The sequence below is a fragment of the Lolium perenne genome, chromosome 6, assembly GCF_019359855.2.
Source record: "Lolium perenne isolate Kyuss_39 chromosome 6, Kyuss_2.0, whole genome shotgun sequence".
Classification (NCBI taxonomy): domain Eukaryota; kingdom Viridiplantae; phylum Streptophyta; class Magnoliopsida; order Poales; family Poaceae; genus Lolium; species Lolium perenne.
Genome location: NC_067249.2, coordinates 159,672,812 through 159,744,900, shown reverse-complemented (window position 1 = coordinate 159,744,900; position 72,089 = coordinate 159,672,812). Strand labels below are relative to the sequence as shown.

Sequence of the window (72,089 nt, the reverse complement as noted above, 5' to 3'; positions counted from 1 at the left end):
AGCATTAGGAGTTTCAGTATTTTCAATTTGTCTAGACCTAGCAATTGTAGCATCTAGAAAAGATCCCAATGAACCACTATCATCAAGCACAGCAGAAACATTATCAATATTATGAGAGTTTTCAGATTCAACAGAAGTACCCGCATGTGAAGCATGTGGCGGTGAAACAAGTTTATCAATCACAGATGGTGAATCAAGTGTAGCGGAGGTACTCAGAATTGTACCTTTTCTTGTAGTGGATGGCAATATAGCGATCTTAGTATCGCGAGGTTTACCCATGATGGAGAATTTGCAGCGAACAATATTAATCCAAGGGAACTTCCAAATAAAGCTATGCTCCCCGGCAACGGCGCCAGAAAATAGTCTTGATGACCCACAAGTATAGGGGATCGCAACAGTCTTCGAGGGAAGTAAAACCCAATTTATTGATTCGACACAAGGGGAGACAAAGAACACTTGGAAGCCTTAACAATGGAGTTGTCAATTCAGCTGCACCTGGAAACAGACTTGCCGGCAAGAGTTTATCGATAGTAACAGTTTTATAGCAGCGATAGTGAAATAACAGCAGCAGAGTAACAGAGACAGCAGTAGTGATTTTAGTAAACAGCAGGATTAAAATACTGTAGGCACGGGGACGGATGACGGGCGTTGCATGGATGAGAGAAACTCATGTAACAATCATAGCAGGGCATTTGCAGATAATAATAAAACGGTGTCCAAGTACAAAGCAATCAATAGGCATGTGTTCCATATATAGTCGTGCGTGCTCGCAATGAGAAACTTGCACAACATCTTTTGTCCTACCAGCCGGTGGCAGCCGGGCCTCAAGGGAAACTACTGGATATTAAGGTACTCCTTTTAATAGAGTACCGGAGCAAAGCATTAACACTCCGTGAACACATGTGATCCTCACATCGCTACCATTCCCTCCGGTTGTCCCGATTTGTCACTGGGGCCATCGGTTCCGGACAGCGACATGTGTATACAACTTATAGGTAAGACCATAAACAATGAATATCTTGATGAAACAATAACATGTTCAGATCTGAGATCATGGCACTCGGGCCCTAGTGACAAGCATTAAGCATAACAAGTTGCAACAATATCATCAAAGTACCAACTACGGACACTAGGCACTATGCCCTAACAATCTTATGCTATTACATGACCAATCTCATCCAATCCCTACCATCCCCTTCGGCCTACAGCGGGGGAATTACTCACACATGGATGGGGGAAACATGGCTGGTTGATGTAGAGGCGTTGGCGGTGATGGCGGCGATGATCTCCTCCAATTCCCCGTCCCGGCGGAGTGCCAGAACGGAGACTTCTGGCTCCCTGATACGTCTCCGACGTATCGATAATTTCTTATGTTCCATGCCACATTATTGATGTTATCTACATGTTTTATGCACACTTTATGTCATATTCGTGCATTTTCTGGAACTAACCTATTAACAAGATGCCGAAGTGCCGCTCTCGTCTGCTGTTTTTGGTTTCAGAAATCCTAGTAACGAAATATTCTCGGAATCGGACGAAATCAACGCCCAGGTTCCTATTTTACCCGGAAGCATCCAGAACACACGAGAACCGCCAGAGAAGGGAGGCAGGGCCACCACACCACACCCCGGCGCGGCCTAGGGGGGGGGCGCGCCCCCCTAGGGTGTGGGCCCCCCTTCGATCTTCCTGCACCGCCTCTTCGCCTATAAGAAGCCCCTGGATCAGAAAACCCTACACCGATTGACGAAACCCACGAAAACCTTCCAGAGCCGCCGCCATCGCGAAGCCAAGATCTGGGGGACAGGATCTCTGTTCCGGCACCCTGCCGGAGCGGGGAAGTGCCCCCGGAAGGCTTCTCCATCGACACCGCTGCCATCTCCACTGCCATCTTCATCACCGCTGCTGCTCCCATGAGGAGGGAGTAGTTCTCCATCGAGGCTCGGGGCTGTACCGGTAGCTATGTGGTTAATCTCTCTCCATGTACTTCAATACAATGATCTCATGAGCTGCTTTACATGATTGAGATTCATATGAGTTTTGTATCACAATTTATCTATGTGCTACTCTAGCAAAGTTATTAAAGTAGTTCTATTCCTCCTGCACGTGTGTAATGGTGACAGTGTGTGCACCGTGTTAGTACTTGGTTTATGCTATGATCATGATCTCTTGAAGATTGAGAAGTTAACTATTGCTATGATAATATTGATGTGATCTATTCCTCCTACATATGCATGAAGGTGACAGTGTGCATGCTATGCTAGTACTTGGTTTAGTCTGTTGATCTATCTTACACTTAAGGTTACTTAAACATGAGCATTATTGTGGAGCTTGTTAACTCCGGCATTGAGGGTTCGTGTAATCCTACGCAATGTGTTCATCATCCAACAAAAGTGTAGAGTATGCATCTATCTATTCTGTTATGTGATCAATGTTGAGAGTGTCCACTAGTGAAAGTGTAATCCCTAGGCCTTGTTCCTAAATACTGCTGAGTTACTACTACTTGTTTCATCGTTTTACTGTGTTACTACTGCTGCAATACCACCACCATCAACTACGCGCCAAGCACTTTTCTGGCACCGTTGCTACTGCTCATACATATTTATACCACCTGTATTTCACTATCTCTTCGCCGAACTAGTGCACCTATTTGGTGTGTTGGGGACACAAGAGACTTCTTGCTTTGTGGTTGCAGGGTTGCATGAGAGGGATATCTTTGACCTCTTCCTCCCTGAGTTCGATAAACCTTGGGTATCCACTTAAGGTAAAACTTGCTGCTGTTCTACAAACCTCTGCTCTTGGAGGCCCAACACTGTCTACAGGAAAGGAGGGGGAACGTAGACATCAAGCACTTTTCTGGCGCCGTTGCCGGGGAGGAAAGGTAAAAAGGCTCTCATACTACGGTCCCAGGTAAAGTATTTTTCTGTTGCCGTCGTGTGTGTGCTCAAAGCTATTTCCTTTAGATCCTGCAATTGCATCTTTTTGTTTCTTGTTTACACTAGTTTGGCATAATGGACAACAGTGAGCTTCTTATTCTATTTCCTGATTTAAAACATGGATTGTTTGATGCGAAAATTAAAAAAACTATGAAATCTTATTTGCATGCTGGTAGTAATATTAGTATGAACGCTTTGAACACCATTGTTGATAATGATATAGAAAGTTCTAAGCTTGGGGAAGTTGGTTTTCATGATATTTTTAGTCCCCCAAGCATTGAGGAGAAAATTTTCTTTGATGATACTTTGCCTCCTATTTATGATGATAATGATAGTGGTCTTTTGATGCCACCTACTATGGAGAGTAAATTTTGTTGTGATTATACTATGCCTCCTACACTTGATGAGAATAATAATGATAGCTACTTTGTTGAATTTGCTCCCACTACAACTAATAAAATTGATTATGCTTATGTGGAGAGTAATAATTTTATGCATGAGACTCATGATAAGAATGCTTTATGTGATAGTTATATTGTTGAGTTTGCTCATGTTGCTACTGAAAGTTATTATGAGAGAGGAAAATATGGTTGTAGAAATTTTCATGTTACTAAAATACCTCTCTATGTGCTGAAATTTTTGATGCTACACTTGTTTTATCTTCCTATGCTTATTACTTTGCTCTTCATGAACTTGTTTATTTACAAAATTTCCATGCATAGGAAGCATGTTAGACTTAAATGTGTTTTGTATTTGCCTCTTGATGCCCTCTTTTGCTTCAAATACTATTTCTTGCGAGTGCATCATTAAAACTGCTGAGCCCATCTTAATGGCTATAAAGAAAAGAACTTCTTGGGAGATAACCCATGTGTTATTTTGCTACAGTACCTTGTTTTATTTTGTGTCTTGGAAGTTGTTTACTACTGTAGCAACCTCTCCTTATCTTAGTTTTGTGTTTTGTTGTGCCAAGTAAAGCCGTTGATAGAAAAGTAAGTACTAGATTTGGATTACTGCGCAGTTCCAGATTTCTTTGCTGTCACGAATCTGGGTCCACCTCCCTGTAGGTAGCTCAGAAAATTAAGCCAATTTACGTGCATGATCCTCAGATATGTACGCAACTTTCATTCAATTTGGGCATTTTCATTTGAGTAAGTCTGGTGCCATTTTAAAATTCGTCAATACGAACTGTTCTGTTTTGACAGATTCTGCCTTTTATTTCGCATTGCCTCTTTCGCTATGTTGGATGAATTTGTTTGATCCACTAATGTCCAGTAGCATTATGCAATGTCCAGAAGTGTTAAGAATGATTGTGTCACCTCTGAATATGTTAATTTTTATTGTGCACTAACCCTCTAATGAGTTGTTTCGAGTTTGGTGTGGAGGAAGTTTTCAAGGATCAAGAGAGGAGTATGATGCAACATGATCAAGGAGAGTGAAAGCTCTAAGCTTGGGGATGCACCCGGTGGTTCACCCCTGCATATATCAAGAAGACTCAAGCGTCTAAGCTTGGGGATGCCCAAGGCATCCCCTTCTTCATCGACAACATTATCAGGTTCCTCCCCTGAAACTATATTTTTATTCCATCACATCTTATGTGCTTTGCTTGGAGCGTCTGTTTGTTTGTTTCTGTTTTTGTTTTTGTTTGAATAAATTGGATTACATCATGCTTGTGTGGGAGAGAGACACGCTCCGCTGGTTTGTATGAACACATGTGTTCTTAGCTCATAGTATTCATGGCGAAGTTTCTCCTTCGTTAAATTGTTATATGGTTGGAATTGGAAAATGATACATGTAGTAATTGCTATAAATGTCTTGGGTAATGTGATACTTGGCAATTGTTGTGCTCATGATTAAGTTCTTGCATCATATACTTTGCACCTATTAGTGAAGAAATACATAGAGCTTGCTAAAATTTGGTTTGCATAATTGGTTTCTCTAAGGTCTAGATAATTTCTAGTATTGAGTTTGAACAACAAGGAAGACGGTGTAGAGACTTATAATGTTTTCAATATGTCTTTTATGTGAGTTTTGCTGCACCGGTTCATCCTTGTGTTTGTTTCAAATAACCTTGCTAGCCTAAACCTTGTATCGAGAGGGAATACTTCTCATGCATCCAAATACTTGAGCCAACCACTATGCCATTTGTGTCCACCATACCTACCTATGCTACATGGTATTTTTCCGCCATTCCAAAGTAAATTGCTTGAGTGCTACCTTTAAAATTCCATCATTCACCTACGCAATATATAGCTCATGGGACAAATAGCTTAAAAACTATTGTGGTATTGAATATGTAATTATGCACTTTATCTCTTATTAAGTTGCTTGTTGTGCGATAACCATGTTTACTGGGGACGCCATCAACTGTTCATTGTTGAATTTCATGTGAGTTGCCATGCATGTTCGTCTTGTCTGAAGTAAGGGCGATCTACACTGAGTTGAATGGTTTGAGCATGCATATTGTGAGAGAAGAACATTGGGCCGCTAACCGAAGCCATGTTCCATGGTGGAAGTTTCAGTTTTGGACAAACATCCTCAAATCTCTAATGAGAAAAGAATTAATTGTTGTTGAATGCTTAAAGCATTAAAAGAGGAGTCCATTATCTGTTGTCTATGTTGTCCCGGTATGGATGTCTAAGTTGAGAATAATCAAAAGCGAGAAATCCAAATGTGAGCTTTCTCCTTAGACCTTTGTACAGGCGGCATAGAGGTACCCCTTTGTGATACTTGGTTAAAGCATATGTATTGCGGTGATAATCCAGGTAGTCCAAGCTAATTAGGACAAGGTGCGGGCACTATTGGTACACTATGCATGAGGCTTGCAACTTATAAGATATAATTTACATGATGCATATGCTTTATTACTACCGTTGACAAAATTGTTTCATGTTTTCAAAATCAAAGCTCTAGCACAAATATAGCAATCGATGCTTTTCCTCTATGAGGACCATTCTTTTACTTTCAATGTTGAGTCAGTTCACCTATTTCTCTCCACCTCAAGAAGCAAACACTTGTGTGAACTGTGCATTGATTCCTACATACTTGCTTATTGCACTTATTATACTACTCTATGTTGACAATATCCATGAGATATACATGTTACAAGTTGAAAGCAACCGCTGAAACTTAATCTTCTTTTGTGTTGCTTCAATACCTTTACTTTGAATTATTGCTTTATGAGTTAACTCTTATGCAAGACTTATTGATGCTTGTCTTGAAGTGCTATTCATGAAAAGTCTTTGCTATATGATTCACTTGTTTACTCATGTCATATACATTGTTTTGATCGCTGCATTCACTACATATGCTTTACAAATAGTATGATCAAGATTATGATGGCATGTCACTCCAGAAATTATCTGTGTTATCATTTTACCTGCTCGGGATGAGCAGAACTAAGCTTGGGGATGCTGATACGTCTCCGACGTATCGATAATTTCTTATGTTCCATGCCACATTATTGATGTTATCTACATGTTTTATGCACACTTTATGTCATATTCGTGCATTTTCTGGAACTAACCTATTAACAAGATGCCGAAGTGCAGTTCTGTTTTCTGCTTTTTGGTTTCAGAAATCCTAGTAACGAAATATTCTCGAATCGACGAAATCAACGCCTGTGTTCCTATTTTACCCGGAAGCATCCAGAACACACGAGAACCGCCAGAGAAGGGAGGCAGGGCCACCACACCACACCCCGGCGCGGCCTAGGGGGGGGCGCGCCCCCCTAGGGTGTGGGCCCCCCTTCGATCTTCCTGCACCGCCTCTTCGCCTATAAGAAGCCCCTGGATCAGAAAACCCTACACCGATTGACGAAACCCACGAAAACCTTCCAGAGCCGCCGCCATCGCGAAGCCAAGATCTGGGGGACAGGATCTCTGTTCCGGCACCCTGCCGGAGCGGGGAAGTGCCCCCGGAAGGCTTCTCCATCGACACCGCTGCCATCTCCACTGCCATCTTCATCACCGCTGCTGCTCCCATGAGGAGGGAGTAGTTCTCCATCGAGGCTCGGGGCTGTACCGGTAGCTATGTGGTTAATCTCTCTCCATGTACTTCAATACAATGATCTCATGAGCTGCTTTACATGATTGAGATTCATATGAGTTTTGTATCACAATTTATCTATGTGCTACTCTAGCAAAGTTATTAAAGTAGTTCTATTCCTCCTGCACGTGTGTAATGGTGACAGTGTGTGCACCGTGTTAGTACTTGGTTTATGCTATGATCATGATCTCTTGAAGATTGAGAAGTTAACTATTGCTATGATAATATTGATGTGATCTATTCCTCCTACATATGCATGAAGGTGACAGTGTGCATGCTATGCTAGTACTTGGTTTAGTCTGTTGATCTATCTTACACTTAAGGTTACTTAAACATGAGCATTATTGTGGAGCTTGTTAACTCCGGCATTGAGGGTTCGTGTAATCCTACGCAATGTGTTCATCATCCAACAAAAGTGTAGAGTATGCATCTATCTATTCTGTTATGTGATCAATGTTGAGAGTGTCCACTAGTGAAAGTGTAATCCCTAGGCCTTGTTCCTAAATACTGCTGAGTTACTACTACTTGTTTACTGTTTTACTGTGTTACTACTGCTGCAATACCACCACCATCAACTACGCGCCAAGCACTTTTCTGGCACCGTTGCTACTGCTCATACATATTTATACCACCTGTATTTCACTATCTCTTCGCCGAACTAGTGCACCTATTTGGTGTGTTGGGGACACAAGAGACTTCTTGCTTTGTGGTTGCAGGGTTGCATGAGAGGGATATCTTTGACCTCTTCCTCCCTGAGTTCGATAAACCTTGGGTATCCACTTAAGGGAAAACTTGCTGCTGTTCTACAAACCTCTGCTCTTGGAGGCCCAACACTGTCTACAGGAAAGGAGGGGGAACGTAGACATCACTCCCGCGACGGAGTTTCGCGATGTGGCGGCGTTCTGGAGGGTTTCTGGCGACTTCGACTTCTCCTCGTGCGTTTTTAGGTCGAGGCCGATAAATAGTCCGAAGGAGGGCTGACAAGGTATCAACTTGTCAATGCCTATGGATTGTAGGCTAGGGTTTAGTTGGAAGTAGAGGGTAAGTAGATCTCGAAGGTTTCAGCCGGAAAGTACTCGACGAATATGAAAACTAGGGTTTGCAGACAATGATTCGATTCTCTTTTCGTCCCTCGCCTCCCCCTTTATATAGGAGGTGGAGCCGAGGGATTCGTGCTATACAAGTTACAGAGTCCGGGACGGTTTCTAACTCATCCCGCCAGATTACAAATAACACTTCCTATTACAACTCTTGACTTTCCTTGATATATCTTGGGCTCCCGAATCTTCTTATTCTTCGGGTAGTGGGCCTTCAATAAACCCCGGGTACTATCTTCGGCAGGCCCATTTGGGATGCCTATGTCAGTAGCCCCCGAGATTTTGCTTGAATCGTAGAATCAGGGAAAATCTCCACTGTTTATTTTTATTCGAAAGCTTTAACTTTTTTATATTTCTTCACATAAGATTCTATATTGTACAGGGATAATGGTAGTTGGGGCTAGTTCATCCGACGGATCGTGTACTAGTTAACTCGCTCTAGTGGCAATCCGCAAAAACCTACTTCAAAATCACGTCCCCGGACATGATCTCGGATACTGGTGTAAACTTCGACAGTGTGTCGCTTAAGGTCTTACCATTCGTCGAGTCCCGCCAAATTTATCGGGTACCTAACGCGTCCGTTAGGATTTTTCTTCGTATCTCGTTGATACGGATAAAAGTAGCAGAGCGCAGTCTTCGGCGATGCCACGCCCAGCAGAACGGATCTGGGGTCTTACCTTCGCAAATTTGCGGCATTCAGAAATTGATCGCAACTTCGGCGTTCTGAGAATATATTGTCGAGTGCTTTTCCGGCTGTTGGAATGGCACATTTTATCGAGTCAAATATGACTTATATTGCTCTCCGATGGGAGTATATGTAGAGTTAACTACAACTCGAAATATACTCTCTTGCTTTTCTATTTTTCTTTTGTTAATTTCATCGGGCACGCGAACAGCGTTCCCGATGGGAGTAGCCCCCGAGGCTACAGCCAAGAACTTGTGCTTGGTTGTAGGCTCCCGCAATTTCTATATTGCCATAGTCGAAATTTTATTTTTTGTCGAAGTAGCCCCCGAGCATTTGGGGAAAAACTTGTTTTTGATCAAAGGCTCCCGAAGTATTGAATAATTCTTCCTGTCGCCAATCTTTTTTAACTTTTCTTGTCGACATGCTTCTCTTAACCAAATTTACTTCATCCTTCTCGAATAGTCGTGATTTTTCTGCCCTGTGGGTCCATTGCTTCCACCATGTTGACACGTCGTGCAAGTGGGGGACACACGTCCTCCGCTTTTTCTGGCGCACGTACAGTAACGCCTATCTCAGTAAAAATACCTTTTTACCCTTGTATCTAGAAGATCTATTCTCACCACACGATCTCTTCATCCAACGGCACACTGCTTCACCCGATTCTTATATAAACCTTTCTTCAACCTCCGTTCATCCCCTTGCTTGCGCCGCTCACCTGTTCCTCTTCGCAAAACCTCTCCTGCGCCCAATCTTTCTCTGATCTTCCACACGCACACACATTACTCTGCCATTGCCGTTGATGCCACCGCGCGCGCGTCTGACTCGCCACAGCACTCCGGAATCCAAGATGGCCGCCGAGGATCTTGAGTGGGAGAGATCCAAAATCTCCAACCAAGACACCAACATGCTGAAGAGGCTTGGCCTCATGAAGAAGGAGGACGCCATCCGCTTCCCTAGCGAAGAAAGCTACCCCAAGCCTCCGATGGAGTATCGGGTTAGTTTTGTTGATCATCTCATCCGCGGCCTCTCGACCCCAATCCACGATTTCCTCCGCGGTCTTCTTTTTGTTTATGGGATTCAATTGCACCAATTGACTCCCAATTCTATCCTTCACATTTCTATTTTCATCACACTTTGCGAATGCTTCCTCGGAATCCCTCCCAATTGGGCTCTGTGGAAACGCATCTTCTGCCTCCGCCGCAATGGCTCCCACAACGTCACTTATAACATAGGTGGCGTTGTTATCTGTGTTCGCACCGATGTCGACTATTTCGACGTCAAATTTCCTGATTCTCGTCCAAGGATGGCGCAAAAAGTGGCTCTACATTCACGAAGAAAGCGCCAACTCCGTTGAGCACAACATAGTTCCTTTCGACGGAAGTGCCAAAATTCAGCGCCGCCGCCTCCCGGGATGCCGAAGCTTCCGAGGAAGAGAAAAGGCGACAGAGGCGCTCATGTCTCGTATTCGCCGCCTTCAAAACACTCGAGGCAAAGAGCTTTCTGGTGTTCAAATCACCGCCTATTTCCTTAGGATTAGAGTGCAGCCTCTTCGTGCTCGCAAAAATCCCCTTTGGACATATTAAGTAAAAATGACGCCAATAGAATCTCCGGTGATCTTTCCACCAAGGACTTGGAGAAGTTGATTCGAAGACTTTCTCGTCTGGGTAAAGACCCAATTCCTTCCTCTTGTCGCGTGGAACCGTACAGCGCCGCCAATCCACTCCCCGAGGTATTTTGTCTTGCCGAGTTTTTACCTTATTTTGCACTTTCTCTGCACCTCATTATATTGTCATCTCTTTTACTTTTCCTTCTGATCACTATTTTTTACAGAACCATCCTACCATGACTTCCCTTCCTCCTCTTCCGGAGGGTGGAGAAGTCGAAGAACAGGCCATCGTTGCCGAAGATACTCAAGGTTCTTCTATTCGTGAAAGTGAAGTCGCGGGTTCTCACAAATCTGCAGCTTCTCATGAAAAAGAAGTTGAGTCTGAAGCCAGTGAATCGACGCAATCCCTTCCTCCTGCTGTTTCTCCCAAGAACAAAAGGAAAAGGACTGATGTTGAAGATTCTGGCACCTCTAAGGCTAAAGAAGTTGTTCCTTCTCATCCGAAGGCAACTTACGATCTTTATGCTGAATCCCTCATCAGCTCGTAAGTCGTCTTTATTTCTCTCTATTTTTGTACTCGAAATATCTAGCTTGTCTTGCTTTTTATGCTGCCGATTTTTTGATTATTAGCGATGACGAGGAAGAAGTTCCAACTACTGACGTGGCTCCTCGGACAAGCACGTCACGTACTGTACTTGCATCAGACACGCTAGTTGAAGGAGAAGAAACCTCGCCTCCTCAACAAAACGTCGTCACCACTACTCCGCCATCAAGCCCCCTTGCTCCTTCACCAAAAAGGGCAAGGGTTGAAAAGATTATTGAACCTGCCCCTAATTGGGCAGTTCGTCGACTCTGCTCCTAGATGATGTAAGCTTGTCGACATCTATATTTTCCTTATTTTGTTTTTTCACACCTTTTCTCTTTTTCATGCCGATGTTTTTCTTTCTGTGTTCACGTTGAACAGCCTATGATCAAGGATCTTCTCCGCATCGGTTCCCAATTTGTTGGGTACCGTGAATATGCTAATAGAGCCGAAGGTAACGACTTTTGTACTTGCTGTTTTTCCTTGATTTTTTACTCTTGGTGCTTGTCGCGATTTTTGATCTTTCTCCTCTCTTTTTTTTTCATATCTCGACAGAGAAACTTGCAGAGGCTAACGAACGCGCCGACGCACTTTCTCGAAAACTTGAGCAAAGTGAGGCGGCTCGCAAGAAAGCGGACCTCGCTGCTAGCAAAGCCAAGACCGAAGCTGATGAAGCCAAGGCGAAAGCTGCTGGTGTCGAGGAACCGCAAAAAGCTTAAGGATGCTACAGCTGCTTTAGATGAGCACAAAGCTGCGCAAGCTTCTCGTGAAGAAGGAATCCTCAAGCGCCTGAAGACTCAGAGTCGCCGTACTTTCGGTAATTTTACTGCTCCCTTCTATTTTTAGGAGAATCTTTGTTTCTTGTCTTTTCACTAACACTTTGTTTCCTTGACAGTCCAAACAAGCCAGGATTTTGACCTGACGAATCCTGTCGATGATCCGGTCCTTGACGCACTTTCCTATCTGGAGCTTCATGGGTCCGAGATTCGTGAAGGTGTATCGAATGCTAATGCAGTATTGTCGGCATTGTTCCCCTACTTCTTCCCGAAGAAGGAGGAGCCTGCGACTTTCCTCAACCTTGCCAAGATGTTCAATACACCGGAAGACCTTGGACTGAAGATGCGCCAAGAGAATATGAAGGTTGCCGTTGAAAACACTGTCGCCTTGGTTGCTGACAGTCGACAGACTATCGATTGGACGAAAGTTGGCGACACCGAGCAAATAGAACAATCAAGGTGGAAGTCGCTGATCAAGGCAGCCAAGCCCAACACGAAGAAGATCTTGGCCTATCTCGGGATTAAGCCAGCGTCGACTCCTAGCTCGTCAAGGCCGGAGGTCTAGTTGCATGCCTCTGTTTTTCTTTGCTTCTTTTGCTTTTGTCGCCAAAGTAGTCGTTTGGCGACACGTATTTCCTTAGCTTCACTGTAATGCCCTTGTAATTATTCCAAGAGATTAATGAAGAACTCTATCTTTACTTATCGTTTGATTTTGTCCTGTTTATATTTCAGTTGATATTTGATAACTATACTCCAACTTCCGCTCCTTCCAATGTGTCGCCTTCTTCTTCTCACGCGAGGAGAACTTTTGCTGATACTGCACCTGTCGACGATACCTTGTCGCAAGAACTGGACGAACTTCGACAGCAGCTTCAGTATGCAAAGAAGCAAACACTTGTGATGATGGAACAATCTCGCAAGTCATCCGAAGCCGAAAAAGTTGCTCTCCAGCAAGCTCGCGAGGCCGTGGCTGCCAAGGAGTTTGCTGCTTCCGAGGCTGAAAAGGCGACTACTCGAGAAAATTTCATGCTCGAATTAATGAATGAAGCCAGTGCAGATATGTCGGGTATGCCTGTTTCATCCTCTGATATCTTTCATCTTCATGCTATTGTCTCTTAAAGGTTTCCACTTCTTTGTTCTGATAGGTGCCTTTACTGATGCTGCTGCCGAGGAAGAGAGAGTAAGTGCTAGGACAAACCTCCTTGTTAATCTTTCCCTGGATCATGGTTCTTTGTTTTGGGCTACCCCGGAGAGGACCCGCCAAATTGTCAGATTTCAAGATCGCACCTCTCAAACTCGCGATTTCCTTGACTTCTGTACCAAGACCTTGTCCATGGTTTACAACTCCATGTTTCCTAACGTCCAACCAAAAACTCTTCCTGAATTGATGGAAAGGTTTAAGGATGCTCGCAGTATCCATGATTTTGTCGTAGCTCAACTAGTGGTCGGCGCCAGATTTGCTCTTATCATGCTCCAAATCTGCCACTCGAAGCTTGACCTTACCCAGGTTGTCGAGAAGGTTCACCAAAAGGTAAAACGTCGGAGAGTTGGTATTGACAGGATTAACACGAAGGTTACGCCCATAGCCGAAGAAATGATTGAGGACCTGCTTCGGATGGATGCCGACTTTTTTGCCGATGGCCATTATGCCGATTTTCTTGGTGCTGCTCCTGAGGAAAACAGAATTACTCTTGATGACATACTGAATCAAGACTAGTTATTTTCTTCTTGTAGATATTTCTTCTTTGTAATCCATGACTATATTGTAAAGCAATCATTATATTTCTCTGTTTGTCTAGCCCCCGAGTGTTTCGGTGACTCTTTATTATATTTGTATATTTGCGAGGTTTTAAACCAAGGCATATATATATTTAAGGTGAATATGAGCCCCCGAGCTTTTTACTGAGTACTATTTTGTATTTTTATTGACTCACGAGGTATTTGAATACCAAGGCAAGGTTTTTCTTTTGTCGATGAACTATATTGAAATTCGTCGGAGCGATCATGTCGATAAAGAAGAAAAGTTATATTGTCACTATCTTTATTATATTGCAGCACCGCGAGCCCGCCTCATTAAAAACCTTCTCCGGCCCCACTCGGTGCCCCGAAAAAGGAAAAGAGTGCGTCTGAAAACTCGCGGGCGTTTCAGTACATTGAAGTTTTACAAGGACTATATTTCGACTCTAGGCGTAGAACCGCCTAAGTTGCGCCACGTTCCAGGGGTTTGGCTCCTCCACCCCTGTCTTCTTGTCCTTTATCCTGTATGCTCCTCCTCCGATTACTTCCGTGACGATGTAAGGGCCAAGCCAAGGTGACTCGAGTTTTTCATGACTTTTTTGCGTGAGCCGAAGTACTAGGTCGCCCACCTGAAAAGATCTTGGCCGCAAACGTCGACTGTGGTAATTCTTCAAGTCCTGTTGATATTTGGTTACCCGAGATAATACTTCATCTCGGGCTTCATCCAGTGCGTCAACATCGTCCTCTAGCGCTCTTCTCGATGTTTCTTCATCATATTCAGTGACACGTGGAGAGTTGTGCTCTATCTCGATTGGTAGTACTGCTTCTGCTCCATGAACCAGAAAAAACGGAGTTTCCTGCGTTGCTGTGTTTGGTGTTGTTCGGATGCTCCACAACACGCTTGGTAGTTCTTCTGGCCAGGTATGTCGAGCTTTTTCCAGTGGTCCTAACAAGCGCTTCTTGATGCCATTGCAGATGATACCATTGGCTTTCTCGACCTGCCCATTGGTTTGAGGATGTGCAACTGACGCAAAGTTCAGCTTGATACCCACCTCTTCGCAATAATCTTTGAATTCATGGGATGTGAAGTTACTGCCGTTGTCTGTGACGATGCTATGGGGCACTCCAAATCTGAAGACGAGGCCTTTTACGAATTTTACTGCGGATGCTCCATCTGGTGAATTTATCGGCTTCGCTTCTATCCATTTTGTAAACTTATCGACAGCCACTAGCATGTACTCCTTTCCTCCTGGCCAGGATTTGTGTAACTTACCCACCATATCAAGTCCCCATTGAGCAAAGGGCCATGACAATGGTATTGGTGCTAGCTCTGCTGCTGGAGAGTGAGGTTTTGCGGCAAACCTTTGACACGCGTCGCAAGTTCTTACTATGTCCTTGGCGTCCTCGATTGCTGTCAACCAGTAGAATCCTGCTCGAAAAACTTTGGCTGCGATAGCTCGACTACTTGCGTGGTGGCCACATATTCCTTCGTGTACATCCTTCAGAATTATTCTTCCTTCCTCTGGTGTGACGCACCTTTGCAAGATGCCTGAAATACTTCGCTTATACAATTCTCCCTTGACCACCGTGAAAGCTTTGGAGCGACGAATTACTCGCCTTGCCTCAACTGGATCGTCGGGTATTTCTTTCCTCAGGATGTATGATATGTACGGCTGCATCCACGGTATCTGTATCACCATGACCAGGTCCTGATCTTCTTCTTCGTCCTCTTTCTTTTCCTTGGTAGCCCCCGAGGGTTTCTTCTCCTTCTTTTTTGATTTTGTCGACTTGGTGGATCTCTCTGTTATTTCTTCCCAGAATACACCTGGCGGGACTGCAAGGCATTGCGACCCGATATTTGCAAGAACATCGGCTTCGTCGTTGCTCAATCTGCTAATATGGTTTACTTCGCATCCATCGAACAACTTCTCGAGTTCGTTGTATACCTCCTTGTATGCCATCATGCTATCATTGACTGCATCACATTGGTTCATAACTTGCTGTGCCACCAGCTGTGAGTCGCCAAAGATTTTTAGTCGAGTTGCTCCGCAGGCTTTCGCCATCTTCATTCCATGTATGAGAGCCTCATATTCTGCTTCATTGTTAGATGCGTTATGGAACGTCATCCGGAGGATGTACTTCAACTTGTCGCCTTCAGGTGATATGAGTACTACTCCTGCGCCAGCTCCTTCCAGTCTTTTGGACCCGTCGAAGTTCATGGTCCAAGTTCTCGATAAATCTGGAGGTCCTGTATTTTGCAACTCCATCCACTCTGCGATGAAGTCCGGCAATATTTGCGATTTTATTGCTTTTCTTTTTCATACGTGATGTCCCGAGGGGAAAGTTCTATTCCCCAAAGGGAGACACGACCCGTAGCTTCTGGGTTGTTCAGTATATTTGACAAGGGAGCTTCATTGACCACTATGATCGGATGTGCCGAAAAATAGTGGCGCAATTTTCGTGCTGTCGTGAATACTTCATATGCTATCTTTTGGTACTGCGGATACCTTTGTTTAGATGGTGATAAAACTTCGCTGACGAAGTATACTGGCCTCTGCACGCCGTGGAGTTTTCCTTCTTCTTCCCTTTCGACAACTAGCACCGTGCTCACCACTTGGGGTGTGGCTGCGATATATAGTAGGAGGGGTTCCCTTTCTTTTGGTGCCACCAGAATTGGCGGTGTCGAAATTGTGCGCTTCAAATCCTCGAAAGCTCTGTCGGCTTCTTCGTTCCACTGAAATTTATCTCCTTGTTTTATCAAAGCGTAGAACGGCAGTGCCTTTTCTCCCAGCCTGGCGACGAATCTACTCAAAGCTGCGACTCGCCCCGTTAGCTGTTGTATCTCCTTCAACTTTGTTGGCTTCCTCATTGTTACGATAGCCTGTATTTTGTCGGGATTTGCTTCAATCCCTCTTGCTGAGACTAGAAACCCCAAAAGTTCTCCTGCTGGGACGCCAAAGGAACACTTCGTCGGGTTCAGTTTGAGGCAGAACTTATCAAGGTTGTCGAAGGTTTCCTTGAGATCCTCGATCAGCGTTGCCCCCTTTTTTGATGTTATGACGACATCATCAATGTATACTTGCACGTTCTTCCCAATCTGTGTCGCCAAACACTTCTGCATCATCCTTTGATACGTTGCTCCCGCATTTTTTAGACCAAAGGGCATTATTCTGTAACAAAACACGCCGTAAGGTGTAATAAATGCGGTCTTTACTTCATCTTCTTCTTTTAATCTGATCTGGTTATAACCAGAATATGCATCCAGGAAGGAAAGACGTTCACATCCAGCCGTGGAGTCGATAATTTGATCGATCCTCGGGAGGGGAAAGTGATCCTTTGGACAATGTTTATTCACACACGTAAAGTCGACGCACATGCGAAGGACCTTAGTGTTTTTCTTCGGCACCAGCACAGGATTTGCTACCCATGTGGCCTCTGTGAATATCTCTTTGATAAAACCAGCTTCTTGTAGTCGATTAATTTCTGACAGCATGGCTTTGCGGTTTGGTTCCGAAAAACGCCGCAAAGGTTGTTTGATTGGTCTTGCTAGTGGATCCAAGTTTAGGTGGTGCTCGGCAAGTTCCCTGGGTACTCCTGGCATGTCAGCTGGACACCATGCGAAGATTTTCCAAAGGTGCTCACGGAGGAACTCGACGAGCGCTTTCCTATGCGATATCCATGTCGTTTGCGTATAGATGTCGTCTTTTTGGGTCTGTCGGGTGAATCTGCACCTCTTTTGAATTTTTCTCTGTACTGAAAGTTGATTCTTTGTTTGGCCTTCCAACGTCCGGCAAGACGTCGTAATCAGTCATGCTTTTTGACGCCAAGTACTCAGCTTGCATCCCGAAGGTTTCTGACAACCGGTGGAAATCCTTGTCGCACTTATCGGCTAAGGCAAAGCTTCCTTTAACTGTGATTGGTCCCTTTGGTCCAGGCAACCTCCACAACAAGTATGTATAGTGTGGCACTGCCATAAATCTAGCATATGCTGGTCGTCCCAACAGAGCGTGATATTGCGACGGAAAATCCACGACTTCAAACTCGAGCCTCTCGATTCTATAATTTTCTCGGGTCCCAAACTGAACGTCGAGATTGATCTTTCCCAATGGATAACTTGGTTTCTCCGGTGTGATGCCGTGGAACCTTGTGTCTGTTGGTTTCAAGTTTGCTAAGGATATGTTCATCTTTCTCAATGTATCTGCATACATAAGGTTTAAGCTGCTGCCGCCGTCTATGAACACTCGAGAGACATCAAATCCCGCGATAATCGCTGGCAGAATAAGTGCCGATCGCCCCGGTCGAGGAACTTGCTGCGGATGATCTGCTATTGTGAAGCCGATATCTTGTCCTCGACCAATTAAGGTACTCAACTGTTGGTGGACGCATTTTCTCTCGCCATAAACACCGTCGTGAGATTACTTTACGAGCTCTATTGGACGGCCTTCCCTTCGAATCATCAACACTGCTCCATTGGAATTAGGATCAACATAAGGTGGTGGTGCAGGTGCTGCCGCTATTCCGAGCTGATGCCGATTGTCGTCTGTAATCGCGGGAGGAGGCGGCAAGTGAATCTCGCCGGGTTCTCGAGGATTTCTCTGTGCTGCCCGCGCATTAGTGTTCTCTCGCATACCGCAACATTGCTTGAAAATTTCGACAATCCTTCCGCAAGTGCCCCGACTGTCTTTTTCCGTTGTCGTCGAGAAAAATGCATCCGGCACGGTCCATTCATCATCTCTTCGTGGGACACGAAAGGTCTTGGGAACCTAGGCCCGTTATTTTGCCTCGTTGCGTGAATCATCCCCGTTATCACCTCGCTGCTCACCGCTTCTCTCGGTAATCATCTCTGTTGTTTCCTCCTGTATTTGTCCGAAAACCTGCCGAAATTTGTCCTGGAGCGTCGTAGTTCTGGTACGTCCGAGGAAATCTTCGCCTCGGTTGATAGTTTCGACCGTGGTCCTCCTCTGGCGACCTGTGTCGTTTGTTGTGGACAGCGTCTTCTCCATCTGCCCATTTATTTGCTATCTCCATTAACGCGGATACTGTCTTTGGATTGGTCCTTCCCAAGTCTTCGACGAAATCTCCACGCCTGACTCCTGCGACAAACGCATCTATTGCTCTCTCGTCAGATATATTTTCTGCCGAGTTTTTAATGATATTCCACCTCTGGATGTACTTCCTCATTGGCTCATCTGGCTTTTGTCGACACGCTCTCAACTCCTCTAACGACGCGGGTTTTTTGCACGTGGATCTAAAGTTCTTGACGAACACATCCTCGAAACTTTCCCAGCTGTCGATGGATCCTGGAGCGAGTTTCTTTATCCAAGATCGTGCGGCTCCACTCAAATGCACCTGGATACTTTGCATGGCTGTTGCCCTAGTTCCTCCTGTGAGCTTCACCGTCTCTAGATAGTCGACTAGCCAATCCTCTGGATCTTGAAGGCCGTCGAACTTCTTGAAATTATCGGGTAACTTGAATCCTGAGGGGACTCGAGTTTTCCGGACTCTCCTCGTAAAGCATGGCAAGCCGCACATATCTTCGTCGGTTAATTCCGGAGATTGCCGATGATCCCTTCTGCTTTGCCGCGCTCTGTCGACTCTTGCCTGTGCTGCTGTGTCTCTTGCTCCACTTGGCCCTTCAGGTGCTGCCGCTGTTGCTGCTGCAGGTCGTGGACTATTTTGCCTTACCGCTCCTTCGGGAGGCGTTGATACAAACGCTGTCCCCATAGCTCCAACTCCTGCTACCGCCATATTGTACAATGTTTCCCTTGGATCACCTGGAGGTGGTTTAGACGCAAGGATAAAAGCATGTGTCGCCATATACCCAGCCTCTGGTGTCTTAGGGATGATGTTTCCTCTTGTATCTATCGACATGAAGGACATGTCGAGGTTCTGGACCAAGTGCTCTCTTTCTGCTTCAGGTATGTGTTGCAGCCTTGATCTTGCTCTGTTCCGCGCCTCCCGATGGCTATCACCCGTAGTTCTAGATTGTCGACTTAAATCTGCCCTTCTCCTGCTGGATGCAGAAGCTGCCTCCTTTCTCCTGTTCAACTCAGCTGTCTGTTTTTCCAATTCCCTGGCAGCTCGTGCAAGCCTGTCTTGAGATGCTTGCAGCTCTTCCGGTGTGGCCGTGGTAGCCATTGGTTCTGTGCCGTTCATAGCTCTCGCGGCTCTGTCCCACGCTGCTTGTGAAAGTTGAACTCTATCTCGCGGCTCTGGCCCGACGTATTTGTTGCCCAGGCCTTGCCGCAGATTGGAGGGATCGACGTATGGATTTCCCAGACTGTCGAAAGCCTCGGATGTCTCCTCTTGATCTTCAATGGCGTAATTCTGATGATACTTTGTACTCAGATCTACGTTGGGTTTGGTGACATCATCGTTGAGATTGATGAAGACCTTGCCCACTGTGATAGATTTGTCGATAAAGTCATAACTGTCGACATCGCTTGAGCCATCGCTTATATATGAGTCCGCAGATGACTCGAACGACATGTCGTTGAAGATCTTGGTGAGTTTCTCTCTTGTTCTGGTGCTGACGTAACGTGTCGCCGAGGTTTCTTCTTCTCCTGACTCGGTTGACGATGCATAGCTTGAAAAATCTGAATCGATCACCGACGATCCCGACGAAATCGGAATCTCGACACGATACGACCCTTCCTTCTCGACTCGAAAGTGAAACCTTCCGAACGTCATCTCCATGGGCTCCGCCAGATACGCATATGCATCCAAACGGGAGGGTGGGTGAGGAACAAAATCGACAAGACCAGCAGCGATCTGTTTACCTCGATCCATTGTGTTGCTTGCGGTTGACGATGTCGAAGATCTTGAGCGTGCCATCGAGATCAGCTCCTTACGCCTCTAGTTCCCACAGACGGCGCCAATTGACAAGGTATCAACTTGTCAATGCCTATGGATTGTAGGCTAGGGTTTAGTTGGAAGTAGAGGGTAAGTAGATCTCGAAGGTTTCAGCCGGAAAGTACTCGACGAATATGAAAACTAGGGTTTGCAGACAATGATTCGATTCTCTTTTCGTCCCTCGCCTCCCCCTTTATATAGGAGGTGGAGCCGAGGGATTCGTGCTATACAAGTTACAGAGTCCGGGACGGTTTCTAACTCATCCCGCCAGATTACAAATAACACTTCCTATTACAACTCTTGACTTTCCTTGATATATCTTGGGCTCCCGAATCTTCTTATTCTTCGGGTAGTGGGCCTTCAATAAACCCCGGGTACTATCTTCGGCAGGCCCATTTGGGATGCCTATGTCAGGGGCCACACCATAGGGCCGCGCGGGCCCCCCCTAGGCCGCGCCGCCTTATGGTGTGGGGCCCTCGGGCCTCCACCTTAATTGTCCTTCTGGCTCCGTCAGTATTCTGGGAAAATAGGGCCTTCTGCATAAATTCCGAGGATTTTCCCGAAAGTTGGATTTCTGCACAAAAACGAGACACCAGAACAGTTCTGCTGAAAACAGCGTTAGTCCGTGTTAGTTGTATCCAAAATACACAAATTAGAGGCAAAACAATAGCAAAAGTGTTCGGGAAAGTAGATACGTTTTGGACGTATCAGTAAGATATCACTTTGCCTTCTTGCATCAGCACACATCCAAGACCAATCTTGGAGGCGTCACAGTACACATCAAATGGCTTGGTGATGTCCGGCATAACCAGTATTGGGGCTGATGTCAATTTGCTCTTGAGCTGTTGGAAACTCTCTTCACACTTGTCAGTCCAGTCAAACTTCTTGTCCTTCTTCAACAACTGAGTCATTGGTCTTGCTATGCTCGAAAATCCTTCAACGAACCGGCGGTAATATCCCGCCAATCCGAGAAATGCACGGACTTCAGTCTGAGTGGTTGGGGCTTTCCATTCTTCAACAGTCTTGATTTTTGAGGGGTCAACAGCAATTCCTCCTGCAGACAAGATATGTCCCAGGAATCCTACTTCCTTCAACCAGAACTCACACTTGCTGAACTTGGCGTACAATTGATGCTCCCGAAGGGTATCTAGGACCACTTCCAAATGTTGCTCATGTTCTTCTTCGGATTTGGAGTAGATAAGTATGTCGTCGATGAAGACCACGACAAACTTATCCAGGAAGTTCATAAAGATCTTATTCATGAGATTCATGAAGTAAGCGGGGGCATTGGTCAATCCAAATGACATGACATTGTACTCATACAATCCATATCTGGTGGTAAAGGCAGTTTTGGGGATGTCGGTAGCACGAATCTTCAGTTGGTGGTAACCAGTCCTCAGATCAATCTTCGAGAACACTTTTGCACCGGTCAGTTGGTAAAACAGATCTTCTATCTTTGGCAACAGATACTTGTTCTTGATGGTGACATCGTTAAGCTTACGGTAATCCGTACATAAACGAGTGGCACCATCCTTCTTGTCCACAAACAAAACTGGTGATCTCCAAGGCGACACACTTGGTCGAATCAGACCTTTGAATAGCATATCATCCAGTTGCTTCTTCAGTTCCACTAACTCTGCCGGGTTCATACTATAGGCTCTCTGGGCTATAGGTCCTGTTCCAGGGATTAACTCAATGATAAACTCGATATCCCGATCTGGGGGCATACCGGGTAGATCATCAGGAAACACATCGGGGTATCGACAAACGACCCTGATCTGATCCAAGGTGGGTTTGGCTAAACTATGGTTGCAGGTAAACTTCCTGGGAAGTCTTTCAGATATGTGCTCGACTAATATTCCGGTGCTACTAGTCATGGTGATGGCCTTCTTGGCACAATCAATCAGTCCTTGATGTTTTGACATCCAGTCCATACCCAGTACTACTTCCAAACCTTTTGTTCCCAGAACAATCAAATTTGCATAAAATTCTATTTCATGAATTCTGATAGGCACATCTTTGCAATTTTTTCTAGCTTTAGTTGTTGACCCAGGTATTTGAACTATCATGACATGCTTCAAACTGATGGGTTGAATCTTAGTAATGCATGCAAAATCTTCAGTAACAAACGAATGCGATGCTCCAGAATCAAACAACACTCTTGCAGGTATTGAGTTAACAGAGAATATACCCAGCACAACATCTGGGGCTTCCTGAGCTTCTTCCGCACTCATGTGAAAGAGGCGGCCACTGCGGTTGTTCGGGTTGTTGGGGGTGAACTTCTTGCCGTTGGCGACACGGCGTTGTTGCTGAGCAGGGCCAGAGGTGTTGGCGGCAGTCTTGGCGAGTCTCTTGGGGCACTCGTTGGAGTAGTGCCCACCACTCCGCACTCGTAACAAGTGATGGTAGACTTGTCCTTGGGGGTGATGGGAACAACGTTGCTCCCAGTCCTTGGAGCGGTGTTGGAGTTGTTGTTGTGGTGGTTGGGGGCTCGGGGTGGAGCGCGGTTGAAGTTGTTGTTGTTGTTGTTGTGGCCTCCTGGCCTGGGGTTTCCTCCACTCCGGTTCTGATAACCCGGGCGTGATTCTGCATCTGGGGCTTGTTGTTTCTTGGGGCAAACCCTCCACTTGAGCTGGGGCGATACTTGTGGGTATTGCTGGGCCCACTCTGATTCATCATGTGGCGCTTGCGGTTCTCATTGGCTTGGTTAAGTTTCCCCTCCATCTGGATGACGGAGTCAACAAGGGCTTCTAGGTTAGCAAAGGGGATGTTGACCAACACAGTCTGCATCTCATCATGCAGTCCATTCAGGAACCTCTCCTTCCTCTTCTCGGTGGTGTCCATCTCATCCGGGGCATACCTTGACAGAGTGAGGAATCTGTCGCGGTATTCTACCACGGTCAGTCGGCCTTGCTTGATCTCCCTGAACTCGTCCCTCATCTTCTTGATCAGCCTCGGGGGCACATGATACTTGCTGAACTTGAGCTTGAAATCTGCCCAAGTCATCATTTTCCCCGCATTCAATGCGCGGGCACTTGTCCACCAGGCACGTGCAGGTCCTGCCAAATAGTGAGTGGCAAACAACACCTTCTCATTGTCCTCAACTCCGGCAACCTCAAGATTGTTCTCCATGGTTTGGAGCCAATCATCAGCATCAAGGGGTTCCTCCGTCTTGCTAAACACCGGTGGGTTATTGTTCTGGAAGTTCTTCAACTTTGACCCAGGGTGCTCGTGGTTTCCATGGCCTTGATTGCCCTGAGCAATCTGTTGAAGTGCAGCGATATTGGCTTGCCTTTCAGCTCTTTCAGCCTCTCTATCAGCCATCATCAATTGCAACATCTGCATCATCGCCTACTGATTCATGTTGCGAGTTGGGGGTGCCATCTGAACAGGGATATAGATCATGAGACGAGAGGGAAATTTCTATGGCTCATTTTGGATAAAATTTCACAAAGTTTAAAACTTGAGTTCTTGATATGATGAACTTAAACACACAACCATAGTCATTAAGGTAGCAAATATTACAAACCAACAAACCGGAGGGTTTGAAGAACCCTTTCAACAAACTACGATACATGGGGCCGATACAAAGGACCGATACAAATCACGGGACGCAAGTGCTCAGGCGGGACTACTCTCCATCGACGTTGATCGGGAAGGGGTTATCCATCCCGGCTGTCAGGTGCTCGTGGCCATCCTCATAGGGGTGGAAGACCAGGTCATCGTCTTCCTCCTCCTCGTAGTCGTCGTCATTGCTCACGTAGGAGTAGCCGTCCCCCTGGATGTCTTCCCCCTCACCTTCTCCCTCCAAGTCCCTGAGCTGCTCAGCTTGGGTCTCGATGGTCGCCTTCAGTGAGGCGATCTTGGCCTTGAGGCGGTTGATGGTGTAGTCCTTCTTCAGGTTGAGGCGGTGGAGAGTCCGGCGCTCCTTGGCGATGACCTTGATGGTCTCCGCCTGTTGAGCCAGCTGGATGTGGGTGTGGTTGGCGTACTCGCGGGAGTTGTCCAACTCCATGCGGGTCTCACTCAACATGAAGTCGAGGTGATCCACATGGTGCCTCAGCTGGGGGTGAGACGGCAGGTTCATGGGCACTCCCAGAGAGTTGTGCCTTGCACAGTGAGCAAAGCGCTCTCCCTGGAGGTCCATGGCATTCTGCCCGCACAGTCGTGCGAGCCCCTCCTGCAGCCCACGAGCGAGCCCGTCTTCCCAGTTGTTCTCCCGGAAGGAGAACTGGATCCTCTCAGTCATGGGAAGCGTGAACCTTCCGTGGAGGTCGACCATAATGACCCATTGGAGCTGTCCTCCGGGCTGGTCATTGACTTGACCCCCGAAGAACTCCAGAGGTGGGCGTCCAAGAAACTCCGACAGGGCGAAGAGATCCCCCTCGAAGATCATGTCGCCACCATTCCCGAGCTGGTAGAACTCCGTCTGCACGAAAGGCTCCATCGGGATGATAGGCTCCATCTGTAGAGGGATAAGACGAGTAAGTTAGAGAAGTGCAAGTGTTCCAAATTTAATTAACTCATAAGAAAGAGTATGAATTTAGGGTTTTGCAAAGATCTTCAAAGGTAAGAGTGTGAATATGTTTTCATAACTAGTCAATTCATTGAATTTGAAACTAAGTTTTCTGAACGTCCATTCTAACTAGGGTCTCCTAAGGTCAAACAATGGATCTGATACCAACTTGTCAACACCCGGATTTTTAAGTCCAGATGCCTATTATGCCATACCTCGCAATCCCAGGAATATTGTTTTTGCGAGACATAATAGTTAAGTAGCATAGAGTCATCATTTATTACAACACATACTTGTCTTACAACCATAGATCACATGATCCAATATTACACAAATAGATTGTTCAACAACACAAATAGTAGCGGAAGCGAAGTAGTAGTGGACTATCTATTCCACATGCAACGCTTGACGTTAGAAGACGATCCTATTTATCGTAGACGTCCTGTTGTCCGTCATCCTGATACTGTTGCTCCTCTTCAAAGTCTGGCATTTGAATAGCCAGGGACACAGCCATGATTACTTTAAAGTACTCGCAAACTAATACTGATGTAAATACTTATTAAGTGTAGTAAAGGATGCTAAGCTCTAGGTTTATTTGCATAAAGCCAAGTTTTAGTTCACTAAACATTTAGTAAAGACTCATCAATTGCTAGACTAACTCAAGTGGGAACATTAGTGTCGTCACACAAATCATTTGTGATTCAAGTCAAAACACCTTTCAATTCATCATTCCTTTTTAAGACAAAGATTCCGACAATGGAATAGTATGGCCTTTTCAATCGTCCGTAACCGTGGACACGGATATTCGAATAGGTTTAACACTCTGCAGAGGTTGTACTCTTGTGCCACAACTTTTGATTACATCCGTCGAGGATAACCCCGAATCATCGTAACTCAGTACGTGTGACAAGGGATTAACTTGTCAATGCCTATGGATTGTAGGCTAGGGTTTAGTTAGAAGTAGAGGGTAAGTAGATCTCGAAGGTTTCAGCCGAAAAGTACTCGACGATTGTGAAAACTAGGGTTTGCAGACAATGATTCGATTGATTCTTTGTCCCTCGACTCCCCCTTATATATGAGGTGAAGCCGAGGGATTCGTGCTATACAAGTTTACAGAGTCCGGGACGGTTTCTAACTCATCCCGCCAGATTACAAACAACACTTCCTATTACAACTCTATCTTTCCTTAGTAAATCTTGGGCTCCCGAATCTTCTTATTCTTCGGGTATTGGGCTTCCAGTAAACCCCGGGTACCATCTTCGGCAGGCCCATTTGGGATGCCTATGTCAGTAGCCCCCGAGATTTTACTTGAATCGTAGAGTCAGGGAAAATCTCCATTGTTTATTTTTACTCGAAAGCTTTAACCTTTTATATTTCTTCACATAAAATTCTATATTGTACAGGGATACTGGTAATTGGGGCTAGTTCATCTGACGGATCAGGTACTAGTTAACTGCTCTAGTGGCAATCCGCAAAAACCTACTTCAAAATCACGTCCCCGGACATGATCTCGGGATACTGGTGTAAACGTCGACAGGTGCCGCTTAAGGTCTTACCATTCTGTCGAGTCCCAGTCAAATTTATCGGGTACCTAACGCGTCCGTTAGGATTTTTCTTCGTATCTGTTGATACGGATAAAAGTAGCAGAGCGCAGTCTTTGGCGATGCCACGCCCAGCAGAACGGATCTGGGGTCTTACCTTCGCAAATTTGCGGCATTCAGAAATTGATCGCAACTTCGGCGTTCTGAGAATATATTGTCGAGTGCTTTTCCGGCTGTTGGAATGGCACATTTTATCGAGTCATATATGACTTATATTGTTCTCCCGATGGGAGTATATGTAGAGTTAATTATAACTCGAAATATACTCTCTTGTTTTTCTATTTTTGTTAATTTCATCGGGCACGCGAACAGCGTTCCCGATGGGAGTAGCCCCCGAGGCTACAACCAAGAACTTGTGCTTGGTTGTAGGCTCAACATTTTAGTCCACCTTGTCGCTATATTTTCATTACTTCCAATATGATCTCTTTCTTCTTCTCTCTTTTTTTATCTCTCGGGTGCGCGAACAGCGCTCCCGATGGGAGTAGCCCCCGAGGCTACAGCCAAGGACTTGTGCTTGGTTGTAGGCTCCCGCAATTTCTATATTTGCCATACTCGAAAATTTACTTTTTTTCTGAAGTAGCCCCCGAGCATTTGGGCAAAAACTTGTATTTGATCAAAGGCTCCCGAAGTATTGAATAATTCTTTCTGTCGCCACTTTTCTTTTATTTTTCTTGTCGACATACTTCCCTTAATCAAATTTACTTCATCCTTCTCGAATAGTCATGAGTTCTCTGCCCTGTGGGTCCATTGCTTCGACCATGTTGACACGTCGTGCAAGTGGTGGACACACGTCCTCCGCTTTTCCTGGCGCACGTACGGTAACGCCTATTTCAGTAAAAATACTCTTTTGCCCTTGTGTCTAGAAGATCCATCGTCACCACACGATTTCTTCATCCAACGGCACACTGCTTCACCCGAATCTTATATAAACCCTTCTTGAACCTTCGTTCATCCCCTCGCTTGCGCCGCTCACCTGTTCCTCTTCGCAAAACTTCCCCTGCGCCCAACTCTCTCCAATCGTCCGGGCGCACAGACAGTGCTCGGCCCACGGCCGTTGATGCCACCGCGCACGCGTCTGACTCGCCACAGCACGCCGGAATCCAAGATGGCCGCCGAGGATCTTGAGTGGGAGAGATCCAAAATCTCCAATCAAGACATCAACACGCTGAAGAGGCTCGGCCTCATGACGAAGGAGGACGCCATCCGCTTTCCTAGCGAAGAAAGCTACCCCAAGCCTCCAATGGAGTATCGGGTTAGTTTTGTTGATCACCTGATCCGCGGCCTTTCAACCCCAATCCACGATTTCCTCCGCGGCCTTCTTTTTGTTTATGGGATTCAACTGCACCAGTTGACTCCCAATTCCATCCTTCACATTTCTATTTTTATCACACTTTGCGAATGCTTCCTCGGAATCACTCCCAATTGGGCTCTGTGGAAGCGCATTTTCTGCCTCCGCCGTAATGGCTCCCACAACGTCACTTATAACATAGGTGGCGTTGTTATCTGTGTTCGGACTGATGTCGATTATTTCGACGTCAAGTTTCCTGATTCTGTCCAAGGATGGCGCAAAAAATGGCTCTACATCCACGAAGAAAGCGCCAATTCTGTGGAGCACAACATAGTTCCTTTTGACGGAAGTGCCAGGATTCAGCGTCGCCGTTCCTGGGATGCCGAAGCTTCTGAAGAAGAGAAAGCGACGAGAGGCGCTCATGGCTCGTATCCGTCATCTTCAAAACACTCGAGGCAAAGAGCTATCTGGTGTTCAAATTATCGCCTACTTCCTTAGGATTAGAGTGCAGCCTCTTCAAAGCTCGCAAAAATCCCCTTTGGACGTATTCCGGTGAAAATGACGCCAACAGAATCTCCAGTGATCTTTCTGTAAAGGACTTGGAAAAATTGGTTCGAAGAATTTCTCGATTAGGCAAGAAGGATCCTATTCCCTCCTCCTGTCGAGTGGAACCATACAGTGCTTCCAATCCTCTTCCCGAGGTATTTTGTCTTCTCGAAGTTCTATCTTGTTTTGAACTGTTCCTCGTATCTTATTTGCAGTGGTATCTTACTTATTCTCTTTTGTCACTATTTCTTTGTAGAATCATCCTACTATGGCTTCCCTTCCTCCTCTTCCTGAGGATGGAGAGGTCGAAGAAAGAGCCGTTGTCGATGATGTCAACCAGGAGACCCCCTCTTTTGTGAATGAACCCGCAGATTCTCGAAAATCTGCGGGATCTACTGAGAAGGATGCTGCCTCTGAAGATACAACATCAGCACAATCTCCTCCTCCTGCTGTTTCTCCGAAGAGCAAAAGGAAAAGGAGCAATGCCGAAGATTCCGGGACCTCGAAACCCGAAGAAACTGCTTCCCGCACCTCGAAAAGCAGCTTATGATCCATACATCGAGAGTATCATCAGCTCGTAGGTTCCTTGCTCTTTTCCTTTTTTATTTGAAGAATTTTATTTTGCCTTGCTTTTATGCTACCACTATTTTGTCACAGTGATGATGAAGAAACACCAACTTTAGATGTGGCTGCTCGAACGAGCACGTCACATACTTTAGTTATTTCAGAAAAACCAGTTGAAGGGGAGGAATCGTCGCCTCCTCAACAAAATGTTGATACATCTACTCCTTCGAGCCCCCGTGCCCCTTCACCAAAAAGGGCACGGGTTGAAAAGATTGTTGATCCTGCCCCTCAGTTGGGCAGTTCGTCGCCCCCGCTCCTAGATGATGTAAGTTTGTCGACATCTATATTTTCTTTATTTTATTTCTTCACATCTCTTTTTTTTTTTTTTATGCCGATGTTTCTCTTACTGTGTTCACGTTGAACAGCCTATGATCAAGGATCTTCTCCGCATCGGTTCCCAATTTATTGGGTACCGTGAATATGCTAATAGAGCCGAAGGTAACGACTGTCATACTTGTCGTTTTTCCTTAATTTGTCACTCCTGTTGCTTGCCGCGATTTTTTGATCTTTCTTCTCTCTTTTTTCCATATCTCGACAGAGAAATTTGCAGAGGCTAACGAACGCGCCGACGCACTGGCTCAAAAACTTGAGCAAAGTGAGGCGGCTCGCAAGAAAGCCGAACTCGCTGCTAGCAAAGCCAAGGTCGAAGCTGATGAAGCTAAGGCGAAAGCTGCTGGTGTCGAGGAACTGCAGAAGAAACTTGAGGATGCGACAACTGCCTTGGATGAGCTCAAAGCTGCACAAGCTTCTCGTGACGAAGGAATCCTCAAGCGTTTGAAGTCGCAAAGTCGACGTACTCTGAGTAATATTATCAATCCCTTTTATTTTACTGCACTTCCTGTTTCTTGGTTGTTTGACTGATGTCTTGTCTCGTGTGGCAGCCCAAACAAACCAGGATTTTGATCTGGATAATCCTGTCAACGATCCTCTCCTTGACGCACTTTCTCTTCTGGAGTTTCACGGGCGCGAAATTCGTGAAGGCGTGGCAAATGCTAATGCAGGATTGTCAGCGTTGTTCCCTTATTTCTTCCCGAAGAAAGAAGAACCCGCAACTTTCCTTAACCTCGCCAAGATGTTTAATGCTTCGGAAGACCTGGGATTGAAGATGCGTCAGGAGAATATGAAGGTTGCTGTCGAGAGTACTGTTGCCCTGGTTGCTGACAGCCAACAGACGCTTGATTGGATGAAGGTTGGCGACACCAGTCAGATAGAGCAGTCAAGATGGAGGTCGCTGATCAAGGCGGCCAAGCCCAACACGAAGAAGATCTTGGCGTATCTGGGGATCAAGCCAGCTTCAACTCCTAGCTCCTCGAGGCCGGAGGTCTAGTTGCATGCCTCTGTTTTTCTTTCTCGTTTTTGCTTCGTCGCCAAAGTAGTCATTTGGCGACATCGTACTTTCTTAACTCCACCGTAATGCCCTTGTAATTATTCCAAGAGATTAATGAAGACTTCTATCTTTGCTTGTTATTTGATGTTGTCTTGTTTATTTTTCAGTTGATATTTGATAACTATACTCCATCTTCTGCTCCTTCCAATGTTTCGCCTTCTTCTTCCCGCGCGAGGAAAGCTTTTGGTGATACCGCTCCTGTCGACGATACCTTGTCGCAAGAACTGGATGAACTTCGGCAACAACTTCAGTATGCGAAGAAGCAAACACTTGTGATGATGGAGCAATCTCGTAAGTCATCTGAAGCCGAAAAAATTGCTCTTCAACAAGCTCGCGAGGCCGTAGCTGCTAAGGAAATTGCTGCTTCCGAGGCTGAAAAGGCGACTATTCGAGAAAATTTCATGCTCGAATTAATGAATGAAGCCAAGCAGATATGCTCTGCATGCCTGTTTCATCCGCTGATATCCTTTATCTGCATACTATTGTTTCTTTGAAGGTTTCCGCTTTTTTGTTTTGATAGGTGCCTTTACTGATGCTGCTGCCGAGGAAGAGAGGGTGAATGCTAGGACAACCCTCCTTGTTAATCTCTCCTTGGACCATGGCTCTTTGTTTTGGGCTACCCCGGAAAGGACCCGCCAAATTGTCAGATTTCAAGATCGCGCCTCGCAAACTCGCGATTTCCTCGACTTCTGTACCAAGACCTTGTCCATGGTTTATAACTCCATGTTTCCTCGCAACGTCCAACCAAAAACTCTTCCTGAATTGATGGAAAGGTTCAAGGATGCTCGCAGTATCCATGATTTTGTCAAAGCTCAACTAGTAGCTGGCGCCAGATTTGCTCTTATCATGCTCCAAATCTGCCACTCGAAGCTTGACCTTACCCAGGTTGTCGAGAAGGTTCACCAAAAAGTAAAACGGCGGAGAGTTGGTGTTGACAGGATTAACACGAAGGTTACGCCTATAGCCGAAGAAATGATTGAGGACCTACTTCGGATGGATGCCGACTTTTTTGCCGATGGCCATTATGCCGATTTTCTTGGTGCTGCTCCTGAGGAAAACAGGGTTACTCTTGATGGCATATTGAATCAAGACTAGTTAGTTTCTTCTTGTAGATATTTCTTCTTTGTAATCCATGACTATATTGTAAAGCAATCATTATATTTCTCTGTTTGTTTAGCCCCCGAGTGTTTCGGTGACTCTTTACTATATTTGTATACTTGCGAGGTTTTGAACCAAGGCATTTATATATTTAAGGCGAATATGAGCCCCCAAGCTTTTTATTGAGCACTATTTTGTATTTTTGTTGACTCACGAGGTATTTGAATACCAAGGCAAGTTTTTCCTTTTGTCGATGAACTATATTGAAATTCGTCGGAGCGAAGACTTTGGTCATGTCGATAAAGAAGAAAAGTTATATTGTCACTATCTTTATTATATTGCAGCACCGCGAGCCCGCCTCATTAAAAACCTTCTCCGGCCCCACTCGGTGCCCCGAAAAAGGAAAAGAGTGCGTCTGAAAACTCGCGGGCGTTTCAAGACATTGAAGCTTTACAAAGACTATATTTTGACTCTAGGCGTAAAACGCCTAAGTTGCGCCAATGCCCAGGGGTTTGGCTCCTCCACCCCTGTCTTCTTGTCCTTTATTCTGTATGCTCCTCCTCCAATTACTTCCGTGACAATGTAAGGGCCAAGCCATGGTGACTCGAGTTTTTCATGACTTTTTTGCGTGAGCCGAAGAACTAGGTCTCCCACCTGAAAAGATCTTGGCCGCAAACGTCGACTGTGGTAATTCTTCAAGTCCTGTTGATATTTGGTTACCCGAGATAATACTTCATCTCGAGCTTCATCAAGTGCGTCGACGTCGTCTTCTAGCACTCTTCTCGACGTTTCTTCATCATATTCAGCGACACGTGGAGAGTTGTGCTCTATCTCGATTGGTAGTACCGCCTCTCGCTCCATGAACCAGGAAAACGGAGTTTCTGCGTTGCTGTGTTTGGTGTTGTTCGGATGCTCCACAACACGCTTGGTAGTTCTTCTGGCCATGTATGTCGAGCTTTTTCCAGTGGTCCTAACAAGCGCTTCTTGATACCATTGCAGATGATGCCATTGGCTTTCTCGACTTGCCCATTGGTTTGAGGATGCGCGACTGACGCAAAGTTCAGCTTAATACCCACCTCTTCGCAATAATCTTTGAATTCATGGGATGTGAAGTTGCTGCCGTTGTCTGTGACGATGCTGTGGGGCACTCCAAATCTGAAGACAAGGCCTTTTACGAATTTTACTGCGGATGCTCCATCTGGTGAATTTATCGGCTTCGCTTCTATCCACTTTGTAAACTTATCGACAGCTACTAGCATGTACTCCTTTCCTCCTGGCCAGGATTTGTGTAACTTACCCACCATATCAAGTCCCCATTGAGCAAAGGGCCAAGACAATGGTATTGGTGCTAGCTCTGCTGCTGGAGAATGAGGTTTTGCGGCGAACCTTTGACATGCGTCGCAAGTTCTTACTATGTCCTTGGCGTCCTCGATTGCTGTCAACCAGTAGAATCCTGCCCGAAAAACCTTGGCTGCGATAGCTCGACTACTTGCGTGGTGGCCACATATTCCTTCGTGTACATCCTTCAGGATTATTCTTCCTTCTTCGGGTGTAACGCACCTTTGCAAAACGCCTGAAATACTTCGCTTATACAATTCTCCCTTGACCACCGTAAAAGCTTTGGAGCGTCGAATTACTCGCCTTGCTTCAACTGGATCATCGGGTATTTCTTTCCTCATGATGTATGATATGTACGGCTGCATCCACGGTATCTGTATCATCATGACCAAGTCCTGATCCTCTTCTTCGTCCTCTTGCTTTTCCTTGGCAGCTCCCGAGGGTTTCTTCTCCTTCTTTTTTGACTTTGTTGGCTTAGTGGATCTCTCTGTTATCTCTTCCTGCAATACACCCGGCGGGACCGGAAGGCACCGTGACCCGATGTTTGCAAGAACGTCGGCTTCGTCGTTGCTCAACCTGCTAATATGATTTACTTCGCATCCATCGAATAACTTCTCAAGCTCGTTGTACACCTCCTTGTATGCCATCATGCTATCATTGATTGCATCACATTGGTTCATAACTTGCTGAGCCACCAACTGTGAGTCGCCAAAGATTTTTAATCGAGTTGCTCCGCAGGCTTTCGCCATCTTCATCCCGTGTATAAGAGCCTCATATTCTGCTTCGTTGTTAGATGCGTTAAGGAACGTCATCCGGAGGATGTACTTCAATTTGTCACCTTCAGGTGATATGAGTACTACTCCTGCGCCAGCTCCTTCTAGTCTCTTGGACCCATCAAAGTTCATGGTCCAAGTTCTCGATAAATCTGGAGGTCCTGTATTTTGCAACTCCATCCATTCTGCGATGAAGTCCGGCAAGATTTGCGACTTTATTGCTTTTCTTTTTCATACGTGATGTCCCGAGGGAAAGTTCTATTCCCCAAAGGGAGACACGACCCGTAGCTTCGGGTTATTCAAGATATTTGACAAGGGAGCTTCATTGACCACTATGATCGGGTGTGCCGAAAAATAGTGGCGCAATTTTCGTGCCGTCGTGGAACACTCCATATGCTAGCTTTTGGTACCGAGGGTACCTTTGTTTTGAAGGTGACAAGACTTCGCTCACGAAGTATACCGCCGCTGCACTCCATGGATTTTCCCTTCTTCCTCTCTTTCGACAACTAATACTGTGCTAACCACTTGGGGCGTGGCTGCAATATACAGCAGGAGAGGTTCCTTTTCCTTTGGAGCCACCAGGATTGGTGGTGTCGAGATTTTTCGCTTTAGATCCTCGAAAGCTCTGTCGGCCTCTTCGTTCCACTGGAATTTATCTCCTTGTTTTATCAGCGCATAAAATGGTAACGCTTTTTCTCCTAACCTGGCGACGAACCTGCTCAAAGCTGCGACTCGCCCAGTTAGCTGCTGTATTTCTTTCAACTTTGTTGGCTTTCTCATTGTTACTATGGCTTGTATTTTGTCGGGATTTGCTTCGATCCCTCTTGCCGAAACTAGAAACCCCAGAAGTTCTCCTGCTGGGACGCCAAAAGAACACTTCGTCGGGTTCAGTTTGAGGCAGAATTTGTCGAGGTTGTCAAAAGTTTCTTTGAGATCCTCGATCAACGTTGTCCCCTTTTTTGATGTGATGACGACATCATCGATGTATACTTGCACGTTTTTCCCGATCTGTGTTGCTAAACACTTCTGCATCATCCTCTGATATGTTGCTCCCGCATTTTTTAGACCAAAGGGCATTGTCTTGTAGCAAAACACGCCGTAAGGTGTAATAAACGCTGTCTTGGCTTCATCATCTTCTTTTAATCTGATCTGGTTATAACCAGAGTATGCATCCAAGAAGGAAAGACGTTCGCAACCTGCCGTGGAGTCGATAATTTGATCGATCCTTGGGAGGGGAAAGTGATCCTTAGGACAATGTTTATTGAGACACGTAAAGTCGACGCACATGCGAAGGACTGTCGTGTTTTTCTTCGGCACCATCACCGGGTTAGCTACCCATGTGGCTTCAGAGATATTTCTCTCGATAAAACCAGCTTCTTCGAGTCGATTTATTTCTGAAAGCATGGCTTTGCGGTTTGGTTCAAAAACGCCGCAAAGGTTGTCTCGATTGGTTTCATTGTTGGATCCAAATTTAGGTGGTGCTCGGCAAGTTCCCCGGGTACTCTGGCATGTCAGCTGGACACCATGCAAAGATTTTCCAGCTTCACGGAGGAACTTGACGAGCGCGCTTTCCTATGCGATATCCATATCGTTTGCGATAGATGTCGTCTTTTTTGGATCTGTCGGGTGAATCTGCACCTCCTTAGAATTTTTCTCTCGTGTTGAAAGTTGATTCTTTATTTGGCCTTCCAACGTCCGGGCAAGACGTCGTAATCAGTCATGCTTTTTGACGCCAAGTACTCGGCTTGCATCCCGAAAGTTTCGCCAACCTCGTGAAAATCCTTGTCGCACTTATCGGCTAAGGCAAAGCTTCCCTTGACTCGTGATTGGTCCTCTTGGTCCGGCAACCTCCACAACAGGTATGTATAGTGTGGTACTGCCATAAATCTAGCATATGCTGGTCGTCCCAACAGAGCGTGGTATTGTGATGGAAAATCCACGACTTCAAATTCGAGCTTCTCGATTCTATAATTTTCTCGGGTCCCAAATTGAACATCGAGATTGATTTTTCCCAATGGATAACTTGGTTTCTCCGGTGTGATGCCGTGGAACCTTGTGTCTGTTGGTTTCAAGTTTGCTAAGGATATGTTCATCTTCCTCAATGTATCCGCATACATGAGGTTCAAGTTGCCGCCGCCGTCTATGAACACTCGAGAGACATCAAATCCTGCGATAATCGGCCGCAGAATAAGTGCCGATCTCCTGGTCGAGGAACTTGCTGCGGATGATCTGCTATTGTGAAGCCGATATCTTGTCCTGACCAATTAAGGTACTCAACTGTTGGTGGAGGCATTTTCTCTGCCATAAACACCTGTCGTGAGATTACTTTTTGAGCTCTATTGGACGGCCTTCCCTTCGAATCATCAACACCGCTCCGTTGGAGTTAGGATCAACATAGGGTGGTGGTGCAGGTGCTGCCGCTATTCTTAGCTGGTGTCGATTGTCCTCTGTAATCGCGGGAGGTGACGGTAGATGAACCTCGCTCCTAGGCTCCCGAGGGTTTCTCTCGTGCTGCTCGAGCGTGAGCATTTTCTCGCGTATCCGAACATTGCCTGAAAATTTCGACAGTCTTTCTGCAGGTGCCCCGACTGTCTTTTCCCGTTGCCGTCGAGGAAGAAGTGCATCCGGCACGGTCCGTTCCAACATTTCCTCGGGGGACACGAAAGGTCTTGGAAACCTCGGCCCACTATTTTGCCTCGTTGCGTGAATCATCCCTATTATCACCTCGCTGTTCATTGCTTCTTCCGGTAATCATCTCTATTGCCTCCTGTATTTGTCCGAAAACCTGCCGAAATTTGTCCTGGAGCGTCGTAGTTCTGGTACGTCCGAGGAAATCTTCGCCTCGGTTGATAGTTTCGACCACGGTCCTCTTCTCGGCGACTGTGTCGTTTGTTGTGGACAGCGTCTTCTCCATCTGCCCATTTATTTGCTATCTCCATTAACGCGGATATCGTCCTTGGATTGGTCCTTCCCAAATCCTCGACAAAGTCTCCACGCCCGACTCTCGCGACAAACGCATCTATTGCTCTCTCGTCGATATGTTTTCTGCCGAGTTTTTGATGATATTCCATCTCTGGATGTACTTTCTCATTGGCTCATCTCGGCTTTTGTCGACACGCTCTCAACTCCTCTAACGATGCGGGTTTTTTGCACGTGGATCTGAAGTTCTTGACGAACACGTCCTCGAAACTTTCCCACTGTCGATGGATCCCGGAGCGAGTTTCTTTATCCATGATCGTGCGGCACCACTCGTGTGCACCCGGATGCTTTGCATGGCTGTTGCCCTAGTTCCTCCCTGTCGCTTCACCGTCTCCAGATAGTCGACTAGCCAATCCTCCGGATCTTGAAGGCCGTCGAATTTCTTGAAATTATCGGGTAACTTGAATCCCGAGGGGACTCGCGTTTTCGGACTCTCCTCGTGAAGCATGGTAAGCCGCACATATCTTCGTCGTTAAGTTCGGGGATTGCCGATGATCCCTTCGCTTTGCCGCGCTCTCGTCGACTCTTGCTTGTGCTGCCGTGTCTCTTGCTCCACTTGGCCCTTCAGTGTGCTGCCACCGTTGCTGCCGCGGGTCGCGGACTATTTTGCCTTGCCACTCCTTCGGGAGGCGTTGATATAAACGCCGTCCCCATAGCTCCAACTCCTGCTACCGCCATATTGTACAAGTGTTTCCCTTGGGTCACCCGGAGGTGGTTTAGATGCAAGGATAAAAGCATGTGTCGCCATATACCCAGCCTCTGGTGTCTTAGGGATGATGTTTCCTCTTGTATCTATCGACATAAAGGACATGTCGAGGTTTTGAACCAAGTGTTCTCTTTCCGCTTCGGGTATGTGTTGCAGTCTTGACCTTGCTCTGTTCCGCGCCTCCCGATGGCTATCACCCGTAGTTCTAGATTGTCGACTTAGATCTGCCCTTCTCCTGCTGGATGCAGAAGCTGCCTCCTTTCTCCTGTTTAACTCAGCTGTCTGTTTTTCCAATTCCCTGGCAGCTCGTGCGAGCCTATATTGATATGCTTGCAATTCTTCTGGTGTGGCTGTGGTAGCCATTGGTTCTCGTGCCGTTCATAGCTCTCGCAGCTCTGTCCCACGCTGCTTGTGAAAGTTGAACTCTATCTCGCGGCTCTGGCCCGACGTATTTGTTGCCCAAGCCTTGTCGCAGATTGGAGGGATCGACGTATGGATTTCCCAAACTGTCGAAAGCCTCAGATGTCTCTTCTTGATTTTCAATGGCGTAAATCTGATGATACTTTGTACTCAGATCTACGTTGGGTTTGGTGACATCATCGTTGAGATTGATGAAGACCTTGCCCACTGTGAGAGATTTGTCGATGAAGTCATGACTGTCGACATTGCTTGAGCCATCGCTTATATACGAGTCCGCAGATGACTCAAACGATATGTCGTTGAAGATCTTGGCGAGTTTCTCTCTTGCTCTGATGCTGACGTAGCGTGTCGCCGAGGTTTCTTCTTCTCCTGACTCGTTTGACGATGCATAGCTTGAAAAATCGGAATCGGCCACTGATGATCCCGACGAAATCGGAATCTCGACACGATACGATCCTTCCTTCTCGACGCGAAAGTGGAACCTTCCGAACGTCATCTCCATGGACTCCGCCAGATACGCATATGCATCCAAACGGGAGGGTGGGTGAGGTACAAAATCGACAAGACCAGTAGCGATCTGTTTACCTCGATCCATTGTGTTGCTTGCGGTTGACGATGTCGAAGATCTTGAGCGTGCCATCGAGATCAGCTCCTTACGCCTCTAATTCCCACAGACGGCGCCAATTGACAAGGGATTAACTTGTCAATGCCTATGGATTGTAGGCTAGGGTTTAGTTAGAAGTAGAGGGTAAGTAGATCTCGAAGGTTTCAGCCGAAAAGTACTCGACGATTGTGAAAACTAGGGTTTGCAGACAATGATTCGATTGATTCTTTGTCCCTCGACTCCCCCTTATATATGAGGTGAAGCCGAGGGATTCGTGCTATACAAGTTTACAGAGTCCGGGACGGTTTCTAACTCATCCCGCCAGATTACAAACAACACTTCCTATTACAACTCTATCTTTCCTTAGTAAATCTTGGGCTCCCGAATCTTCTTATTCTTCGGGTATTGGGCTTCCAGTAAACCCCGGGTACCATCTTCGGCAGGCCCATTTGGGATGCCTATGTCAACGTGGATCATCAACCCTAACCGTTCACTTATATACACTAGTATAGGCACCTGTCCCCATGAGTTAGCCCCCCCGGTGAAAACCAACTGTCAACCCGGAAACTGCACAGGGCTTGGGTCGTACATTCACCTCATATTCACATCATTTCACATTTAACGGAGGCAGCCTCGGCGTAACCTCTATGATGCTTGTTTAGAGGGAACCCATACTAAGTACACAAGTTTCTAGTTAAGCCCTACCCATAATCAGGTATTGTGGGGGTACTCGTATAATTGGAAGGGTATCACATTCAAACCCAATCATCAGTTTTCATTTAATTCACCAAGTCAACCATGTCACCTTCAACTTCACAATCTTTCAAAGTCATTTCACTTCACATGTTCCCTTCTAGAGTAGTCAAATTTTATTTGATTAGCACTAGCAACTATTTTATGAGGGGTGCTATCTAGCTTTGATTTGCTCTAAGTTAACCTTAAATCTTGTTCTACTCTAGACCAAGTTAATCATAAATCAAAAAGTACTTTGAAATAACTAAGCAAAATAATTGCAAGGTAAAAAAACATGGGATAGGTAAGACATAAAATAAAGGGTGATGGTGCCTTGCTCTTGTAGAGCTTTGCATTATGGTGGGTGGCAAGAATATTAGCTTGCCTTGAGCAGGGTAGTTGTCAAAGTTTTCCTCCTCCTCTTGAGAGTAGGCTTCCTCCTCTTGATACTCCTCGTTACTAGCGTCTATATACGAATACGAGGTATACAATCACCAAACCAATCTCACATGCTAGACTAAAACACACCAAAGGGTTCACCCAACTAACTCTAGCATTACATCATTCATGGCATGGTGAATTACTTGGTTTGTTCTTAATTAAGAGAAAAACAATTTCCTCTCATTATACTTATTAATTTGGTTTGCTATTTAAATCTTTAGATAAAATAATTTCCTCTCATTAAATCCTATTAATATTTAATCTCCTTAAATAATAATCAGGTATGAAATATAAGTTGACCAAGGTCAACATTTCATATCTATTATAGGGGAGTATAATTTAAATGAGGTGCTACCCTCATACAATTTAAGAATAACATGGTAATGATTTAAAATCACTAAGTAATGGAATAAGAGGTTCATTAGCTTAAGATCATTCCCTCTTATTGAATTACATAGGATCAAGATTTAAATGAGAGAGTAGCTCTCATACTATTGAAAAGTTTTGAATTGCAAGATTTAAATGCACTAGAAATGGCTCCGTAGCCATTATTTTGATCTAGTCCATGATCATACAAACAACTTGGCTATCTTTTTGCATAATCAATTAGATGACATCAATTGTGATTTATGAGAGTTGGAATCAACTCAAAATCAATTATGGTTGAATTTTAAATAAAGTTTCAATTTGTAAAAGTCCCTGCCTTGTCATTTTTAACATTTTAATTCTACTACGAATTTGGATATGGGACCAGTGGCATTGGTTAGATAATTTCATGGGCTTTCCAGAGATATAAAGTTTGCTAAATTTGGAGTGGTGGATTTAAAACTATTCAAATTTGAAGTGGGCATCAATATTTGAATTGAGCTGAAACTAATTAAACAGAATTTGAAAAATTGGGCCGCGCGGGAAAAGCCTACGGGCCCAAACGAGTTCAAACAGCGAAGCACGGCCCAGCAACACATCCAGTGTGAGTGGGCCACCTGACGAGGTGGGGGCCACCCCTCAGTGGCTCTTAAACGAGCGAATCGGTACGAGCGAGGGGGTCCGTCGGATTAGAACACGATCATGCGGTCGTGGATCGTCGTCGTCTCCGACGAGATCCCGACGAACTGGCGGCGAGCCTAGGGGGTCGGAGAGCCTACCGGCGTTCCCGCGGTCGACGGCGAGGTGCGTGGCGACGTTGGCGTTGATGAGGAAGCTCCTGGTACCGGCGGCGAGGCGTGGGGAAGCTTCAATCAACGGCGATGATCTCCGGGTACTGGCGGCTCCGATCATCAAATTGGGGCTGCTCCGGTGTCAATTGAGTGTGTGAATTGGTCGAGGAGAAGCAGAGATGGGAGGAGAGGCTGTTGGTGTGAAGAGTTAGGGTGCGGGGCTGCTCTATTTATAGTGGAGAGGAGGTGCTGCGGGTGCCGAAGGAGGTCGAGCATGGCGCGGCGTCTCCGGCGTGCGAAAGGGCAAGGTAAGGACGGCATCGTGTAGGCTGCATCATGGCGATGCTCAAGGAGTAGCTGGCGCAGCAAAAGTGTGAAAGGATGGCTCGAGCGCATGCGATGTCTGCCACGGTGCGCGCGGCCGAAAGTCGACGAGGACGACGGCGACGGTGCATGCGCGTGCTCTGGAGGATGTCTAGCAGCTAGAGGGTGTCGAGGGGATGCGTGATGCAGTGGTAGCCTTTGCAGGAGAGGACGGACGCGATCGGTCGAGCGGCGCTCTGGCGCGTCCAGTACACGGTGAGCGCGCGTACTGGCGTGCACTGGCATCGTGTTGGGCGCGTCTCGCCTGGCCAATGCCGTGCTCACGCGAGCCAGGGCCGTGCATGGTCAGGATCTGTGTGCTCTGTAGATGCTCTAGGACAAAGTGAGAGAGAGAGAGAGGGGAGGCTCAGAATGCTCAAGTGCTTGGAGGCCGACATGGTGCACGGCATGGAGCTTGTCTGCCATTTCTCCACTTTAAGCGACGAGAGCAAGGACGGGGCTTGATGCAGGGGATGCAGGAGATGCTCATCATCACAAGTTAAAGTTGGTTTAGGCTAAAATCCAGTGTGTAATTGAGTGTAACACAAATCTGGAAGCATGCCTGCCAGGTGTTCGGTAGAATGGCCGCATGAACATTGTCTTTGAATTTTAGAATTCTTTTTGGTGAATCTCAATCATATAATTAAAGAGACAAATGGTGGTGTTGGTGGTCAATTTGGTGAAAGTTTGCAAGTTTTCAAAATGAGGATCATCTTCTCTTTGTTTCAATGTCACAACTTGTCAATTCATTTCTGGTCAACATGGTCAAAGTCAGCACTGGTGGTCAACAGCAAAGTTGTTCCCCTTAACAAGGTCTTGGATGAGGTGGCAAGTGTTGACCAAGTTTGGTTTAAGAAAAGTCAAAACCAGGGGTGCAAAGTGGTGAAGATATTATAAAGTGGTCATATGACCATTATCATATGTGAGTTGGATTTGCATTTTTTCTTTGATTTGATTCTGGTTTCTTTGATGCATTTGAGTTTGTAATTGATATCTAAGTGTTTCACAACCAAGGGAGCAAGCAATGGTGGCCTTGATTGGAGTTTTGTATAATTGGCCAAAGTTGTATGTGAGTGAGAATTAAATTATTTTCTATTTCTTTTATTTTTCTCAAATTAGTGTTGGGTGATCTTGGTTTAGGGTTTAAGCACACTTGATCAACAATAAACACTCATCATGGCAAATGCACAAGAGAAAAGCACATTATGCATAAAACTATATGTAACACTATATGCATAGAAAAAGTTTTTGTTTGTTGTGAACTTTGAGTATTTGAAATTCTCTCTCTTTATTTATTTGGTTGCAACTTGGGATGTTACAAGGTTGGTCGTCGGCGTTTAATGTTCTATCACACGCAAACCGAAGCGGCCACGAGGGCAGCGACTAGCCACGCGGCGTCCAGTCGCGTACGTCGCCGTTAATGCGGGGAGTTGTGACCGCTATATAGTACGCACGCCGTCAACCACCGCGGTGCTATTCTCTCATCTCCACCACCGCCGCCGGCGCCATTCTCTCCACCTCAAAATGCCGCGCCGTCTGAAGACGACGTAATCAATGATGGGCCTCAACGGCCGTGCGCTGCCACCCCCACCACCACCACCACCACCGTAGCCGGAGCCGGAGCCTGACGCGGACAACAGCTCCGACAACGACGTAGACCCAAGGTTCGCGGTGTGGCGCGAGGCCTACTACGCCGATGCGGAAGCTGAGGCGGCGGAGGAGGTGACACAGTGGGGTGAGCAGCCGCAGGCACCCCCTGACCCGGAGCAGGCAGCGATCCTGACGTTGTTGAATGCGGAGCGGTTCCGGACGTTGAAGGAGGGGCAGCGAGAGTTCATCAATGATGCTAATCTCGAGCACGCCCTCGAGATCTCGCGCCAGCGAGCGGCCACGGAGGAGGCGGGATGCCTACTGATGGAGGCGGAGCGACAGAAGCTCGCCTCCCTCAACGCTCATCGCCACTACGACGCGTTCGCCCGCGAGCAAGCGAGGCGCGCCGACAACGAGCAAAGGCGGGAAGAACGGGGACGGCGCCACCGGCAAGCTCCTGCGACGCCAGCCGACATGCTCCACTGCCAGATGCGCGAAGGAAGGGCCGAGAGGCGGGCACGGATGCAGGCAGCTGATGTCTACGCCCCGTCCTTTTCCTGTAAACAGTGTTGGGCCTCCAAGAGCAGAGGTTTGTAGAACAGCAGCAAGTTTTCCCTTAAGTGGATCACCCAAGGTTTATCGAACTCAGGGAGGAAGAGGTCAAAGATATCCCTCTCATGCAACCCTGCAACCACAAAGCAAGAAGTCTCTTGTGTCCCCAACACACCTAATAGGTGCACTAGTTCGGCGAAGAGATAGTGAAATACAAGTGGTATGAATAAATAGTAGCAGTAGCAACGGCACCAGAAAAGTGCTTTGCCCAGGACAGTAAACAAGCAGTAGTAACGCAGCAGTAGTAACACAGTAAAACAGTAAACAAGCAGCGATAGCAGTATTTAGGAACAAGGCCTAGGGATTACACTGTCACTAGTGGACACTCTCAACTTTGATCACATAACAGAATAGATAAATGCATACTCTACACTCTCTTGTTGGATGATGAACACCACTAATTGCGTAGGATTACACGAACCCTCAATGCCGGAGTTAACAAGCTCCACAATATTCAATGTTCATATTTAAATAACCTTAGAGTGCATGACAGATCAACACAACTAAACCAAGTACTAACGTAGCATGCACACTGTCACCTTCACGCTACGAAAGGAGGCATAGATCACATCAATACCATCATAGCAATAGTTAACTTCATAATCTACAAGAGATCATAATCATAGCCTACGCCAAGTACTAACACGGATGCACACACTGTCACCATTACACCATGCAGGAGGAATGAAACTACTTTAATAACATCACTAGAGTAGCACATAGACAAATTGTGATACAAAACACATTGCAATCATAAAGAGATATAAATAAGCACTTCACTATGCCATTCATAACAGTGAATAAGTGTTCTGTGAAATATAGCCTAAGAGACCCACACGGTGCACACACTGTCACCTTTACACACGTGGGACAAGGAGTCTCCGGAGATCACATAAGTAAAATTCACTTGACTAGCATAACGACATCTAGATTACAAGCATCATCATATGAATCTCAATCATGTAAGGCAGCTCATGAGATTATTGTATTGAAGCACATAGGAGAGAGATGAACCACATAGCTACCGGTACAGCCCCGAGCCTCGATGGAGAACTACTCCCTCCTCATGGGAGACAGCAGCGTTGATGAAGATGGCGGTGGTGTCGATGGAGAAGCCTTCCGGGGGCACTTCCCCGTCCCGGCGGCGTGCCGGAACAGAGACTCCTGTCCCCCAGATCTTGGCTTCGCGATGGCGGCGGCTCTGGATGGTTTCTCGTACCGTGGCTTTTCCGTATCGAGGTTTTAGGTCAGGGACCTTTTTATAGGCGAAGAGGCGGAGTCGGAAGGTCAACGGGGCGACGACACCATAGGGGGGCGCGGGCCACCCCCAGGCCGCGCCGGCCTATGGTCTGGTGGGCCTGTGGCCCCCCTCTGACGACTCTCGGGTGTTCTGGATGCTTCCGGGCAAAATAGGACCCTGGGCGTTGATTTCGTCCAATTCCGAGAATATTTCCTTACTAGGATTTCTGAAACCAAAAACAGCAGAAAACAGGAACTGGCCATTCGGCATCTCGTCAATAGGTTAGTTCCAGAAAATGCATAAGTATGACATAAAGTGTGCATAAAACATGTAGATATCATCAATAATGTGGCATGGAACATAAGAAATTATCGATACGTCGGAGACGTATCAGCATCCCCAAGCTTAGTTTCTGCTCGTCCCGAGCAGGTAAACGATAAAAAAAAAATTCTGGAGTGACATGCCATCATAACCTTGATCATACTATTGTAAGCATATGTAATGAATGCAGCGATCAAAACAATGTAAATGACATGAGTAAACAAATGAATCATATAGCAAAGACTTTTCATGAATAGTACTTTCAAGACAAGCATCAATAAGTCTTGCATAAGAGTTAACTCATAAAGCAATAATTCATAGTAAAGGTATTGAAGCAACACAATGGAAGATTAAGTTTCAGCGGTTGCTTTCAACTTGTAACATGTATATCTCATGGATAATTGTCAATGCAAAGCAATATAACAAGTGCAATATGCAAGTATGTAAGAATCAATGCACAGTTCACACAAGTGTTTGCTTCTTGAGATGGAGAGAAATAGGTGAACTGACTCAACAATAAAAGTAAAAGAATGGTCCTTCAAAGAGGAAACATCGATTGCTATATTTGTGCTAGAGCTTTGATTTTGAAAACATAAAGAGAGCATAAAAATAAAGTTTTGAGAGGTGTATGTTGTTGTCAACGAATGGTAGCAGGTACTCTAACCCCCTTGCCAGACAAACCTTCAAAGAGCGGCTCCCATTTTATTTTATTTTTGGGTGGCACTCCTTCCAACCTTTCTTTCACAAACCATGGCTAACCGAATCCTCGGGTGCCTGCCAACAATCTCATACCATGAAGGAGTGCCTTTTTATTTTAGTTTTATTATGATGACACTCCTCCCCAACTTTGCTTACACAAGCCATGGCTAACCGAATCCTTCGGGTGCCGTCCAACAATCACATACCATGGAGGAGTGTCTATTTTTATTAATTAATTTGGGACTGGGAATCCCATTGCCAGCTCTTTTTGCAAAATTATTGGATAAGCGGATGAAGCCACTAGTCCATTGGTGAAAGTTGCCAAACAAGATTGAAAGATAAACACCACATACTTCCTCATGAGCTATAAAACATTGACACAAATCAGAGGTAATAAATTTTGAATTGTTTAAAGGTAGCACTCAAGCAATTTACTTTGGAATGGCGGAGAAATACCATGTAGTAGGTAGGTATGGTGGACACAAATGGCATAGTGATTGGCTCAAGTATTTTGGATGCATGAGAAGTATTCCCTCTCGATACAAGGTTTAGGCTAGCAAGGCTATTTGAAACAAACACAAGGATGAAGTGGTGCAGCAAAACTCACATAAAAGACATATTGTAAACATTATAAGACTCTACACCGTCTTTCTTGTTGTTCAAACTCAATACTAGAAATTATCTAGACTTTAGAGAGACCAATTATGCAAACCAAATTTTAGCAAGCTCTATGTATTTCTTCATTAATGGGTGCAAAGTATATGATGCAAGAGCTTAAACATGAGCACAACAATTGCCAAGTATCACATTATCCAAGACATTTTACCAATTACTACATGTAGCATTTTCCATTTCCAACCATATAACAATTAACGAAGCGGAAACTTCGCCATGAATACTATGAGTAAAGCCTAAGGACATACTTGTCCATATGCAACAGCGGAGCGTGTCTCTCTTCCACACAATGAATGCTAGGATCCATTTTATTCAAACAAAACAAAAACAAAAAACATACAGACGCTCCAAGTAAAGTACATAAGATGTGACCGAATAAAAATATAGTTTCAAGAGAAGGAACCTGATAATTTGTCGATGAAGAAGGGGATGCCTTGGGCATCCCCAAGCTTAGATGCTTGAGTCTTCTTGAAATATACAGGGGTGAACCACCGGGGCATCCCCAAGCTTAGAGCTTTCACTCTTCTTGATCACATTGTATCATCCTCCTCTCTTGACCCTTGAAAACTTCCTCCACACCAAACTCGAAACAACTCATTAGAGGGTTAGTGCATAATCAAAAATTCACATGTTCAGAGGTGACACAATCATTCTTAACACTTCTGGACATTGCCCAAAGCTTCTGAAAGTTAATGGAACAAGGAAATCCATCCAACATAGCAAAAGAGGCAATACGAAATAAAAGACGAATTTTATCGAGGCACCATACTTGCTCAAATGAAAATGCTCAAATTGAATGAAAGTTGCGTACATATCTGAGGATCACTCACGTAAATTGACATAATTTTCTGAGTTACCTACAGACAATTTTGCCCAGATTCGTGACAGCAAAGAAATCTGTTTCTGCGCAGTAATCCAAATCTAGTATGAACTTTGCTATCAACGACTTTACTTGGCACAACAAAACACTAAACTAGGATAAGGAGAGGTTGCTACAGTAGTAAACAACTTCCAAGACTCAAATATAAAACAAAGTACTGTAGCAAAATAACACATGGGTTATCTCCCAAGAAGTTCTTTCTTTATAGCCATTAAGATGGGCTCAGCAGTTTTAATGATGTACTTGCAAAAAATAGTATTTGAAGCAAAAGAGAGCATCAAGAGGCAAATTCAAAACACATTTAAGTCTAACATGCTTCCTATGCAAGGGAATCTTGTAAATAAACAAGTTCATGAAGAGCAAAGTAACAAGCATAGGAAGATAAAACAAGTGTAGCTTCAAAAATTTCAGCACATAGAGAGGTGTTTTAGTAAGATGAAAATTTCTACAACCATATTTTCCTCTCTCATAATAACTTTCAGTAGCATCATGAGCAAACTCAACAATATAACTATCACATAAAGCATTCTTATCATGAGTCTCATGCATAAAATAATTACTCTCCACATAAGCATAATCAATTTTATTAGTTGTAGTGGGAGCAAATTCAACAAAGTAGCTATCATTATTATTCTCATCATCAAATATAGGAGGCATATTGTAATCATAATCAAATTTATCCTCCATAACAGGTGGAACCAAAAGGCTACTATCATTATAATTATCATAAATAGGAGGCAAAGTATCATCAAAGTAAATTTTCTCCTCCATGCTTGGGGGACTAAAAAGATCATGCTCATCAAAACCAGCTTCCCCAAGCTTAGAATTTTCTATAGCATTAGCAACAATAGTGTTCAAAGCATTCATATTAATAACATTCCCATTAGCATGCATATAAAGTTCCATGGGTTTTTTAATTCTCTCTTCAAACACATCATGTCCTAATTCAAGATAAAGTTCATAAAGATCTCTCATATTTTTGTTGTTTTCCATTATGCCTAACTAGTGTAAACAAGAAACAAAAAGATGCAATTGCAGGATCTAAAGGAAATAGCTTCGAGCACAAACACAATGGCGCCAGAAAAGTACTTTACCTGGGACCGGAGTATGAGTGCCTTTTACCTTTCCTCCCCGGCAACGGCGCCAGAAAATAGCTTGATGTCTACGCCCCCTCCTTTTCTCAGAGACAGTGTTGGGCCTCCAAGAGCAGAGGTTTGTAGAACAGCAGCAAGTTTTCCCTTAAGTGGATCACCCAAGGTTTATCGAACTCAGGGAGGAAGAGGTCAAAGATATCCCTCTCATGCAACCCTGCAACCACAAAGCAAGAAGTCTCTTGTGTCCCCAACACACCTAATAGGTGCACTAGTTCGGCGAAGAGATAGTGAAATACAAGTGGTATGAATAAATAGTAGCAGTAGCAACGGCACCAGAAAAGTGCTTTGCCCAGGACAGTAAACAAGCAGTAGTAACGCAGCAGTAGTAACACAGTAAAACAGTAAACAAGCAGCGATAGCAGTATTTAGGAACAAAGCCTAGGGATTACACTTTCACTAGTGGACACTCTCAACTTTGATCACATAACAGAATAGATAAATGCATACTCTACACTCTCTTGTTGGATGATGAACACCACTAATTGCGTAGGATTACACGAACCCTCAATGCCGGAGTTAACAAGCTCCACAATATTCAATGTTCATATTTAAATAACCTTAGAGTGCATGACAGATCAACACAACTAAACCAAGTACTAACGTAGCATGCACACTGTCACCTTCACGCTACGAAAGGAGGCATAGATCACATCAATACCATCATAGCAATAGTTAACTTCATAATCTACAAGAGATCATAATCATAGCCTACGCCAAGTACTAACACGGATGCACACACTGTCACCATTACACCGTGCAGGAGGAATAGAACTACTTTAATAACATCACTAGAGTAGCACATAGACAAATTGTGATACAAAACACATTGCAATCATAAAGAGATATAAATAAGCACTTCACTATGCCATTCATAACAGTGAATATGTATTCTGTGAAATATAGCCTAAGAGACCCACACGGTGCACACACTGTCACCTTTACACACGTGGGACAAGGAGTCTCCGGAGATCACATAAGTAAAATTCACTTGACTAGCATAACGACATCTAGATTACAAGCATCATCATATGAACTAGCGGGGTGGCCCGTGCATACTGCACGGCTAGACTTGCTTCAATTTTATTGATAAAATAAAATTTTCAATATGTTCATCTTCACAAAATGAATTATTATTTAATTGTAATTGAGTGTCATCATATTTTGGATAAAGATATATTATAAGCAACATTATTTCAATTTCAATTGCGATTGCTAATCCTATTTTCTTGTGTTTCCAATAGCAACGCTGCCATGCTCATGTTATGTGTGTATGAAATATAGAATTATTGTGAGTGCATAGATATACCTTACCTCAAACGAACAAAGATCTAATTGGAAGGATAAACGCTTTGTGCAGCTCTGAAATTTTCCAGGTCGATCTTGTACCTTTTTGACGTATACGATGGCATAGAAAATGGGTACACTCTATTGGGACTTTGATTCAGATTATTTTTTAAAATATATTTTCTTCTACCACTACCATCCGTACATATTTTGTGTATCCCCAATCTTTACGGTCTCCTTCCAAACTACAATTTTACCATCTTAACTAACATATACATGCTGGCTAAAATTAGTCTGTCATCCATTATATCATATTTGGTGCTTGACTCGGACTAAATTTTCAATTGCTCTATATAATTTTTTTGAACTGTATTTCAGATCATGGTTCAGTAGTGATAGAGAGTCACAATAATGTGGAATCAACATACAATATTTTCGAGTTCCGAGGTTCAAAATCGATGATAGAAAATTCGAGAGTAATTTGCATAGCTTTTAGTATATACCAGTGTGCTCCACCGAGAATCCACTGAAGATCGATTGAGATGATAAAAAATAAATAAAATACATCCAACATCACCATAGCCCCAAAAAAGAAATTTATATGAAGATACCTGCAAAAAAATGTGTTAACTACTGTATAGATTAAAAATAATTACTCCCTGGTGACGATTCAGTATATAGAAAATAGTGCTGAGGAAAAGAGACGAATACATATCACAGTAAAGAAACCATAAAATATTGTTTCTTAGAGAATGGGTGATGGTCTTTGGCAGAAGTGAATCTCCTGAATAACTCGTATAGAACCTCCAAATATTCTCTAATTATAGCCTGGCGTGTCCGTGTGAGTTTTGCGGCCGTATCATTGACAATATTTCAATTCCGAGTAAGGCCCAGCCTCAAGAATATAAGACGGACTCCGGCGCGATTACGTACGGTGGACGGCGCTGAAGGGTGGGTCTTAACCATGCCAACACCGAAAGGAAGTAAAACATGGTACTACGTCACTGAAATAGGCTACAAAGATAAATACTCCTAACTTTATTGGTTATAACATGAAGTATTCACCAGTTTTGTTGTATAAGATTTTGCAAAATTCAAATGGTTTATCCATTTTTTCATTATCATCAACAGTATTTATGCACAAAATTGGAAAAAGCACTCTGGGTAAATCTGAAAGTACGTGCAGTATACAAACCTGAGAATGTCCCAACTGGGTTCTCCATATCATTTAAATTCACGGACTATCTACCTAACTTGCTTCATTGCTCTGAAAAGCATGGCCCTCCTTCTGGATTAACTAATCACAGTGACCACATATCTGAAACAAAAGGGAAAAACAGCCAAAGGAATGGTGGAGGGCCAAGAAAAGAGTAATTTTCTACCAGGTAAGAAATAGCATAACAAATCACTGAGTGGAATTGAAAACAAATTCCATAATAATAGCTGATGTGAATGTGATTCAGAAGACATTATTTTTTATTCTGAAGGGAAAATAAGTATAATTAATAAGAACTCTATATTTTCTATATCTACCACGCAATGTAATAGGCGAAGGATTTTTTTCCCCAAATTCACCTAATGTTCAAATCTGCCGTGTTTCTTTCATGGCATGGATGCCTTTGAAGCTGTCGACCGTTTTTTGTAGTCCCCATGGAGCAAGCAACCTTCACAAAACTGTTGTTTGCAAGGTGTGTAGCTGAGCACCTTCCTTGCTCCCTAGCTAAAGGTATATACGTTGTATTGGCAGGCACAGCACGCAACAATTTGAAGCTAGATAGCGGGTTTTTGTTCAACTTGTTTGCATGATTTGATTTTTTTCTAGAGAAGGGATCTCATGCACATCATCCGAAATTCCGAATTCTGTACAAACCAAACCAGCTCCAAACATGAATCAAGCAGCAGATAATGGCAACATTCAGGTAGCCGTTTTGCCAATAACGCGAAGCGTTCAAAATGAAACCGGTCATCAGTTTCAAGGAACTCTGAATCCGAATAACAGGGAACGCTAGGTGATAGGCTGGATTGGAATTAATTTGGAAAACCCCAGTGCCACAGAAAATGAAGACATCTGCATGGAGGTTAGGTATAATCCAAAAGAACAAAGCAAGAGCAACTACCGTACATGTCATTCTTGCTTTGACATCCAACCGAGCTTGATCCTACATGGATGATTAAAATAATACAAATATGAGGTGCAAAGCTTGATGCATAGTTAGGAGTGTTCATCAACTGTACCTGTGACTCTGAGATTGATGCGTGGTGGCGTGAAGATCTAGGAGCATCAGAGGCAGCGCTGAATCGTGACATCGGAAGAAAGGAGCAGTCGTGCGTGATTATTGTCTCCGGTGAGAATTAAAGTGAGGGCTCCTAAGCTGCGATGGAGTGCCGTAGGTCCTATTTAGTCAAGAGAGGAGTCCACCCGCATGATAGGAAAATAATCAAGCCCAGAAGCGATGCAAATTGGGTGGCACGGTGGGTCTCAACATCATCTCCTGTCGTCGGACGTCTCACCTGTGTTTGTTCCCTTTGGTCGCCATCGATCCAAACCATCTCCTGGACTTCACACATTGTCGCTTCCGTCCAGATTGGTATCGCCATAGCGCGCCTAGACAGTCGTCGAATACGTTTATAGTAGATTCAGGGCACGTTGTGGTTTAATCAACTTCCGTGCCGCGAGATTGTTGTTCCCTGGAGCTAGCTTCAACCTTGATCATCGCGAGATCGTCACTATCGTCTCGAGCTGGTCGGAGATTCTGGGATCCACATGGAGCTAGCTCCGTGGGCGTGATATCGTCATTGTTGTCTTGTGCTTATCGGAGATCTGGGTAACCACACGGCGCGAGATTGTCAGCTACCTTCGAGAGATCAAAGCCAAACCATCGATCTGGCGATTTGCCTTTGATATATACTAATCACCCCTCGTGCACAAATTCCCAGCTGAAATCACGGAGAAGCACCAATGGCGGTTTATATGGAGCAAAGAGATAAGGTTTTTTAAAGAACAAATAAGTGTTTTGTGGAGAGAAAAAGGATCCGATCTTTTTTAGGTTGGATTTCATGTTACACACGGCTCATAATAGAAAATTTTAACAACCCACGTGCATGTCCTTTTGTACGGGATCCACAGATCTCAACCATTGGGATTTAATGACTTTGATTTGATAAATCTCCACCATTAGTTCTCTTGTGTTTTAATTATATAATAGATCTCAATCATGTAAGGCAGCTCATGAGATTATTGTATTGAAGCACATAGGAGAGAGATGAACCATATAGCTACCGGTACAGCCCCGAGCCTCGATGGAGAACTACTCCCTCCTCATGGGAGACAGCAGCGTTGATGAAGATGGCGGTGGTGTCGATGGAGAAGCCTTCCGAGGGCACTTCCCCGTCCCGGCGGCGTGCCGGAACAGAGACTCCTGTCCCCCAGATCTTGGCTTCGCGATGGCGGCGGCTCTGGATGGTTTCTCGTACCGTGGCTTTTCCGTATCGAGGTTTTAGGCCAGGGACCTTTTTATAGGCGAAGAGGCGGAGTCGGAAGGTCAACGGGGCGACGACACCATAGGGGGGCGCGGGCCACCCCCAGGCCGCGCCGGCCTATGGTCTGGTGGGCCTGTGGCCCCCCTCTGACGACTCTCGGGTGTTCTGGATGCTTCCGGGCAAAATAGGACCCTGGGCGTTGATTTCGTCCAATTCCGAGAATATTTCCTTACTAGGATTTCTGAAACCAAAAACAGCAGAAAACAGGAACTGGCCCTTCGGCATCTCGTCAATAGGTTAGTTCCAGAAAATGCATAAATATGACATAAAGTGTGCATAAAACATGTAGATATCATCAATAATGTGGCATGGAACATAAGAAATTATCGATACGTCGGAGACGTATCAGCAGCAAAGGCGAAGAACGACGACGAGGCATGCCTATCTCGCGCCCCGTAGTAGATTGATTAAGTTTACGTTTTTAAATTCGGTTTTTAAATGTCGTTTGAATTTCGTTTTGTATCAGTTCAACGTTCTTTTGTATAAATTTCGTATGAATTTCTTTTAAATTCGGTGTTTAAATGTCAATTTAAATTTAAATTTCTATCGGCTCCCCCAAATAGAGGATGCAGTCCGGCGTCCCCAAACGGAGGTGCCGGCGCCCCTGCTGGCGCCTATTTGGGGGCTACCGGTGAAGATGCTCTGATAAACTTATTCATCAGGGGCTCACTAGTAGGGAATAGCCTACCGCTCGCGTGTGTAGTCTGATTACCAGTCGCGGGCAACCACCCGCGACTAGTATCTCGCTAGTGGTATTAGTTATTCGTCACGTGTCATGCCGACACGCGATTGGTAGTCTATGTACCAGCCGTGTGCCCGTTCGGCACGCTACCATTTCATAAACTGGCCACATGCCCTACGACGTACTACGAGTACCTATATTACTGCTCGCGTGCCACCACGGCCCGCTGCTAGTATCCAATTTTTATGCTGTCGTTGCTCCTTATTTATACCGTTCCAATATAAATATTTATTTACTATTAAATTTCAATAGGTGGCTGCCTGGTGTCACAAACCGGTCAAAGTTTTTTTTCTCTAGGACCGACGTCTCCTGAAAATTCTAGGCTCAATATATCTAAATACGGATCTATTACGTCGCACCTTGCCTATATAATACTGCGTGGAGCGCAACCTACCGAACTCTTTCTTTCGTCGATCAGCTTAGAATCAGGGCATCTCCAGCGGCGTGGCGCATTTTAATGTCCGCGAGCGTCCGTTTGCGTCGCGCTGTGGACGCAAAAATGACGTTTTTTGTTCGCGCGTCCGTTTGCGTCTGGGGTCTGCTCCAGCAGGGCGACGCATTTTTTTTTCTTCCTTTTTTCTCTCTTCTCCATTTAAACATAGTTTCAAATATAACATTTTGAAACATGATTTTACACAAACTAACACATAGTTTGGAACATGGTTTACACAAACTAACACATAGTCTGAACCATGGTTGACACAAATATAATTTTTTTTTAAAAAGAAGCCAGTTGTGTTGATTTCCGTATGTTCGCTGCCAAGAAAGAACATTCAAGGGCACCCAGTCACCCAAACTGGAAAATCCAGCGGGAGGAGATGGTGCCCTTGTTGGTTCTACCGATGAAGCGAACATCCAGAAACCTCGACTACTGGCTTCGTCTGGCCCGTAGCCAGATTCGCTGCAAAGAAAGAACACTCAACGTTCTAACTATCGGTGTCGGAGCCGGAGTCGTCGGTGTGGTAGTGCCTGCGGCAGGATGTGTCGTCGAACACCTTGACGATCATCTTGTTGTCCCCCTCGTAGAGGAAGGTGAGCTGGCAGCCGGGCTCGAGGTCGAGGTCACGGGCGAACTTGTCCCACCCCGTGTGCAGGTACATCTTGCCCTGCCCGTCGAACAGGACCTCCACGGTCCAACGGCAGAAGTTGCAGCTGGCCTCCCGTAACTGCAAGTGTGCCGGCTCGACGCCGTCGACGAACTCGGCGAACTTGTCCGGTAGCCGCTTGATGACGAGTGGGTCGTCGTCGATGCGGAGGAGGAACTCGAAGCAGCGCTCCTCCTGCGAGGACGAGGAGGGCGCATGCGACGACGAGCGTGGGGCCGTAGCTGCTCCACCACGGCGGCCCCTGCCCCGTCCACGGGGGCGCCCAGGGCCGCGGCCTCTACCGCCTCGCCGGCCACCAGGACCGGCCATGGACTTCCTCGCGGGCTTGGCTGCGTCGCAGGAACACCTAGGCGGCGCTACGCTCGAGCTTTGTGGCGGCTAGGGTTTCTTTGGAGGAGTGGATGAGGAAGAAGAACGCGCGGCCCCTTTATATTGGCCGGCGGCATGCGGTGGCCGCGGGACGCGTGGCGTCGCCATTAACGTGGTTGACGGAGGTGGGCGGCCGCTCGGCAGCCGATGCATCGTCGCCATTAACATGGCGCAGAGTGCCGAAGCGACGCAGCTTTGCAGTCGCTGGCGCGTTTGAGAAGACGCATCGACGCAGGGTCGCTGCCAGGCGGGCCAGCCGAAACGTCCGCCAGACACGAGCGGACGTTTCCGGACGTCCGCAGAGACGCATCCGAGACGCATATTTGGGCCAGGTTTGCGTCTCCGCGGACGGCCCGATCACTTTGCGTCGCCCCGCTGGAACAGACCTCAGACGCATTTCCGATCACGACGGACGAAAACGGTCGCTGAGCGTCGCGCCGCTGGAGATGGCCCTCAGTTCAAGACACGAGATCCAATCCATATATACAAAGCGATAGGCTGAACATGCACGTCTAGCATGCAGCGTTCGTCCCAAGTCCGCTCGGGATGGACAGAACCGAATCCATCAGGAAATCATCCCGGGCACTCCCAATAAAAACTGGACGCGTACGTTTTATTTTTCTGATCGTCTGTTCCTAGCCTGAGAGCTCTGCTGGGATACATGAATCGCCCGATATTACCGCAACAAGGAGCTCGACCACTTGTGGCGGAAGAGGCGACCGGGAGGTACAGACGCATCATGTAGACTGCTACCACGGTTCCGGCCGCGTCACGGCAAGTCGGCAAGGGTCTTGAGGCGCCGCATCTTGCTTAGATGGATTGCTGCTCCCATACACAACGGGATAAGTGAAAATTCTTGATGGGAGTATCTGAATATCGATAGCTCTTAATGATCCTTCCTCAGTAAGTATGTGGCTTGCAACGAATAGGCGTGTTTACAGTTTTCTTTCTCTTGTCTCCTTGTCCTGGAACCAAATCAGAGCGGATGATCCTATCTGGAGCTTTTTTTTGCTCCTTAGTCTGAGCACCTAGCAACGTTGGGCTGCATATCTTGGTGGTTGGAGTTCGCGCTACACAACCATCTATGGACATATGGCCGATTCAAAAACTTTCTACAGGAAAAGGCTTATGAACAGACACAGAGAGCAACTGTAATAGAGAGAAGTAGCAGCACTGAGGGCGCTAAGCTCAAAGAAAAGGCTGAATGCCATATGAAGTTCTCGCTGAATAATTCAGGGTGATACAGCTGAAGGAAAGATCAGAGAGCATCACTTGGCTAAACAATTCAGTGATGAAACTGGATTGGCATTGCAAAGTTCATGGAAAGCTAGGTGCCTTTTAGTTTCTCTCCATGTTCTTATGGTCTGGATTAATTTTCTAATATATCAGAAATTGATAACAACAAGCTCTGGCTATTTTATTGAGTAAATAACAATCAATTTCTCCAAATACATATTTGTTATAAGCGTTCTCACAATAACAGCCTCACTCTGACAAATAATGATCACCCAATATCAGAATTTCACTCCTCATGCTTAAGGTTGGAAAGATGTAGAGGAAGAGAGCGCCTGACAGTACATAAGCAAGGGAAAAGTTTGGAGATTGTGGTCACTTATTTCAAATATGCCGATTCTTTCTTTTTTAAACATATTTATATAACTTCACTATAACGCTAAGGACTATATCTTCCATTAGGATTAGATTGTCATACGAATTTTAAACATATAAATATCACTGATTTTATTTAAGGTGGCCGTAGCAACGCACGGGTTTTATGCTAGTATTTATACAATATCAATACATAAGTAGTATCAAATGCATATATACACAAGATTTATTAACAATTAGCCAAGTGACCAACCCATTATGTTGCGCACTACATTGTGTATTGGACAAGACCTACATTGTTGATGCATGTAAAATGCATACATGAACTTTGCAGTCTATTATCACATATTCCAACTTATTTGCATGTTATTATTAGTTATAAACATGTTTTGCATTGATTGTTGGGGATTTTCTAATAACCCCCTTTCTCTGGTTTATAACTTTGCAGGAAACACCGCTTTTGCGTATTTTTAAATTTCACGGTCCGATACGAAGCCAAATTGAGATAGGATTTTTTGGAGCATCTTTCATCAAAGGAGAAGACCCTAAGCTTTTGGAGCAGCAAAGCGGAGTCACAAAAGACAAGATGACCCAGGTGGCCCAGTTAGCATGTGGGACCACGCTGATGACGCGTAAAGCACACGTCCGTTGGGAACCCCAAGAGGAAGATGTGATGCGTGCAGCGGCAAGTTTTCCCTCAGTAAGAAACCAAGGTTATCGAACCAGTAGGAGTCAAGGAGCACGTGAAGGTTGTTGGTGACGGAGTGTAGTGCGGCGCAACACCAGAGATTCCGGCGCCAACGTGGAACCTGCACAACACAATCAAAGTACTTTGCCCCAACTTAACAGTGAGGTTGTCAATCTCATCGGCTTGCTGTAACAAAGGATTAAATGTATGGTGTGGAAAATGATGTTTGCGAAAAACAGTAAGAATAATGTTTGCAGTAGATTGTATTCGATGTAAAAGAATGGACCGGGGTCCACAGTTCACTAGTGGTGTCTCTCCAATAAGAAATAGCATGTTGGGTGAACAAATTACAGTTGGGCAATTGACAAATAAAGAGGGCATAACAATGCACATACATATCATGATGATTAGTGTGAAATTCAATTGGGCATTACGACAAAGTACATAGACCGCTATCCAGCATGCATCTATGCCTAAAAAGTCCACCTTCAAGTTAGCATCCGCACCCCTTCCAGTATTAAGTTGCAAACAACAGATAATTGCATTAAGTATGGTGCGTAATGTAATCAACACAAATATCCTTAGACAAAGCATTGATGTTTTATCCCTAGTGGCAACAGCACATCCCCAACCTTAGAACTTTCTGTCACTGTCCCAGATTAAGTGGAGGCATGAACCCACTATCGAGCATAAATACTCCCTCTTGGAGTCACAAGTATCAACTTGGCCAGAGCCTCTACTAGCAACGGAGAGCAGGCAAGATCATAAACAACACATGTATGATAGATTGATAATCAACATAACATAGTATTCCATATTCATCGGATCCCAACAAACGCAACATGTAGCATTACAAATAGATGATCTTGATCATGATAGGCAGCTCACAAGATCTAACATGATGGCACAATGAGGAGAAGACAACCATCTCAAGCACGCTTATGGACCCATAGTCCAGGGGTGAACTACTCACACATCAATCCGGAGGCGATCATGGTGATGAAGAGTTCTCCGGGAGATGATTCCCCTCTCCGGCAGGGTGCCGGAGGCGATCTCCTGAATCCCCCGAGATGGGATTGGCGGCGGCGGCGTCTCTGGAAGGTTTTCTGTATCGTGGCTCTCGGTACTGGTGTTTTTGCGACGAAGGCTTTAAGTAGGCGGAAGGGTAGGTTTAGAGGCGGCGCGAGGGCCCCACACGCCAGGGCGGCGCGGGCCACCCTTAGGCCGCGCGGCCCTAGTGTGTCGGCGCCTCGTCGCCCCACTTCGTAATCCTTTCGGTCTTCTGGAAGCTTCGTGGAAAAATAAGACCCTGGGCGTTGATTTCGTCCAATTCCGAGAATATTTTCTTTGTAGGATTTCTGAAACCAAAAACAGCAGAAAACAGCAACTGGCTCTTCGGCATCTTGTCAATAGGTTAGTGCCGGAAAATGCATAAATATGACATAAAGTGTGTATAAAACATGTGAGTATCATCATAAAAGTAGCATGGAACATAAGAAATTATAGATACGTTTGAGACGTATCACATGCCACCTGGTCCAACATGAGCCTCGAGTGTTCGCAATCGTTCATCTTCATCTTAGGATCATCGCTTGACCTAAAACTGCCTATAAAAGACCCACCGAAGCGTTTTCTCAGAGGAGGCAACGAAAACACATAAACCACAAAACAGAGCCGGAACCTGCGAAGATTGGAGGGAAAACGCTGCAGAGTCGATCGCCAGAAACACCACAACATAGAAGAGGTAATCGAACTCACATTTTGGGTGACAACCAAATAGAGGACTCGTGGTATTGGGGTGGGCTGCTCCATGGCCTTCAAACTAGGCTACCAAACAAGCTCTAACGAAATCTTCAGTGCGCGAAAGAAAACCCCTTTGGAAGCAACCAAACGGATGAACATTTCTATCCCGTGACGCATTCCAAACGCGCAATAAACGTTTTAACCTACGTGCACAGACGTCGCGTCTCTCCTCTCAGCCGCCGCCTCAACCCTAGCCGCCTCCAGTTCTTCCTCCTTCATAGATTGGTTCCCCTTCTCCGGTCGGCTTCGCCGGCGTCGGGAGGAGTGGGGAACCTGATCTATACGTGGAGTTTTGAATAAAAGTATTGTTTTCATTAGATTATGTTAGGATTTTGGTAGCCGCCTTCTTGTTGGTTTCCCCTCAATGGAGATGGCATCGTCTGCAATAATTGATCTTCGGCCTTTCGTTCGGCGACGAGATCTTCTTCCCGACGTCAATGGTGGTGTTGAACAATCACAATTTTCTAGGTATGGGTCTTCGGATCTTGCTTCGCCATATCGGTTTTGGATCTTTTATCATTGTTGCTGTGAGGAGGATTATCCTAGCAGTTTTTGTCCCGGTTGCTACGTCCTCAACAATGGTGATTCGTACTCTCGGCTCTCCATCGACGACGACAAAGCTAGTCGGTTATTATTCCCTGACATACTGTTGTAGGTACTCTTGCCGATGTTGTATGACTGCTTTAATGGTTGCGTGCGTGCACGCAGCCTTGTCATTGCGGCTCAAAAAAATATGGGAGAACTTCGTCGGTATCTATAGGTCTATGGTTCGTTATCTATCTTTGGCTGCCTTCAGAAGAGTACAAGATTGTGTTCTGGAAGAAGAAAAAAATTGAAGACCTCGAAGATTTGTTACTATCTTTTAGACTTTATTTTGTAACCCTTGGAGTCAGTTCATGTATCTCTACCATGTACTATTTGTTGCTATGAATATGTGTGGTATTGATTGTCAAAAAAAACTTTTTAACCTACCTCAAAACCAGCCCAGTGCCAAATGCCTCCCCGATAAATGGGTCGGGCCGCTCGGATGACCTAAGGGCTAAGAGCATCTCCAGTCGCGTCCCCCAAACACGGCGAACAATAAATGGAGAAAAATGTGTTCCAGTCGCGTCCCCCAAAGCTAAATAGCGCCTCATTTTATGTCCGGCGTCCCCGGTATAGAGTCTCTACCGGGGACGCCGGACACAAAAAAAAGCGTCCGGACCATGCATGCATCCCCTACTCCCCACATGTCATTCTCTTTCCCCACACTTTCTCTCACCTATTTTTCCTACATGCGGTGGTCCCCTCTATTAAAATGCATGTATCCGGACGCTGTTTGAGGGGCGCGACTGGGAAGGGCCTCTTTTTTGTTCATATTTTTAGTCTCTTTTTGTCTGCCGCTGTCTCCAAACGAGCCCCAAATCGTCGTGCCGGACGTTTTTTGAGGGACGCGGGTGGAGATGCTCTAAGGGCACATTTGTTGTCTTTGCACTTTCATCCCTTCCCGTTTTCACTCTAAACAAAAAAAAAAAAATCTCCCTTCCCGTTCTGCTCTGGCGCACTCGCATAATCGCATCTGCTGACCCGGCGACCTTCAGGCAGAATTCCCCATCCGCCGAGGGAGCAAATCGAGGAAGATGGCCTCCGAGGACCGTAGCCCGATCCACGCGCCGGAGAAGAAGGAGGAGGCCGCCGCCACCGCTGGAGCTGGAGCTGGCTTCGACGATCTGGTGGACCCACGGTTCCAGTGCTGCGTATGCCTGTGAGTTACCCGGCGTCTTTCTCTCCTCTCTCTTATTCGCTGTGGCCATGGGCAGTGGCGGAGCCAGGGTCCAAAACCTGTGATGTCAAGCTTTAAAAATGTGAAGATTGTTCTTGTAGAGAACATATTTATGTAGACAAATTAAATGGGAGTAGAAAAGATCACACTTTATTGCAGCATAATTATAGTAGATTCCCTTTGCGATTATGTAAATCTTCATGATATGACTTCCCAATGTTCAGTTGTTTGTGAAGAATTTGCAACATTTGACCGTGGCTCTCACTTCTTGAAAAATATATCCATATGCCAAAGTTAAGACCTGGCAATAAAAAAGTTGCTTCTATAAGAAAGCAATTTAATTAACTGATAAACGTAGAGAATACTGCACAGAATACGTAGAGAAGTCGCTGGACAAAGATCGTGAGGATCAGTCAGAAAGTTATTGTGCTTCCATTACTTTGTTTTGCAGTATGAGCAGACAAACGATTACCCGATGCAGATGAAAAGTGGGCATGCTAGTCAGTTTCCAATTTTTTTCACTGAGGAGCGGGGCATGCATGTCTGTGTATTAAACTTTCCAAAACCTGTGTAGTCGCTTGACTACACTGCCATACACTGCTGGCACGTCTTGGAGACCAACCTGGGTGCTGGCCCAGTCTTCTCAAAGTGAAATTCACTTTTATCAGCTTATTTGACCCACACCAAATATGGTAAATAATGGTCCATTTAAGAGATATGGATCCATTGGCCCATACTACCATTGTGCAATGACAGTTTGGCCCATGCTAATATTCTGGCCACGCTCCGCCACTGCTGTCATAACGTGGCTCCGCCACTGGCCATGGGCAGATGAATATCCTTGTTCGTGCTGTGCAATTAGTCGGGTCCTGCTGTACTCGTGCTCCTGAATTTGTGTGTATCGGTAGTCGATACTTGTGGTCTGGACTATCTAGGAATACGAATAACGAAATGTTGCACACTGGTCTGGTTTGGATGAGCAAGTGAGAACGAGACTAAAAAACGTTGACCAACAGGGGAATGATCCCTCCCTTGGCTGTACGTTGTTAGGTAGGATGTGACTCCCAAACGGATTAAACCTCTGTCCATAAAAGGAGGTCCCAAGTTTCTTTAGTGTCTAGATATATCCGAATTTAGACAAATCTCCGACATCCTTTTATGGATGGCGGGAGTATGATTTAACTTGCATGGTAGATACCTGATGGTGAAACAACATGGTGGCGCTTACTTCTTCTAATAATTCACCTAAAAATATTTCTCTTGGTTGCTTCACACTTGCTTTTTGACGAGCATTGAATTACGTTGGGTTTGATTCTGCACTAATGTGCTAATGATCTCAAACTCTCCTACTTCTCTTTCAATCGGCTTTGTATCATTACCAGATTGTCTCCCTTTTGCTCTTTGATAAGCATTGAGTTGCAAAGGCTTCAGTTTTGCACAAATGTAATGATGATCTCTAATGCTTGTTTAATATGTCTTGCAGGGAGCTTATCTATAAACCAGTTGTTATTGGTAAGGGTTTATTCTTTACGCTCATCTAAAAGCCAATCGAGTGCACTTCTCAAATCTCATTTAACGTTTGTTGCTGCAGCATGTGGTCATATCTCATGTTTCTGGTGCGTGCATAAAGCAATGGACTACCATCGGCAATCCTATTGTGCAATATGCAGGCAACCTTACATTCATTTTCCGAGTATTTGTCAACTCCTCCATCATTTGCTTTTAAAGCTTGAACCTGTGGAATACAAGAAAAGGGAAAAAGAAGTACTAGGTGAGTGCTCAATGCCCAAAGCACGGGCACCCCTTTGCCTACAAGAAGCAATATTTTTGTGCATTAAATGTTTATTTATGTTGTCAACACAACATGCGTGGTGATCTGATGTTCTTACAAAACTAAATCATGTTGGGAATTGTTCTTTGGTATTTTTTTTGCAAGCCCAGAATTCAAAAATACCACCAGTTGTACTGAACTAGAGTATATTTCACAAGTTGTATTCAAATCCATCACATCCAAATTGATTAGTCAAAGTAGGAATCATCAGTGTGGATCAGAACTTGGTGGGGGTATTAGGTGAATATGTTTGAGGTTTTGGGCTGTTGCCTTAGGCCTTGTTTGGATAGCAAATTTTGGCAGAACTAGTTCTCCGTAATCTAGGATAACCATCTAACAAACCAAATCTTGTCTGGATGCTGCAACTAAAACGAAAATAAGCAAGATTGAGTTTCCATAAAACCAGGAAAGTGCGTATTGGGAAAAACGACTATTAGTCTTTTTTGTGAAAACGTGATTAGGCAAAACCAGGGCAGCACCCTGGACGGCAACTGCGTGGTGGCCTGGCCATCTATCTCTTGCGGCGACCTGGCCTCCTTCCCGTACAAACCCATCGAGGTCTAGGTCGCCAAGCTCGGCCGACTCCTGGACAATCCCGGCCATGGCGGCGCGCTCAAATCTGGAGACGGTTAGGCTTCTCCTCCAGGCTCATGGTGCCGCCGCTCGCCTGCCACCCCTGGACCGCTGCCGGCAACCGCACCGTCTACGGTAGCTCGAACATGCTCCACCACGAGCCCACGACGAGGTAGCGCTGATCTTCATTGTCGCCGTCGGCGGTGCTCCGAATCGTCACGAGGACGGCAATGGCATGTGCTTCGTGCTCGCTGCTGACATGCTAGATACATGGCCGAGCAGCACAGAGATAGCCAAACATGTCTGGTGGACGGCAATGACATGTGCCACCTGTGCATTCATCGTCGCCACTAGCAGGTCAATTGCAGCTATCTTGGCGGCCAGAAAGCCTGTCAGTGCTGCCTTCAGTTCCTTTTCGGTTCCATGAAATCCATGATCCCATGGTCCATGAACTGGTGTACTAGGTCTTGTTGTCATCCAGTTCAATGTAGAGTACACGATTGGGAGATCCGGTGACTGCCCTCACACTGACTAGAAGTCAATTCAAACTTTCAGAAGCAGGTGGTACAGTTCTCGACCTCAACTCACGGCCTATCCTTGCGGCATGCCGGCCGGCACCGTGGCACCAGCATGTGGCCGTGCACGTGTGCACCTTCGCCGGCACCAGCGTGTGGCCTCTCACGGGAGCACCTTCGATGGCAACAGCCATTACCGGCGACTCTGCGTCGGTGCCCTGGCATGCACCGTGTACAGAAGGCCCTTGTGCGGCCGCATTCTGACATGTCATGTCTTGCACTACACATCATTAACCATCCAAACACTATACTGTGAAAACGTGCTTTATGCCTGTAGTCACCGAAGCAAGTTTTTTTCTTGAACGCACTCTAACCGAAAAACTAACTAAAACTGGTTTTGCTAAAAATCCTTCTTAAACTCGTTTTCTAAAAACTAACTCCAAATCCTCCTGACCCAAACAACCACTTAGGTTTGGATTTTCCCTACTCGTTACGATCTAGGCCATTGGTTGGGGGAGGGGCAAACAATGTACCTTACTAATAATCTGCTTTTAAGTTGAGGGGACGTCGGGACGACGGTGAGGACGTACTGGGAGCGGGCAGCTATGACGAGGGAAGCAATGACAACAGTATTACCACAGACCGAATCAGAATTCTCAGTAGGTAAGATTCGAGATAGAAGCGATTGGTAGGAAAATCAAACTATCATGTTGTTTTCACTTTTCGTTTTTGAACCTACAAATATAGCTGAACTAAAGAAAATTAAAAGGGAGTTGGAACAGATTAGAAACAATGTACCTTGACTAATAATCTGGTGGTAAGTTGAGGGTACGTTGGATGACAGTGAGGATGTACTGGGAGCGGGCAGCTATGATCAGCGGAGGCTGCAGTACTACTCGGCTTCTTGGTCAAGCAGGGACTCAAGTCTAGGTCGGCCGCTACAGGCTACACTGACCGGTGGCAGGAACCATGGGACTTTGGAGACGAGATCGATCGATATACTAGGGTCAAAAAGACGAGGCGTCCGAGTTACTAGATGATCGCCTATACATGTGCAGTCAGGCAAATGTGCTACTCCCTCCGATCCATAATAAGTGTTTTAATTGTTTGTTCTAGACTATCGCTTTGGGGTGAGGTACTAGCAATTATGTATTTCTATTCATCTATGGTCATTAGCACATCATACATGTCCTAATGCTACTAGCGCCTGCTGTGAATCGTTAGGGGGACGAGCCACTACATTACATTTTGGAAATCAGATTGCTTTTCACATTCTAACACTTCTTTCCATTATTTTTATTAATTAGCATTCCTCACATGTTGCTTCTTATGAAGTATTATTATGTTCTAATTACGTCACAATTCAGAGACAGAGAAGAGCAATGGTACATACTCTCCACAAAATATTGACCTCTTATACTCTAAGGGCAATAATTATGGTAAGAATTCTGCTATGTAACTGCAATAATATCTGCCTCAGTTTAGCCTTTATTTATAAGCCATGCTGCTTTTTCAAGAAAATGGAAAAGATGGAGACAGCAAGCTTGAAGGTAGCAAAATCGGATTTCCAGGTGAAGATTCAGTTGATGTGTCATGTCCTCTCTGTAAGGAGTTGCTATATCAACCTGCTGTTCTTAACTGTGGTCATGGTAAACTCTAAATTTTGAATAAAAGGTTGTTCACATTTTGTAGTTTTTAATCTTTGTAGAAACTGACTTATCTTGGTTTTGTGATAAGTATATTGTGTGTCTTGTTTGCCTTCCTTGGGCGATGAGACATTGAAATGTCAAGTTTGTGGAGGTCTTCATCCCGGAGGTTTTCCCAATGTTTGTTTAGATCTTGACCACTTTCTGGAAGAATACTTTCCATCTGAATATGAATCAAGACGCAATAAACTTAAGCCTGAGAACAGTCAATACAATCCTGAAGGATCATCTTCAGGTAAGTTCTTTTTTTCTCAAGATCAAATTCACGCAACATAATATAGCTCTCTACCCAAAAAAACATAATACTGTACATCAAGATCACACAGAGCTTCATGAAATTTTTGTTTGACTTGCTTGGTTTAGCTAAATGTGGCATGTAAAATTGAGTTGTTTGTCCTGGGTTATCCATCTTGATGGCTTTTGTCTGCTACTAATTTTTGGTACTTGCATTTTCCTAAACAGTGCCTTGTACTTAGAATAAGCACCCATAATCATGTTTATAGCTTCAGCAGTTATGTCGCCTCTTATTGGATCAACCGATGCATCAACCAATGCAGAGGCCGGGGATATACCCATTTCGAAAAAAAACTTATTTGAGCAGTGAAAATACCGTTAACATAGCAGTTTAAATATGAAATACACTCTGAGTGTCAGGGACTCTTTTAGAAAAATGATACAGTATCTAGTTTGTGTCAGCGGCACTACATAAAATGATTTAGTTCCATTTAGTGTTGATTTTCCCACGAAAATTTGCATTTAGGAAAGATTTTTGGCATAGTTCATGTCGTTAACTTTGTGCCCACCCAAGGCATTATTTTTATATGGATATGTCTAGATCCATTATAATTGGTCAACAGTTTTAGATATTATTATATATACTGTGAGCTGTGGAGTGTGCAGTCGAACTGTTCGAGTAGGGATCGCAGTTTGTTGTGGAAATTACCCACAGAGTTTGAAACAACAATGGATTATGAAACGAGAACTGGCATAGGGGTTTGGCACCACATGAGCGCGAGTGAGTTTCGTTTTGTTTTAACTGTCTAGCATAACTCAACGTGGTATCATATTATTTCTTCCAAAAAAATCTAAGGTAGAGTCTGCATGGATAGTTTTGGGTTTTCTTCTGTTTCTTTAGTCATAGAGAAGCTCACGCGGTGATTACTTTTCTTTCATGAAGGTGCAACTTGAGATCTTCGTAAATCATGTTTTGAAATGAAGCACATGCCTGATTCATTTTTTCTTACTGAAGTCCTTTGTTTTTTTTTTTTTTTTTGGTTCAGGTACTTCATGCAGCAAAGATAACATGGATAGACAAGCAAAAGGGGGAACTGTACAGAAGAATCTGAACTTATCAAATGTTCACATTGGAGTTGGATGTGACTCATGTGGGGTAAAGTTCAGAAACTTTTCAGTAATTATTCAAGCATACATCCAGTGATTAATCCCATACCAATGGAGTGACACTATTGGATATTGGTAGATATAAGGGGTTTTTTCACAAATTCCAAATGGTTTGATGAGTTTGTGTGTTTATTTTGTTGTCCCCTTAGTGTTATGTGTATATCTCCCATTATAGCATCATTAATGTTACCAACAAATAAAAAGCCTGTTCAGGTAGTCCTTCTAGTTCCCAGAAAGAGTTTGATAGTTGATACCCTTAGTTGTCTCTGCAAGACCAAGGGCTGGTAAATATATTTTTGTTAAGATGAACCATTCTATATGTAATGTGCATGTACTAACCAAAAGATGCCTTTACTTTAGTGTTAGGCCTATATCCAATTAGTCATTTTCACGAATAACTTGTACTAATCTTAGTACATGTATCCATTAGTATAAATACTTGAAAGTGTCACATAAGGATGTAAGTAGGATCCCGCCAATATCACGATCCCACTTATAGCTCATTTATTGACTTTTAATTCAGAATTTTGGACCAGACTTTGAACTAAGAAAATTTCAGATGAACTATAAGTGGGACATTGGTGGGATCCACTTGGCACCTTAGTGCAGTGTTCGTGTTCTGCTATACATGACACCAGTCTTGCTTTTTCTTAGACCTATCATTACATGTTTGCCAAAACTAGTTATATGTATGTACAAAATGACAGGCTTTTCATTCTTGCACTCTTAGAGGACTTATTACAGAGTTTACGTTCCATTTAATAAGCTTGTGTTCTACCATCCATCTTATGACATTTTTTAAATATAAACACAGTTTTACATTTTTCGGAAGATATTACACTACTATGAAATGTAGTATTCCCTCCGTCCCAAAATATGTGACTCAATTTTGTTGGTTATTTTGGGACCGAGGTAGTAGTTCTTAAATTGAATGCAGGGTGTCAAAAACTAGAAATGTTGCAAGATTTCATCTAATTTTAAATTTATGTGCTCACTGACTAACTGTTCAGTCATAGACACTACCAACTTTTGTGGTCTCTTATTCAAAACAAAACCTCAACACAAAATCCAATTTGGAGATATTGATAAGCACCGTTGTATCCTAGCTTTAATTATCATTTTTTAATTACTCTCATCCTTTTGGTATGACGGAACTGATGATTGGACATTGCAGGTTTACCCGATTATGGGCATGCGTTACAAATGCAAGGATTGCACAGAAAGAATCGGGTTTGACCTCTGCGGGGAGTGCTACAACAACAGATCAAAACTCCCAGGCCGCTTTAATCAGCAGCATACCTCTGACCATAGGATGGAACTCGATAATACAAGACTCTACGGAGGGCTGATAGCACAATTGGCATTAATTGGTGCTGGAGGTATTGGTGAAGCAATAGCTGACGATCATGAAATAGAAGATGACACTGACGAGGATGCTGAGTTGCTGTAGAAATCAAGCATCTTTTGTAAGCGTAGCTGATTCTGGGAGGGAGGCTTGAATTTTGTGGGAGTCAGGGTACATGAATGTAATAATACTGTTACGTGCTATATCGTCCTTGTTTCCTTTTGGGTCCAAGGGTCAGTGTCTTGTTTATGCTTTTGTAAATATAAACTTATATTTTGGTCTTCCATCTCAAATCTATACCTACTAATAAAGGAAGTAAGGTTTCTCTCCAATTTTTTCGTCCGTTTTTAAATTACCCTTAATTTTGAGTTGATATTACAGCCTCTGCCAATACCGGTTCGTGCGCTCGATCCCACGAAACAAAAGTCAACCGTGTCTCCCCACACCTCCTTCCTCCGCCGCGTCGCCTGGGCAGCTGGGCTTCCTTCCCCGACCAGGCGACCTCTAGCCCCTTCGTCCACGAGCCTACGTCGCACACAGCTACGCACACCCCGTCCGGGCATCATCACGGCGGCCGCCCCGTGACCCTTCCGCGTCCTTTCCCCTAAACTCGTGCAGATGGCAAGTGATAGAAGTGGCGGCGCGGCCGGTCGACCATGGCGGCAGGGGTATAGCAGCAACTGGGGCGGAGCAGGGTGCAGCGCGGCTCGGCGCGAGAGGCGAATGGGAAATCGACGGGCGGCGGAACGCGGGCCGGATGCGAAGCTGCCTGCGTCGACGCGGCAAGGAAGTGTGCATGTGTGCTGAGTGAAGATAGAATTGGGACGCGGGCGCAGGGTGGGAAGCCATCTGCTATTTTCGGGAGACACGAGGACGAGGGAGCTTGGCCGCGCCGTACAGTCTCCCCTGTTCTCCTCCGTGGATGCATTATTTTCAACTAGATTTTTCCACCATAGCAGAAAGCTTGTAGACAAGAGATGATTCTTCAGGGAGGCGATTCTCAGTAACTGAAATCAAGAGGTATAGATTGCTCCCTAGGGCGATTGCTCCGTGAGATCTATGGATTTAGGATAAATTGCTTCCTAAGATCTGGGGAGAATTCAATTTGGACTTCATGGGATTTGGAGAGATTGGATGGACCACAGGGAAGTTGAGATGGCCACGAGGGGCACATGGAGCTCGAGCCCGCCGTGAGAGACGAAATTAACGATGACCTGAATCGTCAGGTCCTAGCGTGGTGCTTTCTTCCGTTTGCAAGGTAGGTGCGGCCTCAGCTCGAATTTAATTTTCTTTTTGTATCTTTCGAGAGCGACAGTGGGAGTAGGAGTTCATTAGAGTAGTGGAAATATGCCTCTGCTTCTTTGCTTCTCCTACGTAAGAGTTAAGAAAATATTATTGCTAATTGTTGCGTCAGCCTCCAGATTGCAAATTTACCCTCCTTCCATTTGAGCTCTCCGTTCAGTGTTCATGTGTTCATTCTATTTGATGAAATCATACTTGGCTCAGGATGCAATGCGTTGTCTACTGATTCTAAATTTCTGGACATGTTTTACTTGGTGAATAATCTTGAAAATACTACTCCGAGTGTCATAAGAATGGTACAAAAATTGTACTTAACTGAAAAGTATTTTCCGAGTGTCATAACTGGTGATATTGTCAACTACGAAAATATATTAATTAATTTATTTTTCTATGCTTAATATAGAGGCGGTGGATATTATTTTTGACGACGGAGCAACAAGATAGATACGAGAAAAAGGGTTGCTCCTATTATTATTAGATATAGATTTTTGTCATAATTGTTGTGTAGTGGGGCAAGGTTTTTTTTTTCTCGGTAGGCAAAACATATCGGTGGGTAGCGGTATTCCGGTATTTCCGAAATCTCGGAAATACCGGCAAAATACCGGCCGAGATTTGTCAAACCAACTCACTATTTTGTTCAAAATTTATCAAAAAGAATTAAATATGACCAACTTATTTAAATACCAGAGAATTTCTTTCGGTATTTTGTTTTCTCGGTGGTAACCGGTAAAGCTGGTTTTCGCCGAAATCCCGGAAATTCCAACCGAGAAAAAAACCCTGAGTGTGATTGAAATTTCGGTAAAAAGAACATACTTCTAAATAATGGTACAACCAAAATCGAGTTTTAAGTTACACCAATTTATCTTAGACCCGTTGCAACGCACGGGCTTCTTTTGCTAGTAATAATAAAATTGCATATCGTAAAGCAAATGCTAGTAACAAGGAGACCTATTGATTTATATCATACCCATTAACAAGTAAGGTTTGTTATCAGTCTGCTCTGAATTATAAGATGTTTTACTACCCTGGATCCATAAAAATTATTGGGAATTACTAAGTTAGTTCAACTTTTGTACTATCTTTCCATTTACAGGTAGTGGTTTTTCCTAAATTATACTCCGTGCGCACGACTGAATGGATCGTAGCGAACAAGAGGGGGGGGGGTGAATGGCGCTACGGCAAGTTTTAACCTTTTTTCAATTTTAGCGCAACGGAAGGTAAAGGTGATAACTTTAGCAATAGCGGTGTTCCTACAATGATGCTAGGACATGTGCAACAAGTAAAGGAATCAACAAGATAGTAAGAGTAAGGAGCGAGACAACCGGAGGGCGCGGAGGCGAGGCGAGGTTTGTTTACCGCAGTTCCTTCCACAACAGGAAGTACGTCTGCGTTGAGGAGGTGCTAGTCTCACAAGAGACTAGACGGCCACACCACGAAGGAAGGCCTCACCTTCTTCCTCGAGAGAGCTCCACGGAGGTTCTCTCCCTCTTCCACTAAGGCACCGGTCGAGGCGGTGATTCCTTCACAAGGTTGGGGCGAGCTCCACACACAAGGATGCTCCCAACACCCTATGGAGCTAGTACATCACCAAGCTAGGCTCCATAGCTGCACATCTCCAATGCTCCACCATAGGAACCCATCTCCAATGCTCCACCAAAGGAACCCTTCCAATGCTCCACCAAGAAGCTCTTCCAGTGCTCCACCAAGAAGCTCTTCCACCAAGGAACCCTAACACCAAAATCCACTAAGGACTACCACAAATTGATGAACTTTCTCTTGGTAGAATGATAGATCGGGGTCTCCTCCACCACCTCTCAAAGTATGAACAAGATTGGTTGGGTGGATGAGGAGATCCCCTCAATTTTGAGCTCAGCAACAATGGAGGAGAGAGAGAGAAGAGCTAAGGCGAGCTGGAGAAGAAGGGCCCTTTATATAGGTCCCTCCAAATCCAACCGTTACCTGCTGTTTTTGCCTAAGCGGTACTACCGCTTCTGGGAAGCGGTACTACAGCTCTGAGTTCGAATCCCCACTGAACTTGTCCACGTGGACACATTGCGGTACTACCGCTCGCGGTACCGCTTGAGGTACCGCACTAGGGTCCAGACCTTACTGGATCCAAAGCGGTACCAGAGCGGTACTACCGTAACGCGTTACGGTACTTTGCGCGGTACCGTGGGCGGTACTACCGCTCTCAAGCGGTACTACCGCTCAAGGTACCGTAAAGGTACCGTAACGTGTTCTGTGGGACATTTTCGCGTGCAAACCTCGGAGCGGTATCTCGGGCGGTACCAGTAGGGGTAGCGGTACTACCGCTCCTGGTACCGGTAGTACCGCTATGGCTAAAACAACTTTTTCCTCTTTTCCTCTCCTACCATGTTACCTCACGACACACACACAAAACCAGAAACCCTAAGAACTACGCTTCGGTCTTCTGATCATAATGTGTTCGGCGAGGGT

The 72,089-nt window shown here is 45.1% G+C and overlaps 2 protein-coding genes across 2 annotated transcripts; both read left to right on the top strand.

Annotated features, from left to right (window-relative positions):
- The first annotated feature begins 28,524 nt into the window (after nucleotides 1-28,524).
- LOC139832083 (uncharacterized) lies at nucleotides 28,525-30,220 on the top strand. The gene is made up of 5 exons (XM_071821530.1): nucleotides 28,525-28,841; nucleotides 28,922-29,153; nucleotides 29,254-29,326; nucleotides 29,427-29,690; nucleotides 29,770-30,220. Exons 1-5 carry the CDS (start codon nucleotides 28,624-28,626, stop codon nucleotides 30,213-30,215), a joined length of 1,233 nt encoding a protein of 410 aa, XP_071677631.1. The 5' UTR covers nucleotides 28,525-28,623; the 3' UTR covers nucleotides 30,216-30,220.
- Nucleotides 30,221-60,687: 30,467 nt separating this feature from the next.
- Nucleotides 60,688-68,624, top strand: LOC127307069 (E3 ubiquitin-protein ligase PRT1). Its single transcript, XM_051337766.2, has 8 exons — nucleotides 60,688-60,941; nucleotides 62,443-62,471; nucleotides 62,551-62,730; nucleotides 65,246-65,317; nucleotides 65,396-65,527; nucleotides 65,616-65,819; nucleotides 66,865-66,974; nucleotides 68,160-68,624. Exons 1-8 carry the CDS (start codon nucleotides 60,817-60,819, stop codon nucleotides 68,433-68,435), a joined length of 1,128 nt encoding a protein of 375 aa, XP_051193726.1. The 5' UTR covers nucleotides 60,688-60,816; the 3' UTR covers nucleotides 68,436-68,624.
- The last annotated feature ends 3,465 nt before the right edge of the window (nucleotides 68,625-72,089 follow it).

Coding starts and splice junctions, on each gene's coding strand:
- LOC139832083 (XM_071821530.1), top strand. CDS start 28,624: ATGAACCCGCAGATTCTCGAAAATCTGCGGGATCTACTGAGAAGGATG. Junction 28,842..28,921: donor ATCGAGAGTATCATCAGCTC/GTAGGTTCCTTG, acceptor ATTTTGTCACAG/TGATGATGAAGAAACACCAA. Junction 29,691..29,769: donor GCAAAGTCGACGTACTCTGA/GTAATATTATCA, acceptor CTCGTGTGGCAG/CCCAAACAAACCAGGATTTT.
- LOC127307069 (XM_051337766.2), top strand. CDS start 60,817: ATGGCCTCCGAGGACCGTAGCCCGATCCACGCGCCGGAGAAGAAGGAG. Junction 60,942..62,442: donor TTCCAGTGCTGCGTATGCCT/GTGAGTTACCCG, acceptor TATGTCTTGCAG/GGAGCTTATCTATAAACCAG. Junction 62,472..62,550: donor CTATAAACCAGTTGTTATTG/GTAAGGGTTTAT, acceptor TTGTTGCTGCAG/CATGTGGTCATATCTCATGT.